Below are 58349 nucleotides of genomic sequence, written 5' to 3'. Positions count from 1 at the left end.
GTAGTATAAGGATAAAGGGGGAATACCTTATCCTGGTTACACTACGGATACGACCCGCTTTTTAGATATTACAAGTGTTGTAAAGTGCTACAAATGGTATGATCCTGACAATTCATATGAAGACATGCGAGTGTGGGTATCCTATACAAAGAGTTTGTATGAGATCGGACCACAATATGATTAGTCTCTTGATATAACGCCGTTCATAATTGAGATTTACATTTCACTAGGATAATCATAGGTGACATGACCTTAATCTTGAGTGAGTTGGGAACTCCTACTTATAAGGGCGATCCTTTGATTTGTATGGGTGAGAGTGGTTGCCAACTCAACAAGCCTACCATTTTGGGATTTGTCTGATTGGAGAGCTGGGAACTCAGCTACATAAGACGGAATTCACTCATTCCCTGAAGTAGAGGTAAGTAGATAAATTGCTCCCTTAAAGGCTGATTCCGAGCTTTTGGGAAGAGAGGACTTCGTCATAGTAGGACTATGACTTATTGTTCATTAGAGGAATCAGTGGTACTTAAGGAGTTAGATGTAACTACAGGAGAAAACGGTAAATTGGCCCAATTGTACTTATGAGAAATTTGTGAAGAACCATTGCACTATTGACTAGTTATATCCAATGGACACAAAAATATATCTGTACTGTGAAGAGTGCAACTGTCGGTCTTTAGTGGAGTGACCAACAGTTAACGGATGGTAGATCTCATGATTAAAGAGTTTAATCAATTATTTTAGAGCTTCAAGCTACAGGTCCATAAGGTCCCTTTGGTAGCCCAATGGGTTCAAGTTGAGAATCAAATTTTGGGTTAGTTTGAAGTGATATAATTAAATTAATTAAATTATATGTGATATAATTGATATGATGTATTAGATACATTAATTGGAGGGATAAATATAATATGATTTATATGTTTCATATCATGAAATATTAAAAATATAGGTTATAAATATAATATGATAAGTTGGTTATCATATTTATTTATAATATATTAATTATATGATAATTATCCTTTTTCTTTAAAAATCAAATTGAGTGGGAGGTTTTTAAAACGATCATGGTAACTATGAGATAAAAGGAATTTGGTTTTCCAAAAATCAGATTGATAATTCATTCGGATTGATCTCACAAAAAAGCTATGGAGTAAAAGCGTTTTACTAAACGATAGTATATAGAAACTAAACGATCGAGTTTCGAGTTTACTATACAATAGTTACTCGTTACTCGTTGCTACACGATCGAGTAGTAAAGTCCGACAGGCTTCTTCTTACTAAACGATCGAATATCTAGTTTATACGATAGACTTCATCGATCTCCCACTTACTCGATCATTTACCTCCTTCATTCCTCTATCCAAAGTCATACAGGGCCCACAACTCCTGGATTCTCACACCGAGAATACCAAGGTAACTCTTGTGGTGGTGTTCTAGTTCTGTTCGAGGTTCGAGGATCGAGTTGGACTTAATAGTGATCGAGGATTCTTTAGCTCCTGTTGTTGGTTGTACTGATTGTTGTGTTCGAGTACTTCTTTGGATGAAATGGAGATTGATCGAGGGATACTTGAAGAAAAAGTTCTTCAAAGGTTTGCATATTCTATCCCTTGTTCATCATTTATAAAAAGCATGCTATAATTTATACTATATGCAAAATCGTTTTCGTTTAGACTGTAATTGTTTATGTTATTTCTCAATGGGATTTGGAACAATCTGCTTCCGCTCACTGGATCTCTATGTTTAGATTTCCTTCAAATATATCTTTGTTGATAATAATGTTCTTCTCTTTACAACTTCTAGCATATTTGATTAGAAGACAATGTATCTCTGTTGATAACAATGTTCTTCTTTTCAACATTGAAGGTAACATTGTAGAGTTTGGGCTGGGGGATTTTTGTTTGATTACAGGATTAAATTGTGATGAATACTCTGTTGAGGATGTTTTAGATGAAACTGAAGAAAATGATTTAGAGATTAGACAAGCACTTTTTTTAAATGATATTAGCATCACTAGAGAAAATCTTAAGAGTGCATTTAACTATTTTAGTAATAATTGTAGTGATGAAAGAAAAGTAGCAAAACTTGTCAATCTTTATTTAATGAAAAACTTGTTGATTCCAAAACAACCTCATAATTATGGGGGATTGGAAACATGTTAAGATGTCGAATGATGAGGAGAAGTTTAGGAATTATCCATGGGGAAAAGTGTCTTATAGTCTTATAGTAGAGTTCTTTAAGAAATCTATTAAGACTAAATCAAAATCAATAGTCTAACTGCAAGGCTTCCCCATAGTTTTAGCTTATTCGTCATATGAAATACTTCCTAAAATTTCTGAGGTGTTCGCAAAAAGAATAGGAAATGATTTTCCTAGAATCTTAAATTGGGAATAAAAAAAAATAGCCAGAATGGCAAGATCTTAATGACGTCTTCTCAGAACAAAATGTAAGTTTCTAATTTTTCCATCATTAATTATGATACAAGTCTATCAATGATATTGGTATATCAGTGATAGACAAATATTAGTGATAGAAGTATATCTATTGAAACACTTAAATAACTGTAGGGAATGAGTCTATTAGTGATATAGTTTATCAATGATAGACCAATATTACAACATATACTATATATAGATATACCACATCAATGATATTCGTCTATCAATAATGGAGTCTATCAGTGATAGACCCATATCACTGATACGATCTCATTGAACTATGTCATTGATAACTTCTACCTATAATTATGTGAGTATTTTAAATCTCATAAAAATAAGGTATCGTGCACAAAGTACTAATTAAATATTATGTTTTCAATTCTCTATAGTTTCTATCGTTGCATCAGAAGAAGAAATGTCATCAGAGTAATTCAAAAACTTTCTGGAGATGGAGAAGAAAAGATTGGAGGAAGGAGAATATGTTGCGAAAAAAAAAAAGATAAAATGATTGGAGAAAGAATATATTTTTTACAAGAAGATATTGAAGATTTAAAAAGGAAACACAAAGAAGATTTTGAAGATCTTAAAAAGGGACCAAAGAATCTCAGTTTTTTACTTTCTCTAATGGAAATTGTAAACCAGAGAGGTCCCATACAAATGTAAAAATGAGAGACAATCTAAAGAGTCCTTGGAAAAGAATCATCTTCCATCATTGAGTCTAGAAATGATAGATGTTAATGTTGATGCTGATGCTAATATTGATAAAGTAGTTGAATATGTAACTACTTATGCAGGAGAAAGAGATAAAAGTATTAAAGCCTCATATTCCTTTACTTTACATTGTTTCCAATGATAGACTATATAAAGTACATATAGTTTATTGACAAAATTTTCATTTCTTTTACTGATATACAAATATCTATAGAAGCTTAAAGAAAATCGTGATAAAGAACAGGAAATAGAAGAAGAAACTATTACTGCCGAGGAAAAAGAGGTACTCATCTAGTTCAATAGTAGGTTATTGTTAGTGTACTTTTTTAGACTTCAAATGTGTTGGTCATTAAAGTCTATCAGTGATAGGTTTCTATCACTAATAGAATATTGTCATTGTTGATTGGAGTCCAACATTAATAGCATCTAGTTCTTTTAATTTTTCTTTTAATGATAGACTATATCATGGAAAAGGTATATTGATAGCTTCTATAATTTTTTTCATAATAGAGCAAAAAAAGTGAAGGTATAACAATTTTCACATTTCCTATATTGTTTTACGACTTATATAACCAATATATATTTATAAATTTATAAGTGAGTATTGACATTTCAAGTTATTCAAGAAAAGGCAAATACAAGAATGAATGCTGAAAATTTTAGACCGAAGAGACAACCTAAACCTTCAAAGAAGATGTTGGAGATTGCTAATGACCAAAAGATTGCAAGAGAATAGAAGAATGCAAAAGACCAGAAGAAAACTTCTCCAAAACAAACAAGACATTCTCCTAGAATCAAGGAATGTGCCTCTAATTCTGACTTATAAATCTCCCAGATGTAATAATGTAGTTGTGACTTAGTTTTTTGGATATTGCATTACCTTGATATTATGACTATTATAGTACCTTAGTTTTTGTGGATACAATATTATCAGTGATAGAAAAGATCTATGATAGACTTCATAATGACATTAACTTCGTATGTAGTTGCTTTTGTCATATAAATATAGAAAATATTGGATCGTTAGTTGAATCATTACAAATTATGTCCCTTTTGTTCTTTCTATTTTAAAGTTCTAAGGACTTTGTTATTGTTGGGGTTAATGTCCTAAATTCATAGGGTCTCATAGTTTGTAATTTTAATGTATAAACATTTTATTTATGTAATAAAATATGTTATGTTTTATTTCAAAATTAGTTGCATTAACCACAAACTAATAAACTTACATTCTAGCTTATCTTGTAGCTTAAACATGTATGTATAAACATATGGGTGAATCATGTTTAATGATAACTTAAATAGTCTGTAATAGATGGCAACCTTATTCTTGTGACACTATGAGTATGGTCTGCTTAATAGATGTTACAATTATTGTAAAATGCTACAAATGATCTGATCCTGATCATTCATGTGAAGATATGTGGGCAGGGATAATCTATACAAAGGAGTTTGTATAAGATCGGACCATGAAATGTTTAGTCTCATTATATATTGTCGTTCATAATAGAGACTTACATTTTACCAAAATGATCATAGGTAACATAACCTGAATCTTGAGTGAGTTGTGAACTCCTGCCTATGAAGGAAGTCCTTGATTTGTATGGGTGAGAATGGTCAGACTGCCGACTCAACAAGCCTATCATTTTGAGGATTCGTCTAATTAGGGAGTTGGGAACACAACTACACAAGAAAGAATTCACTCCTTTCCCAATGTCGGAGTAAGTAAATAAATTGCTCCCTTAAGGGCTAATTCCGAGGCTTGAACAATGTGGCGCCACACTCTCTCCTGGCCCGAGAGGGGTTTGATCATAGTTGGACTATGATTTATGGTTCATTAGAGGGATCGGTAGTACTTAAGGAGTTAGATGTAACTAAAGGGGCAAAACAGTAATTTTGGCTTAACTGTACTTACGAGCAATTTGTGAAAGGTCATCGTACTGTTGATTAGTTATATCCAATGAACATAAAAATATTTCTGTAGTGCAAAAAGTGCAACTGTCGGTCTTTAGTGGAGTGTCCGACAGTTAACGGATGATGAATAATTTAATTAAAGAGTTTAATTAATTATTCACATACCATTGGAGCTTCAAGCTAAAGGTCCATAAGGTCCACTCGATAACTCAACGGGAATAAATGAGAATCCGTTTTTGGATTATTTTGAATTGTTCAAATTAATTATTTATGATATAATTAATTAAAATTTAATTATATGTGATATAATTATTATAATATATTTGATACATTATAATATTAACTATTTATGAGAGGAAATAAATATTTGAATATAATTCGAATCTATGAATTGGATTCATATTGTTAACTTTAATATAAATTTGATTTATATTAAGTGTCATTAGTGAGAGAAAAGAAGCTAAAGTTATATTGTATATGATACAATATTAAAACTATAGATTACCCCTCCCCCCGTCCTCTTTTCTCTCCACTTTACGTAAGTGGAAAAAACTATTCTAAAGGGCTTTCATCTTCTTCCTAAACAAAAATACAGAGGGTTCTCTCAGTAGTATTCTCTAAAGTTTTTCCCTGCTGCTAATCTCTTCCTCTCTCAAATTCCCTTCCCTCACAAAATGCACCAGAGCACCACAAACTCCTGGATTTTAATCAGAGAATATTGAGGCCATCTCGTGGTCATACCCTATTTTGGTTTTGGGATTTCATTTTGAAGAATGTCTTCAAAAGGTAAGGATTTATGAAACCCAATTTAATTTTTTGTAATTTCTTATGCACGTTGTATTATTTTATAATTAAATGCATATGTATATTTCTTTATAATATTATGAATTGTGCGTCGCTTTTGCTCATGGATCTCCTCATCAAGGATCCTTCAGTTCTTATGTAATGGGTGCTGAAATCAATGTTAGTGATAAGCCAATGTCAGTGATAGACCAATATCAATGATAGAAATCACAGCGACATTACTTGAAATTGTTGTTACTTTCTTTCTATGTACTTGATTTTGTGTTTTTATCCTATAAAAATATGTTGCTTTTTTTTTTTTTTTTTTTTTACTTTCTATTGAGAAAAAGTTCCAAGGACTAAAACAAGTGGTATTCGTTAATGGGTCTTGAAATCTATTAGTGATAGAACTAAGTGATATTACTTCACATATCAGAAGCAAATTGAATATATATACTACTGACAAAAATGGGAAAAAATGTTCTATATTCCTCAAGCAGAATGTTACGTTCTTATGAACAATATAACAATCAAATCGATACTAAAAAAAAAAGCTACATCACTGTAAAAATGGTGGACACATACACATTTACATCTATAACAAGCACAACGATAGTAAATGTTACATAATTGTATAAACGGTGGAAATTTACACTTTTACAGTTGTGACCAACAAGATGACAACGATTGTACTTTGTCCAACTTTTTTTGCTTGTCAATTGATAATATTCTTTGTTTTTGATGTTGACCTACTGGATGCTTAACAACTTAAGGTAATATATTCATGTCAGTCTCTGTAGGCTTCCAATTAGCATGATTCCCAATTGGACAAACAGAACCAACATAACACGAATCAAGGTACTTGACAAAAAATACTTAGAAAAAAGAGAGTAAGTATTCATATTGCGCCCATGAAGAACAGCAAGTGCGTGAGCACATGGAATTTCATCAAGATCCCAAACATGACAAGTACATGATTTGGAATCTAAATTTACCATAAATTGATTACTTCCATCAATAACTTGAAATTCAACATCATTAATTGCATTAAACTGAGAAAAATGACAATTATAGACAAAAATTAGTTAAGATCCAACTATCTGAGTCTATTAATGATAGAAGTCTATCGCTATTAATAGACTTCTATCACTATAGAAGTCAATCACTGATAGATTTTGCTATATTACCCATAAAAATAAGTAACTCTTACTGTGAAACTATTGGAATAAAAACAGCATGCACAGTGGAAGCAATTGATCAAAAATACTCTAATTACATTAAAGAACTAAGATTAAGTGTGCAAAAGGATTAGAAATACAACCTTTATAGTTTCCACAAGAATCTTCCTCTCTGTGAGCAATCGACACCACCAATGAAATATCCTCTCTATTCTCTAGTTGAAGAACACGGTTATGGGATTGAATTTTCAGTGAAAGATAGGAAATTTCATTAATTAATTTTGAGAGTAGAAGAGTTTTGTGGAAGATTATGGTAAAAAATCAAGGAAACATAAGTTTTTAGCATTTGAAAAAAAATATATTTATAAATCAAAACACATGCAAAAACTCTTCTTGCATGACATCTACCTCAAACTCCATTAGCATGAAAAATTAGGTGTCAAGCTTTGCATGAAACACTACATAACCCACTTAGTGGAAAAATCCAACAATTTGATTTTTCCACTAACTAATTTTTTATTAAAATAAATTTATAATAAATCTTTTTTTTTTTTGACAAAATATGAAATACATTTTTCATATTTTAGAAATTATTTAATTAAAACAATTTTAGTTAAATAAAATAAATTAATTAATATCACATATAAAATTGTCTTTGACACCTAATTTTGATTAATCACATTAATCAATTTAAAATGCATTCATGCTAATAGTTTATTTAATATCTTATAAAATATACTCTCCAAAAAAAAAAAATAAATAAATAAATAATTGTAAATTATATCTTATATAAAATATAATTTTCCAAGACCGAATTTGAACATTTCAAATTCTCACTTCACCTAGTTCTTCAATTTTATCTGTAGTGAGCTAGCAAGGAGACCTAATGGACCTACAGATCATGAGCTCCAACGATCCGAGACTAACCGGTCAAACACTTTAACCTAGTTAATCAACATTCGTTAACTAACAAGACTATCCACTATAGCCTATAGTTGCACTCCCCTCGCATTAGATATATTTTATATCTATTTGATATAACTGATGCTTGTTTTTATGAAGTAGAAATATGGATGATATGCGTTGATGAAATTGCGTTGTGCACTTAAGTTTCCCCAGCAGAATCCAAGTGTAAATTCCTCTGAGTTTCCTGGTAAGTCTAGAGTCGAATAGGGACTTGTGAAAACAGTTTGCGTTGGTAATTTTTATGGAGAACTTTGCTGTAACCGGATAAATAAATAAAGTGTTGGGTTTGTTGTGTTGCGTTGATGAAAAAGAAATAAACAAATGTGGCGGAGTTGAGAAAAGACAATTGCGTTAAAAGATGCAATGAGTATGCGATGAACGGGTTGAGAAGATCTTTAGCTAGCGTTACTTGGGAATGCGTCAGACTATGCTACCATGTTACAACCATGCACAGCAAGTCATTTTCCAATGTAAATGTGATGCTCCTAAATATAGGACGCATGTGTTGAATGCAAAATATCCATAGAGCTCATCCCTAAGTCTCTACTCTTGTTCTATGGCATGATGCAAAATGCATGAAAGCAAGGTGATTGCATACAATCATATCCCATCTCTAGGATGCATACGATGCGTTGATAAAAAATAGTGCTCATTCCTAAGCGCCTATCTCTTGTTTATGTGTTCTAATCTGGCTCTTCCGAATCTAGATTCTAACCTGACCTTCCCAAGTCTAGATCCTGTCCTTAGAATACCCTCCCGAGTATCTCTAATGGACGAATGAAGCATACATAAACAAGATAATCGCAAAGAATGAAGATTCCCTAGTTGTGCTAGCTAAATGCTTCTCAACCCTTTCAACTAATTTAGCTACTCATGCTGAATAACAGAGAGTGAAAAAATATAGAGAAGGAAATTCCATTATAATAAATGAGTTGAGTACAAAATGACAATGGAAAGTAAAGGTAGAGAGCCCGGTAGCAATTCCTTGCTGACCGAGGCTTTTTACACTGAAATCTCTATTCTGATCTAAAGATGTTCCCACTTCTGTAGCATCGGCCCTCTCTCTATCCTTGGAGCTTCCGACGCTCTCCCAAGCTTACCGGAACGATCTACTGGCACAACTTTCTCCCTCGTGTCTGCCTTAAAATACTAAGAACAAAGACGTGTGAACTAATCAACTGATTAACCCCTTCTCTGAAGAATGCCCTTGGTATTTATAGAGCATCCATGGTGAAAATCGGATTTTCCCTCCTAATTGTACAGATGGAACAACTTTAATTCATGACTGATGTGTCGAGTAAGTATCACCGATAAAGCTAAATGTACTTTGTGATCGTTATCAGCTGTCAACTTAATTTGGATTCGACTGTCATCAGCTTTCTGTCCCATCGCTCTTAATTGGCCTTTCACCCAGATGCGCACACCATGTTGCGCCGATCCTTCTTAGGCAAATGTTTGCGAGCACGATCAATGCAAAGCCTTGCGGTGAAGTTACGCTCGACCAATGAATTCCTATGATCGCAATCTTTGCATTGCGTCAACGCATATTCTGCACAAAAAAACAAAAATCAATAGTTCTAATACAATGAATGCATGCGACCGCAATATCATGAAAACGATGCTTAATGGATGCAAGTTAACATATTTCATCAACGTAATCCAACATTGTTTAAGAACTTAGTACTATGATAACGTGCATTTCTACTCGTTATCCCATCCCCAAATTTAAACAATGCTAGATTTCTTTAGCAAGTCAACCGCAAAGTTCTTTTCCTAGACTTCTCAAAGATACTTCATTCAAATTCTATATACCGAAATTTCCTTAAGTTTTATTCAAGTCTCTTCTTAAAATATTTCTAAGACCTAAGGACTGCAAGCTTAACTTTCAAAAAGACTTTACTAAATTTCGAAACATCGCATGATTTATTCGAAAAAGAAAATTTTCTACCGGGCTATCAAATGATTTTATTCTTGCACAAAAATTTTCTTCATTGATATATATTTTTTTTCTGACCTTGCGTTGATCTGAGTGCCTTGCCTTCGTTTTGGCTTACCCCCACGTGTGTCATGCGAACATCCAACTATGAGCAATGCATTCTTTCTTAGACTAAACTCATACCTATTTAGCAGTGGAGTTGCGGTCATTTACTTTTGCGTTGATCCTGGTGACTTACTTTCGTTTTGGCTTGCCCCCACGTGTGTCATGCGGATATCCAACTACTGGTAAGTGCCTTTCACAACTTAACTCTTATCAACATGGGTTTCCCATTGCGTTGACAGTGGAGTTGTTATTCTCAATTTTTTTTTTTTTTTTTGAAATAGCAAGGTCGGAAACAAATACCCCACCCCCAAATTTAAAATGCGGCAATGTCCTCATATCCAAAAATTAAAATAAGTGATGTGATGGTCATAGAATGCGTTGTAAAGAGAGTTTGAAAGAAAGCTAGTAAACCCCTAACTTCGAGAAATATTTTATGAAGAGACTATCTTAAGACTAAGTTGATTCTAGTATATAAGAAAGAAATAGAAGCATATTTGTCATCATTGAAATCATACTTGGCAAAGAACAAAATCCGGTAAACTACTAAATTTATCTATGTTAGATGATTGCGGTAATTAAAGAGGATGCGGTGATAAAACTTTAAAATTAATATGCGATGTGATAGCGCAAAATTTGAAATAAAGATAGGGAAGAGTACACCCCCAAATTTTGCGCTATCGCCCGCATTTTGTATTGACGCATCCTTCCTTGCGGCGATCTATCTTCTGTGGATTGCGGTGATGGATTGAGATCATTTGCTTCTTCTTGTAACATCTCCACAATCCTGTGCCTTAATCGTTGTAAACAGACAAAAAGAGGGTCAAATGATTTAAATCAAAACAACAAGGTTTTTTTTAGACAAAGAATTAAAATTCAATAAGATTTAGATAGCTAAATACTAGTAAAAGAGATGAAGGAATAAGAGTTCAAGAATCATGTAGGGGGTAGTCCGGGTCTTTCAGCATCACGGAGACTTTTTCTAGCTGAAAATCACCTCCGCAATATGCTTTAACTCGTTGTCCATTAACCTTAAATATCTGGTTGCCATCCTCAGTGATCAACTCCACCGCATCATATGGAAATATTTCTTTAATGATGAAGGGACTGGACCAGCGTGATTTTAATTTTCCCAGGAAGAGCCGCAATCTTGAATAGAAGAGTAAGACCTTTTGCCCGACTTAGAGGTTCTTACCGCATATGTGTTTGTCATGTCAGCGCTTGGTGTGCTCCTTATAAATCTTCGCATTCTCATATGCGTTGATCCTTCATTCTTCTAGCTCGACCAGCTGCATTTTCCGCGCGTCTTCTGCTTTCTTCAAATCAAAATTCAGCTTCTTGACTGCCCATAGTAGGGGTGTTAAAAAAACCCGGTAACCCGACCAACCTGGACTACCCAACCCAAACCACAAGGGTTAGGTTGGGTTAGATTTTATTTTGGGTTAGGTTGGGTTAAAAATGTTAAAAAATATTAAATTCGGGTTGGGTCTCGGGTTACCCCATTTCAGGGTCGGGTTGACCCGACCCCTGTCTCTTATACACATCTAGATGTGTATAAGAGACAGACCCGGACTACCCAACCCAAACCGCAAGGGTTGGGTTGGGTTAAAAATGTTAAAAAATATTAAATTCGGGTTGGGTCTCGGGTTACCCCATTTCATGGTCAGGTCAACCTGACCCTGTCTCTTATACACATCTAGATGTGTATAAGAGACAGCTTCCAACCCAGCCTAACCCGGACTATGTACACCCCTAGCCCATAGTGCTTTATACTCCAGCTCCAAAGGTAAATGACACGCCTTGCCAAATACCAACGCATAAGGGGACATACCTATTGCTGTTTTAAATGCGGTCTGGTATGCCCACAACGTATCGTCAAGTTTCGTTGGCCAATCTTTCCGTGAAGGCTTTACTACCTTCTCAAGTATCAACTTAATTTCACGATTGGACACTTCATCCTGACCATTCGTTTGTGGATGGTATGCGGTGGCCACTTGGTGGAGGATATTGTACTTGCGTATAAGCTCTTTCATATTATGATTGACAAACTAGGATCCTTCATCACTTATAATGGCATGAGGAGTGCCAAAACAAGTGAAAGTATTTTTCTTCAGAAACTGTGAGACTACCGCCACATCACTTGCGGCGCATGCTATTGCCTCTACCCAATTAAAGACATAATCGACGACCAATAAAATGTAATGATTTCCATGCGAATGAGGGAATGGTCCCATGAAATCAATCCCTCATACGTCGCATAATTCCAGCTCCAAGATACTGTTCATTGGCATTGCGTTTTTCCATGAAATGTTGCCTGTGCATTGGCACCGATCACATTTCATTGCGTAGTCAGCAGCATCCTTGAATAATGTGGGCCAAAAGAATCCACTTTGCAAAACTTTGGCTGCAGTACGCTACCCTCCAAAGTGCCCACCATATGGTGAGTCGTGGCATTGTGACAATATGCGTTGTTGAGCAGCATTTGATATGCATAATTGAATAATCTTGTCTGCACCTCTTTTATACAGATTTGGCTCATCCCAATAATAATGTTTGCATTCGTGCTTGAGCTTCTTCTGTTAGTGATAGGTGTAATCTTCAGGAAATTGCTCAAACCAAATAATTAATGATGTCCGCATACCAGGGCAATTCTTCTATGTGGAACAGCTGCTCATCCGGGAATACGACACTCACCTCAGATTCATTGTGGTCAACCTCAAGATTTTCCAGTCTGAACAAGTGATCCGCAAATTGATTTTCTATCCCCTTCCGATCAATTATTTCGATATCAAATTCTTGGAGGAGGAGAACCCATCTGATCAACCTCGGATTTGCGTCCTTCTTTGTCATTAAGTATTTGATCGCCGAGTGATCGGTGTGAATGAGTACCTTGGTTCCCAACAAATATGCCCAAAATTTTTCCAACGCAAAAATCACAGCCAGGAGTTCTTTCTCTGTGGTGGTGTAATTTGTTTGAGTAGGGTTTAAAGTTTTACTCGCATATGCGATGAGATGCAAATTTTTTTTTCTCTTTTGCGCTAAAGCTGCTCCCATCGCATACCCGCTTGCATCGCACATGATTTCAAATGGCAATGTCCAATCTGGCACAATCAGTACAGGTGCGGTAATCAGCGAACTCTGAATGTGTTGAGGCAGTTGTCGTCGAACTCAAATTTTCTGTCAGCCTTTAGCAACACACTCAGTGGTCGTGTTATCTTAGAAAAGTCCTTGACAAATCGTCTATAGAATCCACCATGCCCCAAGAAGCTACGCACAACCGAAGGTGGAAGCTTTTCAATCGCTTCAATCTTTGCTTTGTCCACCTCCAACCCATCCCAGAAAACCTTATGTCCCAACACTATACCCCCCTTAACCATGAAATGACATTTTTCCCAGTTGAGCACCAAATTCGTCTCTTCACATCTTTTCAGAATATTCTCCAAGTTAGCTAAGCAGACTTCATAAGTGTTCCCATAAACGGAGAAATCATCTATAAATATTTCCACGGAGTCCTTGAGATAATTTGAAAAGATCGCCATCATGTACCTTTGGAACATGCTTGGCGCATTGAAAAGGCTAAACGGCATGCGGCAAAAAGCAAACGTCCCATATGGGCAGGTGAATGTGGTCTTGTCTTGATCTTGAGGAGCTATCATGATTTGATTGTATCCGGATACCCATCCAGGAAGCAGTAAAAATAATTCCTTACTAGTCTGTCTAGCATTTGATCAATAAATGGCAAAGGGAAATGATCTTTCTTTGTGGCCGCATTCAATTTGCAGTAGTCCATGCATATGCGTCATTCGGTGATGTTCCTTTGCGGTATTAATTCGTTGTTCTCATTTGGGACTACCGTCATTCCGCCCTTCTTCGTCACACATTGTACGGGGCTGACCCACGTGCTATCTACTATGGGATAGATAATGCCTGCATCTAGCCATTTGATAATCTCCTTTTTGACGACCTCCTTTATTGCAGGGTTGAGTCTGTGTTGATGTTCAATTGTTGCTTTGTGGTTGTCTTCAAGACGAATGCGGTGCATGCAGTACACAGGGCTAATTCCTCTGATGTCAGCAAGCGTCCAGCCAATTGCGCTCGCATATGTTTCTTGAGAATTCTCATTAACGCATTCTCCTAATCTTTGTTGAGTGCAGAGGAAATGATCACTGGCAGCTTCTCATTCTGCCCCAAAAATGCGTACTTCAAATGGGTTGGTAGGGCCTTTAGTTCAAGTGTTGGTGGCTTCACTAAGGAAGGTTACATTGTTTTTCTTTCTTCTGTCGGCTCTACTTCTTGCTTTGCGATCATTTCTTCTTCCTTATTTGTTTTTATTGTTATCGCATTGCAGGCAGCAATGGATGCGTTATCATCCTCTTCTTCATACTCTTCATCAGACTTTTCTTCTTCAATCAAATTCAGGTCATCATTAGAATGTTGCAGGTCTTCTTCATCCGGAAACTTCATGGCAAGAATTATATTAAATTTGAGCTTCTGTTCGTTGATACTCAAAGTGATTTTTCCTTTATACACATCAATTTGAGCACGACCCGTTGATAGAAAAGGTCGTCTCAAAATGATGGGCACATCATTGTCGGCCTCATAGTCTAAAATGATGAAGTCAGTTGGCAGGATAAATTTGTCAATTGTTATTAGCACATCTTTCACCTTACCTTCTGGATGAACCAGAGATTTGTCAACTAGTTGGAGAGTCACTGATGTGGGCACAAGTTGCCCCACATTTAATTGTCTAAAAATTGACAGCGGCATCAAATTTATGTTGGCCTCTAAGTCACACAAGGCTTGCCCAATGTAGAGTTCTCCTATGGAGCAAGGAATGGTAAAGCTCCCAGGATAGCTCATCTTCGGTGGGATAATGGATTTTGAGTTTTGCGTTAACGCCACCGTGGCAAATTTCCCAGCGTCCCTCTTTTTAGTTACCATGTCCTTCAGAAACTTGGCATAGGCAGGCATTTCCTCAATCGCTTCACTAAAAAAAATGTTAACATATAATTGCTTTAACATAGATAAGAAGCATTGGTACTGTACCTCTTCGTTTTTCTTCTTCCTTAGTCTCTGAGGGAAAGGTGGTAACTGAACTTTCACGGTTCCCATTTCAGTTGGCTTTGAGGTCGACGCAACCTCCGGTTCTACTGCTTCATTTTCTCTTTCTTCTTCTTGCATTATCGCAATCTCAGGTTCGGCTGCAATGGAAGTTGTTCTACTATGCTCCTTCTTTTCTCCCTCCACAATCTTCCCACTACGCTATGTCACAACTTGACATTGCTCCTTACCTGATCCCCCGAGTTGCGTGGAAGTTCAGTTGAACTTGGCAACGCCCCTTGCAGTCTACTTTTCATCTCACTCGCAATCTGGCCCATATGTAATTCAAGATTGCGGATGGACGTGGCCTGAGTTTGAAGCACCGTCTCATTTTTCTCTATATATTGCTTCAATAGGCTCTCCAAAGAAGAGGATTGCGGTGGTTGTTGTGAGCTACTTACTTGATTGCTCAGTTGACCATTGTTACGTTGAAAGAATCCTGGTGGCCCTTCTTTTTGCGCCACAGGTTGAAATTTTTTTTTGTTGATTTTTCCAAGCAAAATTGGGGTGGTTTCTCCACCCGGGGTTGTAGGTGTTTGAAAAGGGATTATTTTTTACAAAGTAGACAGATTGTGGATTTTGGGGGCAATCTTCCATCGCATGCCCATCACCGCAAGTCGCGCAACTTGCGGTGTTTTGACTGATTGCGTTGATTTGCCCACTTTATAGCGTTGGGCTGCTGATCGCCATTCCTTGGATCAAATTCATCATTGCGATCATTTTGTTTTGTAATGAAGTAATAGCACCGTTGTTTGCATCAGAGTCTTTGAGTCTCAATCTCTGGTCACTCTTTCTCCAATCTTCATGATTCTTAGAGATGCGATCCAGGATATTATTTGCCTCATTATAAGTTTTATCAAGCAGACCACCAGCGGCTGCCGCGTTGGCAACGGTCTACGAAGCAGGATTCAAACCATGATAGAAAATCTCCATTTGAAGGCAGTCTGGTAATCCATTATGCGGACAATCCCGGACCAACCTTTTAAACCTCGTCCAAGCATCGATGAGTGATTCATCCATATCTTGTTCAAAATTTGTAATCAATTTTCTTCGTCTTGCGTTCTCGGTAGGTGAAAAATAATTCTTCATAAATTTCTCCACTACCTGCTCCCAAGAAGTGATCTCTCCTGGTTCGAGAGAATATGCCCATTTCCTAGCCTGATCATAGAGAGAAAACAGGAATAACGTTGTCGAACTTCTTTAGCAGAGATGTTTGGGAATACAAAAGTGTTGCAGATTTCAATAAAACTTCGGAGGTGAGCGTGCGGGTCCTTACCACGCCTTCCTCCGAATTGACCTGTAGTCTGGATCATCTGTAGCATCACCGGTTTCATTTCGAATCTGCTTCCATCGAGGTCAGGCCTCATGATTCCCGGAGAGAAATCATAGAGGTTTGGCGATGCATAGTCCCTAATGGGCCTATTGCGACCGTTTGCCAAAAAAATCGGATTTTCCATGACATTATTATAATTTAGTGCTCCATTTTCAGGCTGCTCTGCCATCTCTTCTTTGTCTGATTGTGGTTACTGTTGGCGGTGTCTTAATCTTCGTCTAAAAGTCCTCTCAATCTCTGGGTCATAATTCGCCAGAGATTGAGAGTTTTGCAAAGAAATAAAAAAAAATTATCATTAGCAAACTATCTTACCGAAGTCCCCGGCAACGACGCCAAAAACTTGATGTTTGTTTTTATGAAGTAGAAATATGGATGATATGCGTTGATGGAATTGCGTTGTGCACTCAAGTTTCCCCAGCAGAATCCAAGTGTAAATTCCTCTGAGTTTCCTGGTAAGTCTAGAGTCGAATATAGAGACTTGTGAAAACAGTTTGCGTTGGTAATTTTTATGGAGAACTTTGCGGTAATCGGATAAATAAATAAAGTGTTGGATTTATTATTTGCCTTGATGAAAAAGAAATAAACAAATGTGGTGGAGTTGAGAAAATACAGTTGCGTTGATAGATGCAATGAGTATGTGATGAACGGGTTGAGAAGATCTTTAGCTAGCGTTACTTGAGAATGCGTTAGACTATGCGATCATGTTACAACCATGCACAGCAAGTCATTTTCCAATGTAAATGCGATGCTCCTAAATCTAGGACGCATGTGTTGAATGCAAACTGTCCATAGAGCTCATCCCTAAGTCTCTACTCTTGTCCTATGCGATGATGCAAAATGCATGAAAGCAAGGTGACCGCATACAATCATATCCTATCTCTAGGATGCATGCGATGCATTGATAACAAATAGTGCTCATTCCTAAGTGCCTATCTCTTGTCTATGCGTTCTAATCTGCTCTTCTGAATCTAGATTCTAACCTGACCTTCCCAAGTCTAGATCCTGTCCTTAGACTACCCTCCCGAGTATCTCTAATGAACAAATGAAGCATACATAAACAAGATAATCGCAAAGAATGAAGATTCTCTAGTTGTACTAGCTAAATGCTTCTCAATTCATTCAATTGATTTAGCTACTCGTGCGTGAATAACAGAGAGTGAATAAATATAGAGAAGGAAATTCCATTTTCATAAATGAGTTGAGTACAAAATGACAATGGAAAGTAAAGGTAGAGAGCCTGGTGGCAATTCCTTGCTAACCGAGGCTTTTTACACTGAAATCTCTATTCTGATCTAAAGATGTTCTCGCTTCTGCATGCATCGGCCCTCTCTCTATCCTTCGAGCTTCCGGCGCTCTCCCAAGCTTACCGGAATGATCTACCGGCACAACTTTCTCCCTCGTGTCTGCCTTAAAATGAAAGAAAACTAAGAACAAAGATGTGTGAACTGATCAACTGGTTAACCTTTTCTTTGAAGAATGCCCTTGGTATTTCGTGGTCAGTCTTACACAACCTCATCGTATTCAATAGTATCTCCATAAATAGGTATCCAACCTAATCCAAGTACTATAGACTGTTTAGGATATCTTACTTGAACTTAATCCAGTTTATGTCTCCACATAAAGTCTAAGTATTCATGACAATAGCCAAAGGTTCGTAGTTTATTGGATTTAGAGTTATTAAACAATCAATTCATTTTCATTTAACAATATTTATCTGAATAAATTTCATATATGTTTACTATTTACAAACTATGAGTTTTAAGACATATAACCCAACAGAAACTTCTTGATATTTAATGTTGTGTTCGTAATTCACCTCAACTAGTCAAAACAGTTTTCATACAGTATGCGGCTTTACTTTTATCATAAAACCATTTTTGAAGTAATAATCGAGTAGTGATATCACAGGTAAATCTCTAGGCTCTTTTAAAACTGCATTTAAGCATTCTGAAATGTATGTAGTGATCATTTGATATCTTCATCTTCTACAATTTGCACGAGTTCACTTCTCAAAATCAATCTTACTAAGATAGTCTCGTATGCTAGGATATATAGCCTCCATCCATCTCATATTCAACTCAAAATCAGCAACAGTATATGTTTTTCCACATCTAAAGAACATATTATCAATAGAAGAGTTCTTATATGTTAGCTTCAAGCTTTTCAAAAGGTGTTGCAAACAAACACAATATTCGACAGTTGGAAAAACGTTTTGAACACCTTTTGGAATACTTAAATGTCAATCAAATATAATAACTAAGTCTTCTCGATCCCTTAAACATCTCTTTATATTCTCAAAAATCATTCCATGATGCATCATTCTTAGGGTCTATAATACTAAAGGCGAGAAAAATCTGATTGTTACCATCAATTGTTGATACTATCAAAAGAGTTCCACCATATTTACGTTTAAAAAATGTGCTATCAACTGATATATTTGGCATACAATATTTTCACCCCTTAATACATGATCCAATTGCCATAAAACAATAATTAAAATGTCCCTCAAATCAGCTTCATATGCAGTGAATGAACCTACAATAAAACAAAAAAAGATATATCAAGGACTAGTTACATGTTGTTTTACAATAGTTCTATAAATGATAGACCAAATATCAGTGGTGGACTAATGATATACTCATTTACCATAAGGTCTATCACTGATAGACCAAATCAGTTAAACAAGTCTATCAAATACTGATTACATACTCATTGGAAGCTTGTCTGATGATATATAAAAGATATGAGAAAAAATAAACCCGGATTCATTTCTTTCAGCTTTGTAAAATATTCTAGGATAAAGGCATAAGATTCCTTTGCACCACCATTCAATGACTTCATAGTATATTCTTTCGCCCTCCAAGTTTTATCGTAGCTAACATTTACCCAAAGTTTAGTGCCCATGTAAAGCATAATATCATTTGGAGTCCAATGGTCACAAGGGCTAAAATCTTTTATCATACAATCACCAATCAATGATGAAGCTGCTTGTCTATGAGAACTTTGAATAGCATTTATAGAACAATTGTGATTAGCAATATACTTTCTAAGTTTCCATAGTTTTTCACCCTTATAACAAGATGTACAAACGAACCATTGACAATCAAATTGTGAGCACTTCAACAAAATTGATTTAGAATTTAATCTCACAGTCTTGAACTCAAAATTGTTGTTTATAGCAATGTAGTAAAAAAACTTTGATACTATTTCCTTACTAGCAAACATATCCTTCTCTTTCAAATTGAATGTAGAAGACAAGCTACTAATATGAACGCCTGTTAGAATGTTGAAATCATCATTAATTGGAGAAGAAGAAGACACACTGCACAGAAAATTATCAATTCCATTATTGGAGACCCATTCTAAAAGCATATTAGTGGCATGAACAACTAATAGATGTCTTGTACTTTGTTCTTTAACTAAATTAAAAAACAAAGCAACATCGTTATCTTCATGAATTTTAAGCACAGTTTGAGTGACGTTGATACCAAAATCCAATAAGATCGACAATTATATTGAAGAAAGAGATTCATCCAATTAAATTTCCTTTAATATCAAACTCACAAAATTCTGAAAATGCATAATTCCATCGACCAATACGCCTTTAGTCTTGTAATTCAAGTAATTATGTTTATCATCCCATTGCCGCTATAAAACACCATTATTGCAAGCTTAAACATATTTCCAAATCACTGTAAGAAACATAAATTATAGTTATCACTCTATTGTTACACTCATAACATTGATGGACTAACATAACAAATAGAAAACAGAGTCTATTAGTGATAGAGTAATATCTCTGATAGACTATGATACAGTAATAGACTCATATTAGTATATTGTGTTAATATAAATATATTAATCTTGAAAAAAAACTAAATCTAAACAAAAACAAAAATTAACTCAAACCGAAACAGAAATTAGCTATGAAGCCTTAAAGGAAATATCAAAGTAGATGAAACTTATAGAAATCATCAAATTACCTATTAACATCAACAAACTTCAATTAAACATCAATGCAACACAAATTAAAACAAATTTAAAAAACATAGATGAAATCGAATACAAAAATTGAGGAAGAATCGTGACCTAGAATTGGGAGGAAGAAACAATCGAGCAAAGAATGAAACAAATTTTGATTAGAAAAAAACTAAGAGGATGAGAAAAAAAAAAAAAAACTAAGAACAAATGCAAAAACTAAGATGAAATCCAAAACTGCAAGCATAAATGAATGGAAAAATAGATGAAAAAATCGAAATTGTATATTCAACTACTTAGAAATTGATCGCACGAAGAGATGAGATGAACATCAATTTCGTTCTTCGAATCTTTGTGGAATATTGATGAAGCTGTGAACAAAGTTGAGTGAATCGCGCGGCACATTGGTGAAAATGTGAAAAAAAACTCTCCCCCAAATTCGCGCTGGATAGTTTGCTTTTCCATTTTAAATGAAGGACATATTAGGAATAAAAATAAAATGATAACAAATCTTCCCCAAATATTCTACGTCTACAATTAGTTTTAGAAAATGCTACATTATTGCTTATTTATACTAAAAATAACACCGACTACAAATTTTCAAATAAATATGTCTAATTATACAATTGCAATTGAGGTATTCTTCTAGACAAAAATATGACCCAATTCACTTTTTTAGCTCTCAACATATAAGAGAATTTTCTTTTGGTTATGAACTTTCCAAAACAGTTTTCTTCCGAAAAATTGTTTATATATATATATATATGTGTATATATTTGAAGAGGGAAAACAAGGTATATTGAATATATATAATACTATATATTTGAACTTTTTTATAAATAAATCAATATATATTTGATAAGTGTAGAAACAATACAAAGGTTGGGCTTAGAATGTTTAACCCATCCAATCCCAACTTTGAAACAAACATCCCTAAAGTTTAAGATTACATCACTTAAAATCGTTTTCTAATATTTTCATTTAGTTCCTCACTTTTGAAAAAATAGGTTTAAAAGGTCATAGTTAACTAATTCTTTAAAAAATTATCTTAAATACATATTTAAATTTAAAATAAAAAATAATAATTTTCTCTCTCTCAATTCAATCTTCTCTCCTCTCCCTTCATGGTTCTTTACCTCCCTTTATTTTCATCATCTATTAAAGTCTTCGTTTATACTTTATACTCTTCGCCATCTTCATCTTCTCTTAAGCTTTTTAGTATAATTCCACCGTAATTCGCCCATAAATTTTTACCCAATACTATAATTGATCTCACTTTCAATGATCTCATCGGGTGTTCATGGACCAAGAAGTGAACTCCTTCACTAAAAATCGCACGAGCTAACGAAAATCTATGCCCAAGTACTTCTACATCGTGGGTCGCGGGTCCATATTATCACCTGAAAGGAAAAAAAAGGGTTTAATATAATATGTGCATATTCATGAATTTATGCAGATAATTATTGACTCAAATGAAGATAATTATTTGGCCAAATTATGGATATGCATGTGGTAATAAGTACGTGACAATTATAAGGATCGCTCATATGCAAAATAGTTGGTACAAAGAAAGGCTATTTTTTACAGAGTTTATTGTTAATACTCTAATTACTACATTGAGAGTACCATTTACAGTTGGTGTCTTTGCCCAGATGCTAGACATCAATGTTGTGTCAGGTATCTTGTAAAAGGGATTCACCACATATGTGAAATTATTTTGTCATATTTTAATTGTGAGTATATGTTTTGTTGTTTATTGTTTTAGTTCGTCTTACTCAAATATCTAGAAATCTGAGTTCAATTCCTAAGTTTAATAGATCGAACTTTAAGATTTGGAAGGAAAATCTAGAGATACTTCTCGAGTGTATGGATTTGGACCTTGCATTAAGGACTGAAAAACCTACTTCTACTGAGGAACAACTGAGTACGGCTAATATAAAGAAGTGGGAACAATCAAATCTCATGTGTTTGATGATCATTAGGCATTCCATTCCAGAGTTTTTTCGGGGCTCTATCACGAAAAGTGAAAATGTCAACAAGTTTCTTGCTCAAATTGAGAAATATTTTGCTTAAAATGAAATAAATGAAGCAAGTAGTCTTTTGATTTTTTTAACTTCCATGAGGTATAATGGCAAGGAACATAAGGGAGTACATCATGGAAATGTCCAATCTCGAAGGTAAATTAAAGGCACTTGATATCGAGATAAATAAAAATTTACTCGTACATCTAATATTATCTCTCTTCCTGTACAATACGCGCAGTTTCAGATAAGCTATAATACTCATAAGGATAAATGGAGTATTAATGAGCTTATCTCACAATGTATGCAAGAAGAAGATAGGATTAAGAGAGAAAGGATCGAAAGTACTCATTTGGCAACTGACTCTCATGATAAGAATAAAAAGAAATCTACGGGTGCTATAGAAAGGAAATCTCAGTAGAATAAGAGAAAGAAACATGTCACCGAAAATCCTTGTTTTTTTTTGCAAAAATAAAGGTCACTTCAAGAAAGATTGTCCCAAATATGCCAAGTGACGTGTAAAGAAAGGTAAACTTCTTACTTTGGTTTGTTCTAAAGTTAATTTAGATTCTATACCTACAGATACTTGATAGGTAGATTATGGTACTGCTACCCACATAAGTATATCAATGCATGGTTGGCTGTGGAGGCGGCCACGAAGTGATGTTAAAAGATTCATCTATGTAGGAAATGACAAAGTAGTTCCAATTGAAGCTATTAGGAATTTTAGATTACGTTTAAAAACTAGTTGTTATTTGGATTTGAATGAGACTTTTGTTGTACCATCATTTAGACATAATTTAGTTTCTATTTACATTTTGGACAAATTTGATTTTTCTCGTTCTTTTGGAAATAATAAAATTAGTCTTTTCCAAGATTCTAAGCTTATTGGTACCGGTTCTTTAATTAATAATCTATATATTCTTGACTCTTTTGCTTCTTTTAACAAGATCCTGTTATTTAATTCATGTGGCACAAAGGGTAAATTAAATGAGAATTTTGCTATGTTATGGTACAAGTGTTTAGGTCACATCTCTAAATGGAGAATTTAGAGACTTGTGTCAAATGAAATTCTTGATTCCTTTAATTTAAGTAACTTTGACGTTTATATGGAATATATTAAGGAAAAACAAACAAACATAAGAAAATTATGTGCCAATAGATGCTCGGATGTCTTAGAACTAATACATACAGATATTTGTAATCCATTCCCTAGATTTTTTGAAATAGAAAATAATATTTTATTAGATGACTATTTAAGATATGGGTGCCTATATTTAATTCATGAGAAGTCTCAATCCTTGGCCGTTTTCAAGTCTTTCAAAGCTAAAGTTGAACTTCAACTTAGAAAGAAAATTATGGTTGTCAAATCTGATTGTGGTGGTGAATACTATGATAGATATGATGGATCAGGTAAACAACATCCAGAACTCTTTGCCAAATACCTAGAGAAATGTAGAATCATCTTGCCATACACTATGTAGGGCAAACCTAGCATGAATGGTGTGGTGGAAAGGCGAAATAGAACACTTAAGGATATGGTAAGAAGTATGATTAGTCATTTTTCCTACCAAAATCCCTCTGGGGTGAGGCACTAAAGACTACAACATATATCCTTAATAGGGTACCTAGTAAAGCGGTAGCTAAAACCCCTTTGTGAGCTGCGGATAGGAAAGAAGCCTAATATTAGGCATCTTCCCATCTGAGGTTGTCCAGCTGAGGCTAGGCCTTATAGGCCAAACAAAAGAAAATTGGACTCAAGAACTATTAGTTGATAATTTGCTGGGTATTATGAGCGCTCTCGGAGTTTCAAGTTTTATGATCTTACTTCTAGATCATTGTTTGAAACGAAAAATGGTAGATTTCTTAAAGATGTTGAGTTTAGGGAGGAAGATAACATAAGGAAAGTTGTCTTTGAAGATGAATTAGTTTCCTTTCCTAATGTGGTTATAAATGATGTTCAGACTCCATTTCCTGACTTCACTATTGAATCAATTATAGAACAAGAAAACATTGAAGTCTCTGTTGTTGAACTTGAAGTTCAAACTCAACAACTTCAAGAAGTGACACTAAGGAAATCCACTAGATAAAGAAGAAATGCAATTCCAGATGATTATATTATATTTCTTCAAGAACATCAAGATGATATGAATGTAATAGAAGATGATCCAATCAACTTCCAACAAGCTCTACAAAGTTCTAACTCTAAAAAATGGATAAATGCTATAGAAGAAGAAATAAAATCCATGAATGACAATGACGTTTGAGAACTTGTCGATTTGACTCAGAAGTAAAACTCATAGGTTTTAAATGGATATTTCAAACCAAAAGGGTTTCGCACGGCAATATCAGAAGATATAAGGCTCGTCGTATTGCAAAAGGTTTTACTCATAAGGAATGCATGAAGGATCCAGTTAAGGATTCTTGAGCGGAAGCGGGTCATCTCAATTTTTCCAAATTTCACAGAACATTAAACTTACAACAAACATAAACAAAAATTATGTATCTAATGAGTTTACAACATGCTTACACTAAAATAAAGAAAAAGGAAGATGGGTTTTGGGACCCTTACCCTTGAAGAATCAAATCTTCCCGTAATTCTCTTCCAAGAACGGTCATGAACAGAACGAGATCCACAATAGAAACCACCACTAGGTTTGAGAACCCAGGAGTTGTAGGCTCTGGCTATTATGGTGATGGAAGGGATTTTAGAAATTTGAAAGAGTAGGGAGAGAGCAGAGAAAAACCAATCACCCCTCACAAAAAGCTTTTATGTTTGTTTTTTTTTTAATGAAGGAAGAAGAAGACCTCTAAAAAAACAACTGTAGCCCCACTTACATTATGGATAGAAAGATGGGGGAAGGAGTTACAACTCCCTCCCAAAAAAATAAATTTAAAACAAAATTAATTAATTAATTAAAATAAATTTATGTATTTATTTAATTAATAATTTAATATATATTCATATTGAAAGAACTCTTATTCAAGAGAACCATTGAGCAGAAGTAAGATCGTTCTAAACTCATTGTGAAAGAATAAAGCATTTACAAATATACAAGAACAGTTATGCATTATATAGTAAATTACATCATGCTTTCTTCTAAAAATAACTAGAATCGAGTGACATACCTTTGAAGAACTCTTCTTCATGTATTCCCCCGATCTACACTAGTCGCATGTCTCAACAAACTCGATCACGAGCACGAATGCAACGAACAACCAATGCAATTCCACAAACTATCAGATCCTCGAACCTAATTGAGTAAGACTCGATCCTCGACCCTCGAACAGAAACACTCGAAACTACTACTCAGTTGCCTTGGTATTTTCGGTGTGAGAATCCAGGAGGTATGGGCTCTGTGTGAATTTGGTAGAGGGAAGGAGGAAGTATATGATCGATTTAAACGATCGAGTAAGTGGGAGAATTAGAATAGCTATCGTATAGATAGGGAACTCAATCGTCTAGTAAATAAGAGGTAGTCGTCTAGTAAACTCACTCGTTGTTCACTCTCTCAAAGGCTATCGTATAGCTCTTTCTATCACTCGATCAAATGTTAAGCAATTATGAAAAATGAAAACAATTTTCACTTTTGTTCTTCAGTTATTAAAACTAAAAGAAACCTCCCATTCAAACACGGCTAAAGGAGAGAATAACCAACCAAACAATTATCTCATAATTTTTTTTATTATAAATAAATATAATAATTAATTTATCATATTATATTTATAACATATAGTTTTAATATCACATCATATGTAATATTTAAACCATAGTTTCTTTTTCTCCTTTATTTAATTATAAATCATTTTATATTAATTTCTCATATAATGTATCTAATACATCAAATCAATTATGGCACATATAATTGAATCAATTTAATTTATATCATATATAATCAAATTTCCTCTTGTTAATTTGAAGACTTCAAACTAACCCAAAAACTGATTCTCAACTTGAATCCATTGAGCTACCAAGGGGACCTTATGGACTTGTAGTTTGAAGCTCCAGCAGTACATGAATAACTGATTTAAACTCTTTAATCACGATATCCACCTCGTTAACTGTCGAGCATTCTCCTAAAGACCGACAGTTGCACTCTTCGCACTACAGATATATTTCTTGTGTCAATTGGATATAACCAATCAATAGTACGATGACCCTTCACAAATCGCTCGAAGTACATTGGGCCAATTATCATTTCACCCTATAGTTACATCTAACTCCTTAAGTACCACTGATTCCTCTAAGCATCTATGGATCTACTATGGAGTGAACACTTCTGGGTCTAGTAAGATTGATTGGCAGATTGACCACAATTTTGTTCAAGTCTGGAATTCATATGCTCCTTTATAGGGTATAGTAGCTCAATTTCTATTCATATTACCGCGAGCATACAGGTAGGATAGAGTGTAGATTAACATCATTATTGTATTTTACAGATTGTGCAGCCAACTTCCACCTCGAATGCAGAAGAGTATACGAATCCCCAAAGTGGTAGATTTGAGTCGGCGATCTGGCCACTCGCACCCATGTAAATCAAAGGACTGCCCCCATAGGTAGGAGTTTCCAACTCACTCAGGATTAAGGTCATGTTACCTATGGTCATCTTAGTGAAATGAAAGTCTCTGTCATGAACGGCATTATATAACGAGACTAAACAATTTGTGGTCCAATCTTATACAAACTCCTTTATATAGGATACCCCTGCTCGCATGTCTTCACATAAATGATCAGGATCAGACCATCTGTAGTACTTTACAACACTTGTAACATCTACAAAGCGGGCCATATCTATAGTGACACCAAGATAAGGTTTCCCTTCTTTATCCGTATACTATAAACCATTTAGGTTATCACTTAAGGCATGATCCACTTGTATGTCTCCACATACATGCTTAAGTTACAACGATAACCAGGGATCTTAATTTATTGGTTTGTGGTTAATGCAACTAAAATCTCATAGATAATAGTGAAGAAAATATCTCATATTATTATATCACAAATATTTGTTCATACATGTGTTTACGAACTACAGGACTCTACGAGATTTAGGGCATCAACTCCAATACATATGATAACTACCTTATCATATAATACATATTAAACTATATGTTATATCAAATATATCATATAACCTATAATTTTAATAATGTACCATATACAATATAACCTATAGTTTCCTCTCTCACCGACGGCTTTGAATATAAATCACATTTATATTAAATTTAACTATATGAATCCAATTCATATAGTTAATATTTAAATCATATTCAAATACTTAATTTCTCTCATAAATACTTAATATTATAATGTATCAAATACATTATAGTAGTTATAACACATATAACTATATTACATATAATTAATTCCCTCAATTAATTTGAACAATTCAAAGTCATTCAAGAAATGATTCTTAATAAATCTTGTTGAGCTACCGAGGGGACTTCATGGACCTATAGCTTGAAGCTTCAACGATACGTGAATAATTAATTAAACCCTTTAATTAAAATATTTGCAATCTATAACTGACGGGCACTCCACTAAAGACTGTCAGTTGCACTCTTCACACTACAGATATATTTTTGTGTCCATTGGATATAATCAATCAATAGTACGATGATCCTTCACAAATTGCTCGTAAGTACAGCTAGGCCAAAATTACCGTTTTTCCCCCATAGTTACATCTAACTTCTTAAGTATCATTGATCCCTCTAATGAACAATAAATCATAGTCCAATTATGATTGAACCCCTCTTGGGACAGGAGAGAGTGTAACCCCACATTGTTCAAGTCCCAGAATCAGCTCTTACGGGAGCAATTTATCTACTTACCCGGATGTTGGGGAAGGAGTGAGTTCCTTCTTGTGTAGTTGTGTTCCCAGCTCCCCAATCAGACGAATCCCGAAAATGGTAGGCTTGTTGGGTCGACGATCTGACCACTCTTACCCATACAAATCAGAGGATCGCCTTCATATCTAGAAGTTCACAACTTACTCAGGATTCAGTTCATGTTACTTATGGTCATCCTAGTAAAATACAAGTCTCTATTATGCACGGATAATGAGATTAAACATTTCGTGGTCCGGTCTTATACAAATTCCTTTGTATAGAATATCCCTGCTCACATGTCTCCACATGAATGATCAAAATCAGATCATTTGTAGCACTTTACAATAATTGTAACATCTACAAAGCAGGTCATACTCGTAGTGTCACCGAGATAAGGTATCCAACCTTATCCATCTACTACAGACCATTTAGGTTATCAGTTAAAACATGATCTACCATTATGTCAATATACATGTTTAAGCTACAAGATAACCTTGGATCTTAGTTTATTGGCTTTTGGTTATTGCAACTCAAAATGAAATAAAATATCATATATTTCATTAAATAAATAAGATGTTTGTACAATACAATTATAAACTATAGGACCCTACAAGATTTAGGGCATCAACACTAACAAGGCATGGATTACAAATAGACTTTCTCTCTGGTTCCATTGAAAAACTCTTTCAGGGTAATTATGGCATTGATAGCTCACTTTGATTAGAGCTACATCAGATGGATGTAAAAACTGTGTTTCTCAATTGGAACATTGATGAGACGATTTATATGGTGCAACCACAAGACTTTGCGTCTGGTAATTTAAAGTCTATGGTGTACAAATTAAAGAAATTCATCTATGGTCTCAAGCAAGCCTCTCATCAATGGTATCACAAGTTCCATGAAGTAATAACTTCGTTTGGTTTTGAGGTGAATATAGTGGAAGATTGTGTATATAACAATTTCAATAGGAGTAAATCAATCTTTCTGGGGTTGTATGTCGATGACATACTCATATCAAGTAATGATATAGGTTTGTTGCATGATACTAAGAGGTTTCTAAAAAAAAATTTGAGATAAAAAATCCTTGTGATGCTTCTTCTGTATTAGGAATTGAAATACTGCGAGATTGCTCTCAAGGTATTTTGTGAAAGGATCGAATCCCGCAGCGAAAGCATTTTGTTAAAACATCTTACATCCCACAAATCTATTTTACATTAAACAAAATCATTATACAAAACATAATATATAAACATGTAAATTAGCATGCATTAGAGAAAATATTAGAACGATTCTCACCTTTGTAGATTCTAAAGTGCCACAAACAATCCTCTCTTAATTCCAATGAATGGATCTCCAACGATCTTGATCACGAACAATTTCTTGAACAATCTCGAACCCTACCACGAGAGTAACCTCATTATTCTCTGGGATTCCAATAGAGGGATAGGTGGTATCCAATTATTGGGAAAGAGAGTGAAGATAAGAGTTTTGGAGAGTATAGAGGATTCTCTTAGAGAAAATTCTGCATAATAACACTAGGGCATTGTGTATTGTCAGTCTTTCTCTTTTCTAAGAATGTGTTGTGCGTGTTCCCAAAAGGCCATAGGGAGGTCTTTATATGGAGAATGGTCAAGCCATTTTCCTAATATTTTCTTTTTTTATAATTAATTAAATAACACTTATTTAATTAATTAGCCCATTTTATTAAATAACACTTATTTAATTAATTAACCCAATTAAATAATATTTATTTAATTTTAATTTGCACCAATAATTAAATAACTATTTATACATTAAACCCAATTTAATATATATATTTAATTATCATATACATCCCATGTATATGTGCAAAATCTCTCTATTAATTAATTCTTGGTGAATCTAATTCACTTTAATTAATTAATTTGAATCTTATTCAAATATCACTTTCCAATTTAATTATAGACCATATCCATAATTATATATTAATCATATTAATATATAGTTTTTTCAAATTAATTTGGACAATTCAAATTATCCTCTTAAGTATCCTCTAATGAGCTGACGAGGGGACCTAGCAGACTTGTAGATCAAAAGCTCCAACAATATGAGATTAAATTGGCTAAACTCATTAATCAATATTCGTTAACTATGGGTACACTCCACTAAAGACCCACAATTGCACTCTTCTCACTACAAATATATTTCGGTGTCCAAGATGTAGATCAATACCAACAAGTTAGTCCTTCACCAGTGTTCGTAACTTCAACTGGATCAAATTACCGTTTTACCCTTGGTTTACCTCAACATCTTAAGTATTAGTGCTTCTCTAATGAACAACCTATTTATGATCCAGCCAATAAATAGAAACCCCTCTTAGGCCAACAAGAGTGTAGGGCCCTTTGTTCAAGTCCCAAAGACACCATTTAAGGGAACACTTATCTACTTACCCTTAAGACGGGAAGAAGTGAATTTCATCTTGTATTATTATGTTCCCAGCTCCTAACTCGGTCTTGTCCCCAAAATGGTAGGTATATTGGGTCGACGAACTGACCACCCCCATCCATGCAAATCAAAGGACAATTCCTCGTGAACAAGAGTTCACAATATACTCAGGATTAAGACTAAGTCGCTTAGTCATCCTATTGAAATAGAAACCTGACTAGTCAATAGTGTTACATCTAGGCTTACTATTTCGTTGTCCAGTTTTATGCAAACTCATTGAATAGAATACCCTCACTCGCATGTCACCTACATAAACCTGTTGGAACATTACGTTTGTATCAAATACAAAGTGGGTCGTATCCATAGTGTTACTAGGATAAGGTACCTAGCCTTATCACTATACTATAGACTCTTTAGGTTGTATCTTGAACATTGATCCTTGTATGTTTCCACGTACAGTTCGAGACTCATAAGACAGCCTTGGATGTTAGTTTATTGAATTTAGGGTTATTAAGATAAAATAGACAACAATTCAACCAATAACATTTATTGATTTAACATCTATAACTCTTTATTGATGACGGTCAATTAATAACATTTACTATCTACGAGTTTTAGGGCATGAAACCCAACAAACTTCCATTTGAACTAAAACTCTAGTCAGTGGGTTATACACAATCCAAAAGGCGGGATGATGCTAAATATAATAAACTAGGTCATCCATATACCCATTACACATCTCCCACTTGCCCTAGATTATACAATGTACATGTCTCGTAGACCTAGATTCTCTAAATAACCCTCGAACACTTTAGCTGAGAAAGCCTTCGTAAATGGATCAACAATATTGTGCTCTGAGGCAATGTTTATAACGATCACATCTCCCCTTTGCACAATCTCCCATATCGGGTGATACTTCCTCTCAATATGCTTTCTTCATTTATGACTGCAAGGTTCTTTAGAGTTGGCTACTGCCCCACTGTTGTCATAGTATAAGGTGATGGACAAGTTCATATTTGAAACCACTTCCAAATCACTTAGGAACTTCTTGAACCAAATTGCTTCTTTTACTGCTTCATAAGCAGCTACATACTCAGCTTCCATAGTCGAATCTATAATGCATCCTTGCTTGATACTACGGCATACTAAAGCTCCTCGTTCAGGGTAAACACTGATCCTAACGTAGATTTCCTAGAATCCTTGTCAGTTTGGAATGAGAGTCTGTGTATCTTGTAAGGATCAAATCCTTAGCTCCATACACTAGCTTATAGTCCCTCATTCTCCTAAGATACTTTAGGATGTTCTTAGCCCTTGTCAAGTAGTCTAACCCTAGATTGGACTGGTACCTACTAACAATTCCCACTACATAACAAATCTGGCCTAGTGTAGAGCATAGCATACATTAAGCTATCCACAGTTGAGGCATAGGGAATATGTCTCATATCTTAAACTTCTTGAGGTGTCTTAGTACACTGTTTCTTAGACAAGTGAACCCTGTGCCTGAAAGGTAATAAACCCTTCTTAGAGTTCTGTATCGAATATTGAGTCAACATCTTGTTGATTTAAGTTGCTTGAGATAGAGCTAGCATTGTGTTCTTGTGATCCCTAATGATTTGAGTCTTAAGTATATACTGCACCTTTCCCAAATATTTCATTTGGAATTGGGCTGCCAGTCATTCCTTAATGTCAGTAAGGTACCCTACATCATTTCCTATGAATAAAATATCCTCCACATAAAGTATTAGAAAAGCTACTTTATCGTTGATGATTTTCTTGTAGATACAAGGTTCATTAACATTTTGATCAAAATCAAAAGATTTGATTGTTGTATCAAATCTAATGTTCCAGGATCTAGATGTCTATTTCAACCCATAAATGGATCGATTCAGCTTGCAAACTTTTGCTTCTGTTTTTGAACTATGAACCCCTCGGGTTGAGACATAAAGATATTCTCCTCAAGATTTTTATTTAGAAAAGTATTCTTGACATCCATTTTCCATATCTCACAGTCATGATATGTAGCTATGGACAAGAGAATTCTTATAGACTTAAACATATCAACAGGAAAAAATGTTTCCTCATAGTCAACCCCTTCCTTTGTTGATTCTTTAGTAGCTTCACTTAATACCACTTTGCTACGTGGTTTATGATCTCTCATATAGTCTTCCTCTAAAAATATAGCGTTTTTCGATACAAAAACTCTATTTTCTTGAGGGTCATAGAACAAACCACCTCACATTTCCTTAGGGTAACCAACAAATTGGCACAATCTTGAACGAGGTTCCAACTTCTTAGGATTTGTCACTAATACATGTGCAGGACAACTTCAGATTCTGAAGTAACATAAACTCAGTTTACATCCCCTCTATAACTCGAAAGGTGTTTAAAAAACATTCTTTGAGGGAACATTGTTCAAGATGTGAACTGCAGTCTCTACTGCATACCTTCAAAACGAGTTAGGCAATTGAGCATAGCTCATCATAGAACAAACCATATCTAATAAGGTTCTATTTATCCTTTTTGATACACCGTCTGTTGAGGTATACTAGGTGCTAAGATTTGGGATTGTATTCCACTTTCTATCAAATAGTCCTGAAATCCGAAATCCATGTACTCTCCACCCTCATCAGATCGAAGGATTTTAATAGTTTTACCTAATTGGTTTTCAACTTCAGTCTTATACTCTTTGAACTTTTCAAAGGCTTCAGACTTATGTTCCATTAGGTATAAGTAACCATATCTTGAACAATCATCTATGAAGGAGATGAAGTATTCGTACCTTCATCTAGCATTTATATTCGTCGGACCATAAAGATCCATATGTATGAGCTCTAAGGGCTTTTTGGCTCTATAACCTTTTCCGCTAAAAAGTCTTTTAGTTATTTTTCCTTTGAGACAGGATTCACATGGCGGTAATGAATCATCTTCTAATTTGCTTAAAAGCCCTGATGACGGGCAGAAATGTACGTTATTATGGGCCTTTTATTTAGAATTTTGAAGGCTGATAAGAAGAATATGCGACGATTATTCTAAGAATTCATGAGAAAGTGAGCTTGCGTCGATCAGCAATGAAGATCTCGACTAACCCACTATTATGCATTATTTTGCATCCAATTGTCTATTTTTGTAGCTATCGCAGGAAACGATCGCATGCGGTGAATCTCACCATCACAGAGGCGTCGCATACGCGATCGCATACGTTCGACGCATGGATGTTGCGGCCATGACCGCATGCATCCATCTTATAGAGGTTGCGGCTACAGAGTATAACCATAATAGCTGTCTCTTATACACATCTAGATGTGTATAAGAGACAGATAATAGAGGGATGACCGCAAGGGTGGTGGAATGCGATGATACTCTGGAACCCAAGCATGAACACATATCTCGGGAGTATCAAAAGTCGATGTTGACATTTCACCTACCATGCCATTAGGAGCAGAGATTCAGAGAAGGTCCATCACGCCGTTAGCTGCAGAATTTCAGAGAAGGACCATTAATGCTATCCGCGATCAAGCTCTATAAATAGAAGCCTTAGAGCCCAACTTCAGATCATCCGGGGTTTTCTGCCTTCGGGCAGATCCTTGTGATCCAGACGAAAGCATGAGAAGATATTCTTGAGAGTTCTTCATTCCTCCTACCATTCCGAGTGACAACCGGAGCCCCACCGGCGATAGATCTTGAGAGAGACTAATCCACCGCCCATCTATGGCACCACCAGCAGCCTTGGCACACATCTGATGGATGCAAGACATTGCCCATCTGGCTCTCCATATCTTTTCTACCTTTGTATTGTATTACATTGTGGCTTAAAAGATTAATACATTTTGTGATCAATGTATCTTTTTATTTCCTTCGAGTCCATCTTCATTTTCTTATCATCCTTTATTTTCATCGCAAAGACTAAGTAAGATTGCTAGAGTATCGCATACTTAACCATGCGGCGTAGACATATGAAGCATGCAGCAAACCACCGAGAGGTGTGCGTTACGCAAGTGTTGGGAGAAAATCCTATTTGCTTAATGTGATGCTTTAGCAATGCTTGTCTATGAGCTGATCAGTGGTAGCTAACTACCCATGAGGGTAAGTGGTGGAACGCATTAAGCAAAATAAATAGTTTTCCTAGAGATAGGAATAATCTTATGTCAACCATGTTTATGTAATTATCTTGTCGTATGAGCGCATCATTCATCATTTAGGCATACTTGAGAGAGTAGTCTAAAAACAAATCTAAGCTTGAGAGAATCAAATTGGATCGCATAGGCAAGAATAGAGGCTTAGAGATAAACTCTATTTGCTATTACACAGCGTATGCACCCTATAGATAGGATATGAAAGTATGCGATCATATCGCATGCATCTAGAAGTAGGATACGATGGTATGCAGCCATCTTGTTTATGTGTGAGAGCACATGAGCAAGAATGGAGACTTAGACATAAGGCCTCTCGACACTATCGTATATACATCGCATGCGTCTTTGTCAAGTGTGTGTAGCATAATCGCATAGCTTGCGTTGGTTGGGGTTACCCTTGTGATCAAGCTTATTGATGTGATGAAGTCATCCCCACCATTTTCTTTATTTTCCCATGCATCTTATTACGAGTTAACAGTGATGGAAAAATAGGCATGTGCAGCAGAATTGCGGATCAATTTTACTCAAATTGCATAAATTAAACATACAACCCTAAATTAGTTAATTAGGGTTTTTTTTTTAAATCTTACCTTTAAAGTTCCCAAAACTCCTCTATTTTCACTCGAACACGAACCAAACAACCACTAGAGCTGACCTACTATCCTCTGGACTCAGAACTGGGTTGTGGGACCCGATGGATAAAGAACCCGAGAAAGAGAAAGAGATGGAAATAGAAGAATGAATTTTGGGTTGGGTTTTGGTTTTTTTCAGCCCAATTTTTAAAAACTAATTTCTGCAAAATGTCAAAAATTTATAGAAAAGGGCCATGCAAAATTGCATAAAACAACTTCATAAAAACCCAACACCTAGAATCTACTATCTAAGTGGGCTTAATGTCTCCACTATAAGCCAACACCTAGCCCACTATTTTGTTAGTGGAATTATCCAACAAAAGTTTGTATTTTCCCACTAACTTTAGTCAAAGGGCAAAATAGTCATTTTGTCAAAGTCAAACTTTGACCGAAAAGTTAACATTTTGACTTTTTATGATTTTTTCCGTGTTGACTAATTTTGACCTCCCGAGCATGAATCCACATTCATTTTCTCGAAATCCAAATCATATTTGAATATAAGGTCAGTCAAAGTTTGACTTTTCAAAGTCAAAAAGTCATCTCTTTGACTTTTTACATCTTTGACCATTTCCATTATTTTTGAGCTTCCGAATATGAACATATTCATATTCTTGATATTTAAATCACATTTAAACATTAAAGTTGTATCTCTAAACTGAAAAAATGACCACTATATCACATATACTTGTCGGTTTCTCTCTCTTCACCTAATTCGAACAATTCGAATATTCTATCATATTGTTCTAAGTTTATTCCATATGAGCTAGTAGGGGAACCTAATGAACCTATAGATCATGGGCTCCAACGATCCAAGATTAGCTGGCTAAACTCTTTAGATGGAGCTAATCAACATTCGTTAACTCACGGGTCATTCCACTATAGTCCCGTAGTTGCACTCCCCTCACTATAAATATATTTATGTCCATATGATATAACCATGATTAGTAAGCTAATCCTTCACAGGTTGTTCGTAATCTCGGCTGGGTCATAAAAACCATTTTACCCCCGAGACTACATCTTATTCCTTAAGTTCCATTGATCCTCTAATGAACAATTGGTTTAAGGTCCAACCTATAAATCGAACTCCTCTTGGGCCAATGAAAGGGTGGGGCCCCTTGTTCAAGACCTGGATTCAGTACTAAAGGGAGCAACCTATCTACTATCCCTGTAATAGATAGGAGTGAATTCCGTCTTGCACCCTATATTTCCAGCTATCCACCTGATCTTACCCCTGAAATGGGAGGCTTATTGGGCCAGCGATAATGAGCTGCCCTCACCTATGCAGATCTAAAGATAATTTCGAGTGAACAGGAGTTCATAGTTAGCTCAGGATTAAGATTAAGTTACCTAGGTCATCAATTAACGAAATAGTCAGTTTTATACATTAAACGGCATTTAGAACGTAAAAAGCGACTATTTCATGGTTCAGTCTTATGTAAACTATTTACATAGGATGCTCCCATTTTCATGTCTCCACATGAACGGTTTAGGATCACATCGTTTGTACTAACTACAAAATGGGCCGCATCCATAGTGTCCCCAGAATAAGGCGCCCAACCTTATTCATATACTATAGACCATTTTGGCTATATATATTTGAACCTTGATCCACATTTATGTCACTACATAAAGTTCAAACTTAAACTTAATAGCCTCGGAATCTTAGTGTATTGGATTCATGAATATAGAATTTAAATTTACTAAAGATTTTCAATAACAGCTTTATTGAACAAGAATATGATATTACAAACTACGAGTTTTAGGACATAAAATCCAACAAACAGTTGTCGTGTCTCTATCTCTCACAGTCATACTTCCACTGCTTAATATGTTAGTTAGGAGTAGGAGTAGCGCATAACCCTTCACTTCAATATTCTTTTATTCTTCGCCGCAAACACTTTACTTCATAACATTTAGCTACAAGTTCCTGAGTTCGACCTCGGATCACCCGAGAAACTTGCGATCTCATTATACTTGGCGAGAGAGCAAGAAAACTTGTGGCAGGAACGCATGGTCATCAAATGCATATTGCATATTCCTTAGTCCAACACATGACCAGTGATGCATGGAGAGCGAACGATGAACACATATTTCTTTACCTCTAATTTTCAAGCCATCAAGCCCCTTCTTTACCAAACTTTCAATTCTATCGAGATTATTGTAGCCTAATCTCAAATGCCAAAGGTACGTATCATTGTTACTTGGAGAAATTCTTCTCCTTTTAGTTTGAGTATTAGTAGTTTTAAACATCTCATGATTTAAAAGTGCTTTTGATTCGGTTGGTCTTAACATATATAAGTTGTCTTCTAATTTAGCTGAATAACTAATCACACCATTTTTCATAATGGATGCTTCATTTGAATTAAAAGAAACTGAGTATGATTGTTCAATTAAACAAAAAATAGAAACAAGGTTCCTCTTCATCATGAGAATAATGTAAAAGTTTTCTAACAACAAAAATCTATTTCCAAAAGATAACTTAGCAACTCCCACTGCACAAGCTGAAATGGCTTCTCTCATTCTAACCTTGAGCATCATTTCACCCTCTTCTAGCTGCTGGAAGGAACTAATTCCTTGTAAAGAAGAACAAACGTGATTAATGGCTCCTGAATCAAGTATTCAGGCATCATGGTCATTTTCAATTAAACAAGTTTCCAGGACTAGTAAATCATATTTACCTTCCTTTTTTTTCTTCTTCTCAGCAAGGTACTCGAGGAAATTGTGTTTCAAGTGACCATTCACATTACAATGGAAGCATTTTCCTTTGTCAACCTTAGTTTTGCTCTTTCCTTTGCTAGCAGTGGGAGCCTTCCCTTTCTCTTATTTCTTTTTCTAGATCCTTTTAGTACCAGAAGTTGGAGGAATAGACTTAGTTCCAAAGGATGAATCCTTATAGAACTTTTTGGAATGGGCAACATTTTCCTCTCCTTCTACTGGTCCCTTACCTTTCATAAAAGAATGAAAAGTCTGTAACTCGTTTAGAAGAGTAGTTAGATTGTATTATATTTTGTTCATTACCGCACTACTGCGGAATTAAAGAAAACTCTTTGGAAGAGATTCCAAAATAAAGGACAACTGACTTTACTCGTCTATGGCCACACCCTTTATTTCGGTAACATTGAAATGGACCATCAGGTCGAGAATATGTTCTATCACTTATTGGTTCATTTTCATGCGCACATTGTAAATATACTTGATGGCCTCGTGTCCGATACATTGCGAACGGCTATCCAAACATCTCCTGGAGGGACTTCATGATCTGACATGCAGTCATCATGGCCTCATGCTTCTTGGTAAGAACATCAAACAGACTTGCCGAGATGTAAACTCGAGTCTTGTCATTGGCCTTTGTCCAACGGTCATAAACATCCTTCAACGTTTGAGATGCATTTCGAGCAGGGACTGGAGGACATTCCTCCATCAAGATAAACTGCAGATCATCAACAACCAGAATCATATTTAGGTTAGATTTCCACGTCGCATAGTTTTCACCGGCTAATTTTTCATTTTTAAGCAAAGATATGATTGTGGAAAACATATTGAAACCTATAATAATCAATTGACCTTATTAGTTATCTTTGTCATAACCCATTATTTAATTATCCAATCAATTTAGCAAAAACACATGTGACCATAGAATCCTAATTAAACTATTGATTTTAGTTTTTGCAACGATACTTTAGAGGTTTAGAGCAACAACCAACGAAGAGTGATCAGCTACTCCTCCCCTGAATTGAGACAATCTCAGCCAATCACTAATACCAGAATAACTCTTATTCCTATAGTTTTTAGCTACCATTGTTTCAGTCAAAGATTCCTTAACTAACTTAGTTCATCCCGTATGTATGACCCGTACATTTTCGAATCCTAAAGGTATGCTTCAATAGGCTACCAAAGGGAAAGACAACTGTTGAAGATTAACCTAAGAAACCCTATCCATTGTTGGAGTTTGCATTGTTCTGACCTCAATGATCAGGCCCTCCAAAGGGATGGTCACTCTAGGACGACACACAGACAGACCATAAGAATCTTTCGGTGCAACCTAATGGAAGAGGCCGTAGGATATGTTGACATGTGTCACTCTCCCACTTACTATGAACACTTTCCCCATTCACCTTATTATTGACCCATACAAACACTTTCCGAAGGGAGGCTACACCCAGGGTGACATGAAGCTGAGCATGGATCTCATAGTGCGAACTTTTAGAGACGTGAGAGTTGAAATTCGATATATCATATATACTAACTTCCCCCACTAAAGTATTATAATATTTGATTAGGATTTTATTATACTTAGTTAAAACTCGGCTAATGAATTTATCTATGTCCTTTACATTTTCTCAATATAATATTATATTGAATAATTTAACAATACTTGATTTCATTTATTAAACTCTTTTAACAAAATCAATCATTATTGCATGCTTATAAAATATTTGCCCAATACACCTTCCAAGTCGGTTCCCAAGTGGAGGTGTTTTGTTTCTATCAACTTAAATCCCCTCCTAGACAGAATGTTCCTTAGACAAAGGTCCCTTATGGACTATTATTTTATAAATTTAATTCTTTATTGAAATTCATTTTAATCCTATTAAAACAAATTTAAAAAAATTAACCTATGCCTAATTCCATTAGAAATAACATAAGTCAATTTTAAACAATTTAAAATAATTTGGACCTATGTTTGCATGTAATCTAGATTATAGATTTTAATCTATTTCATTGATATTATAACTCTTTATAAATTAATGAATTATTAAAAACTATAAAACATCAAACATTCACATACATCGTTCCACTATTTATTATAACAATTTTAATATATAGTATGATCATGGACATTTTTAGGTTAATCATACATCATTAACATAACACTTATATTATGATGCATGAGCATGTTAAATCAATCATGCATCCATAAAATATAATCCTTTATATTTAATTTATGATGCATGTACATATTTATTCTAAGGTGGGTATTTTATTCAAATCTATATGACATACAATATGTAATATGAATAAAAAAAAAATAAAAACATACATCCAATGCATTAAATTAAATAGAAAAAATTGGAGCAATTTTGGCACCCTAATGCAAAATTAATATAACTATTATATTAATTTAATAAATAAATAAATAAATTTAAAAAATACAATAGGAAACTAGGTTAAAATGAAGTTGCGGTCGATGGTCTCGCAAGCGCCGCATGGCTCCATCCATACTCGGAGCCTTGCAACGTTAAGGGCAGCATTGCAACGCTACGATCGCAACTCAATGCTTTTACCTTTTAGTGGCGCAGCGTCTCAACGCTAATCTACAGAACACTCTCGTTCTACATGATTTTTGCTCCGAACTTGCCCCATACACTTCCGTTTATTTATGATCTCTTCAGCAACCGTTGCTCTATCAATCGACACAGACTTAAGACTTGAAGCAAAAATTAAAGTTTCTAAAAAATACAATGGACCCTTACAAATTTAAAAGTAATCTAGTGCCAAAATCGAAAACATCCAATTTTGCAGAATATGAAATCCACCTCTAAATGACTTTGTTTCGAAAAAATATGAAGAATGAAGATGCAAGAAATTGGCTCTGATACTAATTGAAGGGATCGAATCTCGCAGTGGAAGTGTTTTGTTAAAACGTCTTGCATCCCGCAAATCGATTCTACATTAAACAAAATTATTATATAAAATAGAATATATAAACATGTAAATTACCATGCATTAGGGAAAAGATTAAAATGAATCTCACCTTTGTAGATTGTCAAGTGCCACGAATAATCCTCTCCTAGTTCCAACAGAATTCCAATGAACTTGATCACAAATAATTTCTTGAACAATCTTGAACACTACTACGAAAGTAACCTCGTTATTCTCTGGGATTCCAATAGAGGGATAGGTAGTATCCAACTATTGGGAGAGGGAGTGGAGAAAAGGGTTTTGGAGAGTAGAGAGAATTCTCTTAGAGAAAATTCTGCACAATAACACTAGGGTATTGTATATTGTCAGTTTTTCTCTTTTGTGAGAATGTGTTGAGTGTGTTCCTAAAGGGTTATAGAGAGGTTTTTATATAGAGAAGGGCCAAGCCCTTTTCCTAATATTTTCTTTTTCTATAATTAATTAAATTACACTTATTTAATTAGCCCATTTAATTAAATAACACTTATTTAATTTTAATTTGCACCAATAATTAAATAACTATTTATACATTAAACCCAATTTAATGCATATATTTAATTATCATACACATCCCATGTATATGTGCAAAACCTCTCTATTAATTAATTCTTTGTGAATCTAATTCACTTGAATTAATTAGTTTGAATCTTATTCAAACATCACTTTCCAATTTAATTATAGATCAAATTCGTAATTATATATTAATCACATTAATATATAGTTTTCTCAAATTAATTTGAACAATTCAAATTATCCTCTTAAGTATCCTCTAGTGAGCTAACAAGGAGACTTGGTGGACCTGTAGATCAGAAGTTCCAATGATATGAGATTAAATTGGCTAAACTCATTAACCAAATTAATCAATATTCGTTAATTGTGGGTATACTTTACTAAAGACCCACAGCTGCACTCTTTTCACTACAGATATATTTCTGTATCCACGGATATAGATCAATACCAACAAGTTAGTCTTTCACGAGTGTTTTTAACTTTAATTGGGTCAAGTTACCATTTTACCCTTGGGTTACCTCTAACTTCTTAAGTACCAGTGTTTCTCTAATAAACAACCTGTTTATGGTCCAACCAATAAACAGAAACCCCTCTTAGGCCAACAAGAGGGTATGGCCCTTTGTTCAAGTCCTGTAGATACCACTTAAGGGAACACTCATCTACTTACTCTTAAGGTAGAAATGAGTGAATTTCATCTTGTATTATTTTGTTCCCAATTTCTGTCTCCAAGATGGTAGGCATATTGGGTCGGCGAACTGGCCACCCTCATCCATGTAAATAAAAGGACAATCCCTTGTAAACAAGAGTTCATAATAAACTCAGGATTAAGACTAAGTCGCCTAGGTCATCCTATTGAAATAGAAACCTGACCAGTCAACGGTGTTACATCTAGGGGTTGCTATTTCACGGTCCAGTCTTATTCAAACTCATTGCATAGGATACCCCCACTCGCGTGTCACCTACATGAACGCATTGGATCATTAAGTTTGTATCAAATACAAAGTGGGTTGTATCCATAGTGTTACCAGGATAAGGTACCTAGCCTTATCCCTATACTATAGACATTTTAGGTTATATCTTGAACATTGATCCCTATATATCTCCACATACAGTTCAAGACTCATAAGACAACCTTGAATGTTAGTTTATTGAATTTAGGGTTATTAAGACAAAATAAACAACAAAACAAACAATAACATTTATTGATTTAACATTCATAACTCTTTATTGATGACGATCAATTATTGATATTTACTATCTACGAGTTTTAGGGCATAAAACCCAACATTTTGAGATTTTCACAAAAGAACTACATTGAAAAGATTTTAAGTAGATTTGGCATGAAAGATTATGCACCAAAAGAGGCCCCTAACGCTAAAGGTGATAAATTTCATTTAGATCAATGCCCCAAGACTGTACTCAAGACTAAGAAGATGCATAAGGTTCCCTATGCATCGGCTGTTGGAAGTATAATGTACGCTCAATTAAGTACGTGTCCAAATATTGCATTCATTATTGGAGTGTTATGCAGATATATGAGCAACTCGGGGATGAATCATTGGAAAGCAGCTAAACGGGTTATGAAGTATTTATAGAGAACAAAAGATTACATGCTCACTTATCGAAGATTAGAAGTTTTGGAGATCATTGAGTATTCTGATTCCGATTATGTTGGATGCCAAGGCACTTCACGATCCACTTCAGGCTATATCTTCATGTTGGCTGAAGGAGCCATATCCTGAAAAAGTGTTAAACAAACACTGGTGGCTTCTTCAACCATGACTGTAGAGTTTATAGCATATTATGAGGCGTTCAATCATAGAATATGGTTGCGAAAATTTATCATTAGATTGCGGATAGTGGTTAGCATAAAAAGACCACTAAAATTATTTTGTGACAATAAGTCAACAGTGATGTATTCCAACAACAACAGAAGCAATACAAAATCAAAGCATGTAGATGTGAAGTTTTTTGTTGTGAAAGAAGTTCATAATGATCAAATTTCGATAAAACATATATGAACAAACTCTATGGTGGTAGATACATTGACTAAAGGTTTACCACCTAAAGTTTTTATTGAGCATATTGCTCACATGGGTGTTAGTCAATTTTCTAATTTCATGGCTTAGTGGGAGTTTGTTATTAAGGATGTTCTTTGATCTTAATTTGTTTGTTTTCTATATAGAATAAAGTTGATGGTTTAGGTTTATGTTTTATTATCTGAACTTGTTTATTATGCATGCAGTTTTGCATAAAGTTTTTAAGAATCATCTCACTAAGGAATATAGACCAATTGGAAACAGGTATGATCTAGATCACTTTGCTTATAATTTCCATGATATCCATCCATACTCGATCTATGTCATTGAATGTTTTAGAACTGGTGATCAAGGAAGGTTTAATTACAAGGGTAGTGACAAAAGTCGCTTGATTCCATACTAATATGGGAAATGGACCTGATGGAACTAAAGAAGAATTCAATAATTGAAATAACTTGTTTATGCGTGCTTAAGGTTTATGTGATTTAATTATATCAAGTACACAAACATAACCCAAGTAGGAGATTGCTAGATATATTTAAATAGTAATACGTGTATTTAAAATATGAACTATGTACTTGGATTAATATTTTATCACATTAGGTTATTTTATTAGATTGGGTCTATGGACTTAATAGGTAGAAACTCATTTCTAGCTAATTAGTGTTTGATGAGAACCCTAATCGAACTAGTATATAAAGAGACCTTAGGTTATGGTTCCCTATATACCAAAACAATAAGCCATTGGTCTTTCTTAAATTCCATCTAGAGAGAGATCCCACTAAGAGCATTCAGAGTTTTGGTTGAGGAAGATAATAGCTACTTTAGATCCATAATCAATTTTTCATTGGAATCTTGTACGTATATATTTTTGTTAATTTGGCATAAATGATCCTAGGATATCTATTCAATATAGATATAAAGTAATCATACTAACATATTCATCTATCAATTCAAGAACAATGGAAAAATTAATTTTTATAAATTATCCTCATCTGCCAATCAATGGATAGCCCAAAATGGATTAAAATTGGCTAAATTAGATACATATTTGAAATACCTATGTGAATAGAAGAGTTATACTTAACATTTGATGATATTTAAAACAAATTTTGGAAATTCTAATTGTAACATATATTAAAACAACTCGTTTGTTATCGAATAAATAAGGTCAAAATTACATCTCATTCAAAGTTGAATTCCAAAAAATTACGACAAATTACGTACGAAATACAATCATTTAATTTCAAAAGAACATCAAATTTTGAAGCAACAATTTGGTTTTCCCCCACAAATGAAACATGGCAAAAATTAATTTTGTTTTGTTAGGAAAGTAGGAGACGGACAGATTCATACATATCCTTTTTTTTTTTTTTTTTTCTTCTTTAGAGAATGAAGCATTTATTGACTTAACTTTTAAGACCAATCAAAATTTCAAAAGTAGTTGTCTTAGGGCTTAGCCTTACCATACGGTGATGTTTGAAAAATAAACGACCAATTGGAAATTCGCACGTGCTGCCTTTGAATCTTTGTCGGCCACCAACCCCTAGAAGAAAAGCCTCCACCACAGAATTTTACGACCCATTTCTTGTCAAAGTGGCATTTCTTGGCCTTTACATTTTATAATAATTTTCATCTATTTTCCTTAAATAATCATTTTTTGGTTAATTTTTCTATAATTTTATTAATAATCTAGCTTGACTAATTAAGATAAAAGTTTGAATCTCTCACCATGAATTTAAAAAAATACAAATTTAGTCAATGAACTCTTAAATTTTGTTTAATAAGTCTATAAACTTTAGAAAATCTCTAATAGATTCATAAATTTTCAATTTTTTATCATATTCAACACTTTTTAAAAGTAACTCAACTAAAGATAGGTAAAATTAAATCTAGGAAAGTTATAAGAAGTAAAGTTGTAGTTAAAAAAATATTCTTAAATTACAAATTTGATTCTTATAATTTGAAAAAAAAAATTGAAATTTACGGTTTCAAAATTTAAAATTAATTAGTCTTTATTATTTAATAACACTCTCATAAATTCTCTTTATTTCATCCAACATAAAAATGATATTTTAACCCTTAAAATTATTAGAACTAAATCTTTAAATTACTATACTAAATTTATAATTAAATAAAAAAATATTTAAAAACGAAGACAAGAATAAATGGATGTATTGGGGGCTCCATGGCGGCTATTGCCTTTCAACAAATAGCACTCGAAAAGATTTTTCATGACCCCTCCTAGATTCCTTTTATATTTCAACTTAATTCTCCAATCTCTCCCTCTCTTTCGTCACTTTTCATTTTTAGTTCTTATATTTCTCGAATTTATTTATTTTAGTCCCTCAATTTTTTTTAATATTCGTAAGTGTCCAAACTAGTTTAAACATATCTCGATTAATCTAATAAAACAATTAACTCGTTTGATCTTACAACATTTTGGTGTCAAAGAAAAATTCCTCAAATTTTAAAGTACTAAATTTAGTTTTTAGACCTCGCTTGAAATGATATTTTTCAATATTTTTCTTATTTTCTTATTAAACAAGCTGTGGAAGTTTCTTTAGACATAAGTCTTCATGACTTTGTTTTTTATTAAACTCAAAAGATTCTTCTCGACCTAATAGTGCTTCCTCTTGATGTTTTCTACCAATCTATCCTAATTTATAGAGTTTTACTTCATGGTTGCCACCTGTTTAGGTGGCAACCACTTTTTGTTTAATCTAGAGAGAATTCGTTCACAATGTTGAATTTATTTGTTTAGATGATCTTGTGAATTTTTTCGACACACGGCTAGATCTAGACCATGACCCGAATACCAACTGATGATTGTGACAACATGCTTTTGTTTTCAAATTTTATATTTATGGAAATGATTGTTTTTCATTTATATACAATGAACCTCTTCTTTTAACTTGTCGACGAATTTTATTTGCATCTAACATATAGATATTTATTATTGAGTTAAATAAACAAAAAAAAATGTTATATTGGGCTATTTTAAATATGTTCACATGTACGTCCAAAGATTTATAAACATATATTTCCAATTGAATTAATAGAATTTCTTCCATCATCATAATATGTTAAACATTCATTGAAATAAGTTGGGACAAAAATCATATTTTTGTTGGTGAGTTTTTGGAGTTTCTTCCATCATTATAATACCTTAATTTTAAGGTGCTTTTTAAATATAAAAAAAAATATTTAAAGGCATTTGTACCTTATAACAAAAGATTTCAAAAGCACAAACTATTTTTGAAACTTTTTCTACAATGTGTGAATATTTTTTTAGATTTTTTATTTATAAGTATTTTATTAAAAAAAATCATTGATAAATTAGAAGGATTAGAATATAGGATAAAATTACAACAATCATAAATGTAATATCTTGATGGATGAAATTGAAAATTTATGATGAAAATTTGATGTTTTTTTAAAAAAAATTTAAATACAAAGCTTCGAAATAGGGAGTTCATTGAAATATGATGAAATAAATCTTCTGAAATTAAATTTATTTATAGTTATATAAATGAACATATTTCCTTTTTCTTCTAGGAACCTTGACCTCGGACAAATTTTTTTTTTTTTTCCATTAAACTTTACTCTTTAATAATTAATGAAATTGTGATTGTTTCCCATTCCAACCGACATCACAAAAGAAAAATCTTTGGATTGGGATTTGAGATCTAATCCATCCAAAGATTGACAATGGAGGGCAATTTTAAAATTTTGAGAGAGAAAAAAACTTAAGATTTTTTTCTTTTTTTTTTTTTATAAAAAAGAAATAAGAAATTTAGTGTAATTTAACTATATGTCCCATTATTAAATTCTAAAAATAGCATAGTTCAACTCACATAAAATTTATGTATTGATTTTAAGATTAAAAGTTCGATTTTCTCATCTTACATATTGTTGAATAAAAGAAAAACTAAGACAATGATAAAGTGGAAGAGGTTGTATTTATTTAATTTGTGATAATTTTCAATTTTATATCTACAAAGACTAACATGAAAACTTCTAAAATTTATCGATCCAGTAAATAAAAAAAATAAAGTTTAGAGTTTCGTTAAATCTAGAATTTAAATTTAAATTTATACTTATAATTATTTTTTATTAAAATAAATTGAATTTGTCAAATATCTATTATATTGTTTCCAAATATAAGAAAATGAACCAAAATATTTACAAATATAGTAAATTTCATTGTCTACCACGGTCTATCGCAAATAAACGGTGATATTTTATAATTATTTTTAAATATTTTTAGTAATTTTATTATTTAAAATAATATCTCAATACAATATTGAAAATTAATAAGTTTAAGATATGTTAGACAAAGTTGATAGATTATGGCTTTTTTTTTTTTCATTTAAAAAAAAACTCTCTAATTGATTTTAGATAGATATATTATATTTTTTAACATAAGTTCTAATTCATAATTTAGAGAAGAATCTTATTTATTTTCCACATCATTGATGAAATAGATTAAACAAATGATTTGCTTTAGAAAAAGATGTGTCGTTATCCTCATTTAATTTATGTATTATTCAAAACCTATATGGTATTTTAGAGGTAACAAAATTAAAATTCATTTCAAAAGGAAAAAAAAAAGTCATTATCATATAACGAAAGTTAAATGAGTGCATGAATAATGTTTCTAATAAAGTCAAAGATAGATGGGATAAAGATTAGGATTTGAGAAGTCAAAAATAGATAGACACAAAAGCTTATCTTCTAGAATTTGATTGAAATTATTAGTTGTTCAATTCAATAGTTAACTTTTAATCTTTATTTTCAATTTTATTCCATTAATTTCAAATATTTTTAACGGTGATTATTTTAAATAGTAAAATTATTTCAAATATTTCTAAATGTAGATAATAATATTTTGTATATTTATAAATAAATTGATTCATTTTTTTATATTTGAAAACAATCTTACTTTTAAATTTTTAAATTTAATTTTAAATTTTTAATAAATCTTAAATTTAGTTCATATTATTAGTTTTTATTAACCTTTTTCGAAAAGAGATGGTATTAACATTTACTTTATAAATTAAAAATATATTTTAGGTGTATTATCATTATTATTTAATTAATTTTGACATTATTTTACCTGACAAAGTTTAAGATGTATTGAAATTATAAAAACAAAATTTGAACACTTTGACTTCACGATTAATATTTTAATCCAAAAATAAAATATATATATAATGAAAAAACAATAAAATTATTAAAAAAAAAATCAATGGGGAAAAGTAGATTGATTCATTAGACCCATAGAATCAAAAATAAGAAGAAAAAAAAAAGAGAAAAAGAAAAACAGACAAATATTAGTGGATAAGCACTCTTGAAGTGCTTTAATTGAGACCTTATTAGCTATGGACCAATTCATTTATAACCCAATTACTTTTCTTTTAATTAAAGCTATTGTCTAAATATTTTAAGCAATATAATCTATGAAAATGTATAATGGGAACAAAACTTAGGATAAGGTTTTGATTTGCATTGAACTTATGTTTAATAACATTACAAAACAAAAATTATCAATTAGGCACGATTAAAATTATTTTACATTTGCAAACGTTTATTTTCTTTAGTTTTATAGTTAAAAATATAAAACCATTGAACTCTAAGATGGTATGTAATTATCAGTTACTATTTTACCTACTTAACTATTTTCAAGAATGACACACGTTTATTAATTTGAGTAATGATTAATTAATTATCATAACATTAACCATTTTTCTTTAAAAGTTAAAAAGTTAAAAGACTCCAGAAAAATTATCACCCTATATTTGCTCATATTAACTTTTCAAAATTAGATTAAAAAAACTTTTTTACTGAATGTTTCATAGCACTATTGAGTATTAAAAATCCAACATGACTAACCATTAATTGATGAAGCTAATAAACTATAGGAAGATATTCTATATAAATATATGTTTATATATATATATAGAACAAAAAAAAAAAAAAGCAATGATCTTTGGATACGATTTTAAAGCACAAACTTAGTTGTTATAATATCAATAAAATTATGTCATTTATTCTTAAGTACGATCCTAAAATAATTTATTACACACAAGTTCTTTTACTCTAGTCTTAACTAATTATATAGATATTTTGCCTAAAAAAGCTAATTACATCATTGTGATTGGATAATCATTTGATTTTTTTTCTTTTACTTTTTAAAATTATGTTTATAAATACATTTTTTACATCTAAATTTCTTATTTTGTTATCTATTTTATAATAATATTTCAAAAACCTAAACCAGAATTTGAAAATTAAAAGAAGTAATTTGTTTTAAAAAAATTGTTTCTATTTTTTATATTTGATTGAGAACTCAACTCTTATCTTTAATAAAGATGCAATTCATGATAAGAGACTAAGAGGAAACTTTTTTTTTTTTTTTAATGAAATAATCAAGAATGAACTAACTAATTTTTAAAGACCAAAAATAAAAAATAAAATACTTATCGAAAAGAGTCATATATATATATATATATAACGAATAAGGTTTGAATTATATATAACTCAAATAACGAATAAGGATTAAAATTCAAACCTTATAAATATCATTTACATTAGAGTTAAACAAAACAAAATACAATAATATTCTTTATAAATAATGGTTTATTTTTCAATATAATTAGAGCTGCAAATTGTAGGTTTTTAAGTACAACTATCAAGTTGAAAAGTGAATAAGATTATGTCAATTATCGTTGAGTTACTTTGACAATGATTTTTTTTTTTGAATATCATATTCTAGATTTAATCTCACATGAGTGACAATATATAAAAAAAAAAAAAACTAATAAGAAATAAATATGTAATTTAATTATACTAAAAGAAATATGTAATTTAAATATTCTAAAAAAAATTAATGTATAATTTATCATTGTTTTTTTTTTTAATGAAACAGTATTTAATGTTTAATTATTGAATAGGGTCGGGCTATAATTAGTACGCATATTTAGAACCGGATATGGATATCATTTCGGATTTCATTTGGCTTAGAAAAAAGGCCAGAGAAAAGATGCGTACCTAAAATATATCAACAAAGTGGGACCCCTTTTTTATTTTATCCAATTAAAGAAAACGCGATAAGGTTAATTATGGGGAAAGGGAAAAAAATATGTTTTTGGTTATTAGGTTTTATATATAGTTTTTATTTAGTTATTAAATTCTAAAATGTGACATTTTTAGTATTTAAATTTTGAGTTTGGTCTTAATTCAGTATATTTTAAAATGTATAATGTTATCTTTGATATTTAAGTTTTGTTTTAATTTGATCTATATATTTTAAGATCTATATTCTTAACCTCAATTTTACATTAAATATTCACTTTTAGCTGATATTAATGTCTATTAATTAATTAAAAGTAACTATGAAATTTTAATTTTAATTTTCATAATAAGACAAAATAATAAAATATAATTAATAGACATTAACACTAAATATGAAAAGTAATCATTTAGTTAAAAGTCAAATTTAACGATATAACGATTGAAACCTAGGGATCAAATAAAAAAAAAAAATTAAAATTTCAAAGATAAAATTGTAACATTTTGAAACATAAAGACTAAGTTGAAACGAACTCCAAATCTAATAACTAAAATTATAACATTTTGAAATTTAGAGACTAAAAATGTATTTTTTTTTTCCAGTCATATATATACCACACTATGGTCTCTCTCTTAGGTTTGTCGAATGCTCAAGTAGACGAAATTTTCCAACACTATCCGATATTGGGAAAAAAACCTCCTACTTATACCTTAGAAAATAATAAGAAAAATAAAAGAAAGCAATAAATCTAATAACATAAGAATGGAAAAGTCCTAAATTGGAGAAAAATTACGAACCAACAAAATTTACTATGTGACAAATTGCTATAATCACACAAAAATCTCTCATCGATCCCAATTACAAAAATCACTCTCTTCAAAGATTTTGTTTACTCACACCCTTTTTCTTTTTCCTACTCTCGAAGTAGAAAATGCAAAAGAGGAAATTTAGTTAGCATACAAAAGTTTAAAATATTTTGCTAATTGAGACATGTAAAAAAAACTAAGGAGATGGGTTCCGTTTATAGGGTTGGAGCCCACCCCCTAGGCAAGATATTTATAGAAGCCACATCTTCTAAAGCGTCCATTGTCTTCCCCAACAATCATAATTCCCAATTGAAAGAATTATAAATCATTCCACCATAACGAGTAGATACTTGGAATACTATCATCCAAGAATTTCCTTTTTCGTCACGTCGATAAAATCTTGCTAATATTTATGGTGTAACTTCCACCTACTTAGCTCGTTTGGAATTCTTTCAACCATCAACATAACTTCCACCACACATCTTGTATGACTGTCAAGTCAAGTTCTTTTTCCCAAAGAAGTCTCGCACCAACGGCCCGACGAGTGCCTCGTGTGCAAACTCGTGGAGCCGCTAACATCACATCCTCTATCATGGTAAAGTAGACATACCACGAGGATGAATTTTTGTCTCTTCAGAGGTGATCACTATCTCCCCCTAGCAAGAAAGGCAATGCTAGCATCTAACTCGGAGTCTTTTGACGAACTTGCTCTATTAGGACAATCTTTTTTCATATGTCCAAATTGTCCACTTATCCAGCAAGCCCTTTTCTGCACGAACTCTTTCCTTTTATATTTGCTAGCGACCATTGTTGAATTCTCTTGTGAAGTATGCCCTTCACTCTTCAGTCTTTTTTCATCTAACAAAAGTTTACTAGTAACCTTAGCAAAATCTAAAGTTTCTTTCCTGTACATGAAAATTGGTTTCATGTATCCATAAGAAGGAGGAAGTGACCAGATGAATTAGAGCGCCTTATCTTCATCTTCTATCTTCACTCATATCACTTCCAACTCAGAAACGATGTCATTGAGAATACTCAGATGACCTGAGATTTTTGTACCTTCCACCATTCACAACGTGGGAAACTACACTTTTAGGTACAACTGATTTGAGATTTTTGCCTGATACATTGCTTCAACCTTCTCCAAAACCTCTTTAGCTGTCAAAATTTCATGCACATTTGCAAGAATATTTTTAGCCAAATTTAGCTTGATTACACTTACAGCTCTCAGATTCATCTCCTCCCAATCTTCATCGCTCATGTTGGATATCTTAGAACTTTTACTAGAACTACTACATGACTCTCCTGGATCACCATCACCGCACAACTCTTTAGAAGCATCAATGCCCAGTCTTCCCTTCAATGCCTTATGTAATCTAGCTTGTATCAACACATCCTTGACTTGCATTTGCCACAAGCCAAAGTTGTTTCTTCCATCAAATTTTCCCACATTGAAATTTATTGAACTCATAAAGGTTGACATATCTAACACTATTCATGATACCACAACCTGTATCAAAAATTCTTTTATGATGTGAAAGATCAAACAATACCTGATGTTTTGATACCACTTGTTGGAAAAAAAACTCTCACTTCTACCACAGGTAATAAGCAGAAAATAATAAGAAAATTAAAAGAAAGCAATAAATCTAAGAATACAAGAATTTACGTGAAAAACTTCCAAATTGGAGAAAAACTCTCACTCCCAACCCCCTTGCAAAAATCACTCTCTTAAAAGCTTTTGTCTACTCACACATTTTTTTCCCACTCTCGAAGTAGAAATACAAAAGATGAAATTTAATAAGCATACAAAAGTTTGAAGTATTTTGCTAATTGAGATATGTAAAAAACTAAGGAGATGGGCTCCATTTATAGAGTTGGAGCCCACCTCCTCCTCAAAAAAATTACTGACGTGGGATGTTGCCAATCCCAACACCTGAGTATGGAAAATTTTCGTATAAAGGGAATATAACACTCTCGTAGTATTAGAAAATTTCTCCCATCGATAAAATTTCAAATACTACCATATATTTTATTAGAGAATTTTATATTATCATAATATGTTAACTTCTTTTATTAATTGATTGTTACATCAACATCTTTTACTAATTATGTGCATTCTAACAGTATTAAATGACTATTATAAAAAGAAAACTCCTAAAGAAAATTCTATTATTTAAATTTATGAGTCATACACATGTCCTAAATAATCTTTTATGAGAGACAAAGATAGGAAGTAGCATGAAAATTTTTTGTTTAAATAATATATTTACGTCTATACTTTTTTATTTTGGTTCATTTCGGTATAGTTTTAAAAAATGACCATTTTGATTATTTTTATTTTTATTTTATTTATTTATTTTTTAAGACTAAAATCAATAGTTTTTTTTGAAGTTAAAAGAGTCCAAATGAAATAAAATTAAAAGTATAATATTAAAATAAACTAAAATTAAAAATATAAAGACTAAAAAAAAGAAAATTCTAAATATATTTCTGTCCCCTATCTTTACCACGTCATCTTGAACAAGTCAAAATTTATTCCGGGGGCAATACGGCATCGTTTCATCCATTTGCTTGTAATTATTACTATTAGTAGAAATTTCCTTTCCTCAATTGAAAAAAAAAAAAAATTGATTCAAATAAAAGAATGCCATAAAGTAAGATTTTGACCATTAGAGAAAATTTTCAAATAATTCAAATTTCAATTACTTGGTCGACGTATCAACTTAGTCTAACTTAAGAATTGAGATATGAGAAAGGTTGGTTAAAAATTAAAAAAAAAAAAATCGATTTCTCATCCTAAATTTATATATTATATAATTTTAGAAATATTAGTAGAGATAATTTGAACATGATTAAATTGAACCATTCTAATGTAACACAATTATTAAGTACTAGACACTTATCCTATAGAATATATATATGATGAATTCATTCTCTTATATCAGTGAAGTAAAATAGCACGATAAAAAAAACGAATGTAGATGTATAATTCTTATTTTAAGATAGATTTAAAATATTAATTGAGAGATTTAAACATGGTTGAATCCAATCATATGGTGAAATTTAAAGGATTTGGTTTGAATTTTAACTTTTGCATCTATAAAAAAAAGTGTAAATGTAAACAACATTTGAGAAAATAGAGCTTAAATAATTTTAATTTAGGTGTCCCAATTAATTTGATTGGTAGTACATCAAGCTATTTAAAGAAGATCTTTTTTTTAAAAAAAGAAGTTTAACATTAAAGTTAATCATTTATAATAGGTTAAAGTTTTTTGTGTACTAAAAAAATATTTTTTAAATAAAAAATAATAACAATAACCCTATAAACTATACAATAGACCTTTGAATTATTATGAATTCCTATATGATAGATCTCATATAAATTTTAAGACCTACAAAATACGAAGTAAAAATAAAAAAATCCTATTGAACACAAAATTAATAATCATAAATTTTATTATATAATTTTTAAAATTAAAAAACCCAGTGAAAATCGAATAATCAAATTAAATATTACATGTGAAAGGGTATTTAAAATAATTAGTTTCGATTTTCATTTAATAATTTAAAATCAATTTAATATTTTTAAACACAATTTTTATACTATTAAAATTAATTTTAAATTATTACAAACATATTTTGCACTAATTTGAAAAAAAAAATAATCTCGAAATTTGCAATTCCACTCACAAGAACAAGAAATAAGTTTAAAATTTAGACCAATAGTGTCTTTAGTTTTGTTATTTATTATTATACATATTTTTCTTTTTAGGAATAGACCAATAGTATTTGTTTCCATAATTTGGATAAAACTTGTCCAAAATTTTCCAATTTTGTTTTTTTAAAAAGAAAAACAAAAACAAAAAATCAGTTGCTTCCTTTTTTGCAGCTCTTTCTTTTATGGATAGATTTTTTCTATTCCACTCTGTTCATCTCTCTCTCTGTTAAGGCCATCACTATCTCTTTCACCCACCGTTTCATGACAACGAAGCTTCTACCGGCGATCCCTAGAAGAACCCCTCTCCGCCACTTCCTCCTCCGTCCGATTCTCATTCTGCCCCATCATGGAGGTCCTCTTCCCTCCTCCCTCTTTCCTCAGAGATCGGACCGCCACTTCTCCTCCTCCTCCTCCGCCGCCGCCGCTCGAGCATCGCCTTGATTTCAGAACTTTCGTTTCCGGTAAAGCTCCGGAGGAGGATGAAATCGATTACCGTTCTGATTCCTCTTCGTCGATCGGAGTTCCTGATGATGATAGCGACAACGAGAGCGTTTCATCCACTGGAGGAGATCGTGAGGAAGTTCGGAGTAAATTAAATGCAGGATTCGTCTCTCTTGGATCGTTGGAAGAGTCTCTTCCGATTAAGTAAGTTAGTTTTGATGTTTTTTCCTGAACTTTTTTGTGTTTATCTGTTGTTTAATCGTTTAATTGATGGAGATAAACTCAATGAATGGATTCGATTAAAAAACTGTTTAAAGAAATCGTGTTATCTATCTTCAATCTGCTGGTCTCAATTTGAGATTTGTTGAAAATTTTAAATCAGGAGAGGCTTATCGAATCATTTTTCTGGAAAATCGAAATCGTTTGTGAACCTAGCAGAGGCGAAATCAGTGAAAGATATTGAGAAACCTGAAAATTCATTCAATAAGAGAAGACGAGTTCTGATTGCGACGAAATTGGCCAAGAAATCGTCGTCGTTCTACACATGGCCAAACCCTAAGTCGATGCCTCTGTTAGCGCTGAGAGAAGAATACGATGACGACGATGAAGAAGAAGAAGAAGAAGAAGAAGAATCACGTGCTCCATATTCTTCCGAGGAAGACGAAGAACCGAAAGGAAAAAGAGTTACAGATTTTCATGAGAGGAAATCGATGAGCTTCAAGTCAAGAAGCTTTTCTATGGCGGATCTGCAACAGCAGCACCATGGTCTTGATTGACAACAGTAATCCATAGCCTTTACCCTTCTTTTTTCTTTTTTGTTTTTGGATTAAATATATTTGTTTCTTCTCCTTCTATTTTCTTTTTCACTTTGATTTTATTTTCTCTTAATATGTGTGTACACACCTATCCATCGTAAATAAAATGTTTTTTTTTTAATTGCAAATTTGTTTAGGGAAAATTAGGGTAGATGGGTTGAGTAAGAGGGATTTTTTGGATCAACCAAAAAATACGAGAAGAATATGATATTTTTAACCAAGTATTTAATCGTCTTTAATGTTTAGATATATTTTTTTTCAATTTAGTCCCAGTATTTAAAAAGTTTAAATTTACTCCTTTAAATTTTGTAAAATTTTAATTATATGCTTATTACTAACTAATGTTAATATTGATTTATGATAACTTCACCGGACATGATCTGTTAGACAAAAAATTATTGAAAAAACTAAGAAACCTAAGAGAAAATTTATAATTCATCCCATTTTTAAGATCACCCTCAAATATGATGGTAGTCATAATTTCAACTGTCAAATTTTTAATAGTGATTGAAACTCCACGATAAAGGATAAACATTGAACTTCAAATAAGTTTTTATCATTTGGATGTCTAATTTCTACAATTATTATAAGTTGGAGGATTCACTTGTATAATTTGAGGGCTCAATTTTTACTATTGAAAGTTCGAAGATACAACTAACACCATATTTTAAGGGTGGTTTTTGTAATTTATCCAAAATTGAATGAACTTCTTTTAATTTTTGCTTACTATTTTCAGGTCATTGTTGAGTCCTTGAAGATTTTTCCATCTCTAATTCAACCTATAGTGTGTAGAGTTCAAACTTTTGATTGTTTTGTTAAAAGTATATATTTTAATTAATTAGATTATTTCTAAATTAACCCCATTGAAAAGATAGTTAATTATTCATTAAATATATATAAAATTCAAAAGAATTTATTTCAAAGGGTAATCAACTTCAATCTGAGTAAAATCCAATCCATCATCAGATTTTTTTTTTTTTTTTACTAATGTTCTTTTTATAATTTGGTACCTAATTTAAAAAATTGGTATAAGAAGATAAGATGAAGATCATTTCACCATGAAAATTAAGTCAATGATGGATGTGGGTGTTTTAACAAATTGATGTTTGAAAATGTGGGGGATTTGTAATTATGTTTGTTAGTAGGGGGGAGAAAGGAATAAATATAAACTCATGTCCTAAATTAGTTGAGGCAATGACTTTGGTGACAATTTTTTGGTTTGTTTTTTCCCTATGAATGTTTGTTAATAACTATTACACATTAGTCAACCAAATGATGTGGATGGTTGATGATATTGGTCTTAAGTGATTCAAGAAAGTTTTTTTTTTTTTTTTTTGGTAAGCTAAGAGTGTCATATGGTACAAAAAAAAAAAAATTAATTATTAGAATGGTTAATTATTAGAATTATTACTCTAAATAAATTAAACAAAAGTAAGATAGATTTCCTATTAATCATCTATATAATTTAGAACAAGTTTAAAGAGTCTTAAAAAATCATCAATCAACTACATTATTTTGTCAAACGTCACGTATTAATATAGATTTATTGGTATATTTACATTTTATTATTTAATATAGATCAAGATTCTTCTCATTTTTAATATGAGAATCGAGAGATATAGATAGATTTAACTATATCTGGTAATATTTTGGATATTTATATATTAGGTCATAAACATCTTGCTTAAAAACTTTATTAAAAATAGGTTATCACGTAAGTAGGGGCAATCATCAGCCGGTCGGGGTCGGTTTTCCGACCAGATCGATGTCGAATCGAGAAGAATCGAT

The 58349-nt window shown here is 32.8% G+C and overlaps 1 protein-coding gene and 1 non-coding gene across 2 annotated transcripts; both read left to right on the top strand.

Annotated features, from left to right (window-relative positions):
- Positions 1-16071: 16071 nt before the first annotated feature.
- On the top strand, positions 16072-16178 carry LOC120076967. The gene has a single exon (XR_005481711.1). It is a non-coding gene; the product is annotated as a small nucleolar RNA R71 (small nucleolar RNA).
- A 39267-nt stretch (positions 16179-55445) lies between these two features.
- LOC120075045 (protein virilizer homolog) lies at positions 55446-56689 on the top strand. Its single transcript, XM_039028195.1, has 2 exons — positions 55446-55950; positions 56129-56689. Exons 1-2 carry the CDS (start codon positions 55652-55654, stop codon positions 56520-56522), a joined length of 693 nt encoding a protein of 230 aa, XP_038884123.1. The 5' UTR covers positions 55446-55651; the 3' UTR covers positions 56523-56689.
- Positions 56690-58349: the final 1660 nt, after the last annotated feature.

Source organism: Benincasa hispida, chromosome 4 (assembly GCF_009727055.1).
Source record: "Benincasa hispida cultivar B227 chromosome 4, ASM972705v1, whole genome shotgun sequence".
NCBI classification, from domain to species: domain Eukaryota; kingdom Viridiplantae; phylum Streptophyta; class Magnoliopsida; order Cucurbitales; family Cucurbitaceae; genus Benincasa; species Benincasa hispida.
The sequence above is the reverse complement of the archived record's forward strand: the minus strand, read 5'-3'. Positions and strand labels throughout refer to the sequence as shown.

Excerpts from the sequence above, each read along its gene's own strand:
- LOC120075045 (XM_039028195.1), top strand. The coding sequence starts at position 55,652 with ATGGAGGTCCTCTTCCCTCCTCCCTCTTTCCTCAGAGATCGGACCGCC. Across the intron at positions 55,951-56,128 it reads GAAGAGTCTCTTCCGATTAA|GAGAGGCTTATCGAATCATT; the intron begins GTAAGTTAGTTT and ends ATTTTAAATCAG.